Raw genomic sequence first — 53006 nt, 5'->3', positions numbered from 1 at the left:
ATAATGCCAGGAGGGGCTATTATATTACAGGTAACTAGGTCTAATGTATAATGCCAGGAGGGGGCTATTATATTACAGGTAACCAGGTCTAATGTATAATGCCAGGAGGGGGCTATTATATTACAGGTAACGAGGTCTAACATATAATGCCAGGAGGGGGCTATTATATTACAGGTAACTAGGTCTAATGTATAATGCCAGGAGGGGGGCTATTATATTACAGGTAACCAGGTCTAATGTATAATGCCAGGATGGAGCTATTATATTACAGGTAACTAGGTCTAATGTATAATGCCAGGAGAGGGGCTATTATATTACAGGTAACCAGGTCTAATGTATAATGCCAGGAGGGGGGCTATTATATTACAGGTAACTAGGTCTAATGTATAATGCCAGGAGAGGGGCTATTATATTACAGGTAACTAGGTCTAATGTATAATGCCAGGAGAGGGGGCTATTATATTACAGGTAACTAGGTCTAATGTATAATGCCAGGAGGGGAGCCATTATATTACAGGTAACCAGGTCTAATATATAATGCCAGGAGGGGCTATTATATTACAGGTAACCAGGTCTAATGTATAAGGTAACCAGGTCTAACGTATAACGCCAGGAGGGGGCTATAATGCCAGGAACCTGGGGGCTATTATATTACAGGTAACCAGGTCTAATGTATAATGCCAGGAGGGGGGCTATTATATTACAGGTAACCAGGTCTAATGTATAATGCCAGGAGGGGGCCATTATATTACAGGTAACTAGGTCTAATGTATAATGCCAGGAGAGGGGCATATATTACAGGTAACCAGGTTCAATATATAATGCCAGTGGAGGGGCCTATATATTACACATGTAACCCAATGTATATGCCAGGGGGGGGCTATATTACAGGTAACTAGGTCTAATATATAATGCCAGGAGAGGCTATTATATTATATTACAGGTAATGCCAGGAGGAGGGCTATTATATTACTAAAGGTCCATATATAATGCCAGGAGGGGAGGCTATTATATTACAGGTAACCAGGTCTAATGTATAATGCCAGGAGAGGGGCTATTATATTACAGGTAACCTAGGTTCTAATGTATAATGCCAGGAAGGGGCTAATTATAATGTATACAGGTAACAGAGGGGCCATTTTATTACAGTAACTAGGTCTAATGTATAATGCCAGGAGGGGGCTATTATATTATTACAGGTAAACCAGGGGTCTAATATATAATGCCAGGAGAGGGGCTATTATATTACAGGTAACTAGGTCTAATATATAATGCCAAGAATTAAGGCCATTATATTACAGGTAACTAGGTCAGGTAACTAATATATAATGCCAGGAGGGGGCTATTATATTACAGGTAACTAGGGTCTAATGTATAATGCCAGGAAGGAAGGCTATTATATTACAGGTAACTAGGTCTATATATATATATAATGCCAGGAAGGGGCTATTATATTACAGGTAACCAGGTCTAATGCATAATGCCAAGAGGGGGGCTATTATATTACAGGTAACTAGGTCTAATGTATAATGCCAGGAGGGGGGCTATTATATTACAGGTAACCAGGTCTAATGTATAATGCCAGGATGGAGCTATTATATTACAGGTAACTAGGTCTAATAGTATAATGCCAGGAGGAGGGGGGGCTATTATATTACAGGTAACTAGGTCTAATATATAATGCCAGAGAGGGGGGGCTATTATATTACAGGTAACCAGGTCTAATATGTATAATGCCAGGAAGGGGGCCATTATATTACAGGTAACTAGGTCTAATATATAATGCCAAAAAAGGGGCTATTATATTACAGGTAACTAGGTCTAATATATAATGCGAGGAGGGGGAATATAATATTACAGGTAACTAGGTCTAGTGTATAATGCCAGGACAGGGGGCTATTATATTACAGGTAACTAGGTCTAATGTATAATGCCAGGAGGCTATTATATTACAGGTAACTAGGTCTAATGTATAATGCCAGGAGGGGGCTATTATATTACAGGTAACTAGGTCTAATATATAATGCCAAGAGGGGGGGCTATTATATTACAGAAAACCAGGTCTAATGTATAATGCCAGGAGGAGGGCTATTATATTGCAGGTAACTAGGTCTAATAAATAATGCCAGGAGGGGGCTATTATATTACAGGTAACTAGGTCTAATGTATAATGCCAGGAGGGGCTATTATATTACAGGAGGCTATTATATTACAGGTAACAAGGTCTAATATATAATGCCAGAGGGGGGGGGCTATTATAATACAGGTATATTATAGGTTACCAGGTCTAATGTATAATGTATAATGCCAGGAGGGGGGGCTATTATATTACAGGTAACTAGGTCTAATATATAATGCCAGGAGAGGGGCTATTATATTACAGGTAACTAGGTCTAATGTATAATGCCAGGAGAGGGGCTATTATATTACAGGTAACTAGGTCCAATGTATAATGCCAGGAGAGGGGCTATTATATTACAGGTAACTAGGTCTAATATATAATGCCAGGAGGGAGCTATTATATTACAGGTAACTAGGTCTAATGTATAATGCCAGGAGGGGCTATTATATTACAGGTAACTAGGTCTAATGTATAATGCCAGGAGAGGGCTATTATATTACAGGTAACCAGGTCTAATGTATAATGCCAGGAGGGGGGGCTATTATATTACAGGTAACTAGGTCTAATGTATAATACCAGGAGGGGGCTATTATATTACAGGTAATTAGGTCTAATGTATAATGCCAGGAGAGGGGCTATTATATATTACAGGTAACTAGGTCTACAAGGTCTAATGTATAATGCCAGGAGGGGGGGCCATTATATTACAGGTAACTAGGTCTAATGTATATTATGCCAGGAGAGGGGCTATTATATTACAGGTAACTAGGTCTAATGTATAATGCCAGGAGGGGGGCTATTATATTACAGGTAACTAGGTCTAATGTATAATGCCAGGAGAGGGGACTATTATATTACAGGTAACTAGGTCTAATATATAATGCCAGGAGGAGAGGCCAGTCTCAATGTATAATGCCAGGAGGGGCTATTATATTACAGGTAACTAGGTCTAATATATAATGCCAAGAAGAAGGCTATTATATTACAGGTAACTAGGTCTAATATATAATGCCAGGAAGGGGCTATTATATTACAGGTAACTAGGTCTAATGTATAATGCCAGGAAGGAAGGCTATTATATTACAGGTAACTAGGTCTAATATATAATGCCAGGAAGGGGGCTATTATATTACAGGTAACTAGGTCTAATGTATAATGCCAGGAGGGGGGCTATTATATTACAGGTAACTAGGTCTAATGTATAATGCCAGGAGGGGGCTATTATATTACAGGTAACTAGGTCTAATGTATAATGCCAGGAGGGGGAGCTATTATATTACAGGTAACTAGGTCTAATGTATAATGCCAGGAAAGGGGCTATTATATTACAGGTAACTAGGTCTAATATGTATAATGCCAGGAGGGGGCTATTATATTACAGGTAACTAGGTCTAATATATAATGCCAGGAGGGGGCTATTATATTACAGGTAACTAGGTCTAATATATAATGCCAGGAAAGGGGCTATTATATTACAGGTAACCAGGTCTAATGTATAATGCCAGAGAAGGGGCTATTATATTACAGGTAACTAGGTCTAATGTATAATGCCAGGAGAGGGGCTATTATATTACAGGTAACTAGGTCTAATGTATAATGCCAGGAGGGGGCTATTATATTACAGGTAACTAGGTCTAATGTATAATGCCAGGAGGGGGGCTATTATATTACAGGTAACTAGGTCTAATATATAATGCCAAGAGGGGGGGCTATTATATTACAGTAACCAGGTCTAATGTATAATGCCAGGAGGAGGGCTATTATATTACAGGTAACTAGGTCTAATGTATAATGCCAGGAGAGGGGCTATTATATTACAGGTAACCAAGGTCTAATGTATAATGCCAGGAGGGGAGGCTATTATATTACAGGTAACAAGGTCTAATGTATAATGCCAGGAGGGGCTATTATATTACAGGTAACTAGGTCTAATGTATAATGTATAATGCCAGGAGGGGCTATTATATTACAGGTAACTAGGTCTAATATATAATGCCAGGAGAGGGGCATTATTATATTACAGGTAACCAGGTCTAATGTATAATGCCATGAGAGGGGCTATTATATTACAGGTAACTAGGTCTAATATATAATGCCAGGAGGGGGGCTATTATATTACAGGTAACTAGGTCTAATGTATAATGCCAGGAGGGGGGGCTATTATATTACAGGTAACTAGGTCTAATGTATAATGCCAGGAGAGGGGCTATTATATTACAGGTAACTAGGTCTAATGTATAATGTATAATGCCAGGAGGGGGCTATTATATTACAGGTAACTAGGTCTAATATATAATGCCAGGAGGGGGCTATTATATATTACAGGTAACTAGGTCTAATGTATAATGCCATGCCAGGGGAGGCTATTATATTACAGGTAACTAGGTCTAATGTATAATGCCAGGAGAGAGGCTATTATATTACAGGTAACTAGGTCTAATGTATAATGCCAGGAGGAGGGGCTATTATATTACAGGTAACTAGGTCTAATGTATAATGCCAGGAGGGGGGCTATTATATTACAGGTAACTAGGTCTAATGTATAATGCCAGAAGGGGGCTATTATATTACAGGTAACTAGGTCTAATGTATAATGCCAGGAGGAGGGCTATTATATTACAGTAACTAGGTCTAATGTATAATTCCAGGATGGGGGCTATTATATTACAGGTAACTAGGTCTAATGTATAATGTATAATGCCAGGAGGGGGACTATTATATTACAGGTAACTAGGTCTAATATATAATGCCAGGAGGGGCTATTTTATTACAGTAACTAGGTCTAATGTATAATGCCAGGAGGGGGGCTATTATATTACAGGTAACTAGGTCTAATGTATAATGTATAATGCCAGGAGGGGGACTATTATATTACAGGTAACTAGGTCTAATATATAATGCCAGGAGGGGGGCTATTATATTACAGGTAACTAGGTCTAATGTATAATGCCAGGAGGGGGCTATTATATTACAGGTAACTAGGTCTAATGTATAATGTATAATGCCAGGAGGGGGCTATTATATTACAGGTAACTAGGTCTAATATATAATGCCAGGAGGAGGGCTATTATATTACAGGTAACTAGGTCTAATGTATAATGCCAGGAGGGGGGCTATTATATTACAGGTAACTAGGTCTAATGTATAATGCCAGGAGGGGGCTATTATATTACAGGTAACTAGGTCTAATGTATAATGCCAGGAGGGGGCTATTATATTACAGGTAACTAGGTCTAATGTATAATGCCAGGAGGGGGGCTATTATATTACAGGTAACTAGGTCTAATGTATAATGCCAGGAGGGGGGCTATTATATTACAGGTAACTAGGTCTAATGTATAATGCCAGGAGGGGGGCTATTATATTACAGGTAACTAGGTCTAATGTATAATGCCAGGAGGGGGGCTATTATATTACAGGTAACTAGGTCTAATGTATAATGCCAGGAGGGGGCTATTATATTACAGGTAACTAGGTCTAATGTATAATGCCAGGAGGGGGGCTATTATATTACAGGTAACTAGGTCTAATGTATAATGCCAGGAGGGGGCTATTATATTACAGGTAACTAGGTCTAATGTATAATGCCAGGAGGGGGCTATTATATTACAGGTAACTAGGTCTAATGTATAATGCCAGGAGGGGGCTATTATATTACAGGTAACTAGGTCTAATGTATAATGCCAGGAGAGGGGCTATTATATTACAGGTAACTAGGTCTAATGTATAATGCCAGGAGAGGGGGCTATTATATTACAGGTAACTAGGTCTAATGTATAATGCCAGGAGGAGGGGGCTATTATATTACAGGTAACTAGGTCTAATGTATAATGCCAGGAGGGGGGCTATTATATTACAGGTAACTAGGTCTAATGTATAATGCCAGGAGGGGGGCTATTATATTACAGGTAACTAGGTCTAATGTATAATGCCAGGAGGGGGGCTATTATATTACAGGTAACTAGGTCTAATATATAATGCCAGGAGGGGGCTATTATATTACAGGTAACTAGGTCTAATGTATAATGCCAGGAAGGGGGCTATTATATTACAGGTAACTAGGTCTAATGTATAATGCCAGGAGAGGGGCTATTATATTACAGGTAACTAGGTCTAATGTATAATGCCAGGAGGGGCTATTATATTACAGGTAACTAGGTCTAATGTATAATGCCAGGAGAGGGGCTATTATATTACAGGTAACTAGGTCTAATGTATAATGCCAGGAGGGGCTATTATATTACAGGTAACTAGGTCTAATGTATAATGCCAGGAGGGGGCTATTATATTACAGGTAACTAGGTCTAATGTATAATGCCAGGAGGGGCTATTATATTACAGGTAACTAGGTCTAATGTATAATGCCAGGAGGGGCTATTATATTACAGGTAACTAGGTCTAATGTATAATGCCAGGAGGGGCTATTATATTACAGGTAACTAGGTCTAATGTATAATGCCAGGAGGGGCTATTATATTACAGGTAACTAGGTCTAATGTATAATGCCAGGAGGGGCTATTATATTACAGGTAACTAGGTCTAATGTATAATGCCAGGAGGGGGCTATTATATTACAGGTAACTAGGTCTAATATATAATGCCAGGAGGGGGCTATTATATTACAGGTAACTAGGTCTAATATATAATGCCAGGAAGGGGGGCTATTATATTACAGGTAACTAGGTCTAATGTATAATGCCAGGAGGGGCTATTATATTACAGGTAACTAGGTCTAATATATAATGCCAGGAGGGGGCTATTATATTACAGGTAACTAGGTCTAATGTATAATGCCAGGAAGGGGCTATTATATTACAGGTAACTAGGTCTAATGTATAATGCCAGGAGGGGGCTATTATATTACAGGTAACTAGGTCTAATATATAATGCCAGGAGAGGGGCTATTATATTACAGGTAACTAGGTCTAATGTATAATGCCAGGAGGGGGGCTATTATATTACAGGTAACTAGGTCTAATGTATAATGCCAGGAGAGGGGCTATTATATTACAGGTAACTAGGTCTAATGTATAATGCCAGGAGGGGGCTATTATATTACAGGTAACTAGGTCTAATGTATAATGCCAGGAGAGGGGCTATTATATTACAGGTAACTAGGTCTAATGTATAATGCCAGGAGGGGGCTATTATATTACAGGTAACTAGGTCTAATGTATAATGCCAGGAGGGGGCTATTATATTACAGGTAACTAGGTCTAATGTATAATGCCAGGAGGGGCTATTATATTACAGGTAACTAGGTCTAATGTATAATGCCAGGAGAGGGGCTATTATATTACAGGTAACTAGGTCTAATGTATAATGCCAGGAGGGGGGCTATTATATTACAGGTAACTAGGTCTAATGTATAATGCCAGGAGGAGGGGGCTATTATATTACAGGTAACTAGGTCTAATGTATAATGCCAGGAGGGGGCTATTATATTACAGGTAACTAGGTCTAATGTATAATGCCAGGAGGGGGGCTATTATATTACAGGTAACTAGGTCTAATGTATAATGCCAGGAGAGGGGCTATTATATTACAGGTAACTAGGTCTAATGTATAATGCCAGGAGGGCTATTATATTACAGGGGGGGCTATTATATTACAGGTAACTAGGTCTAATGTATAATGCCAGGAGAGGGGGCTATTATATTACAGGTAACTAGGTCTAATGTATAATGCCAGGAGGGGGGCTATTATATTACAGGTAACTAGGTCTAATATATAATGCCAGGAGGGGCTATTATATTACAGGTAACTAGGTCTAATGTATAATGCCAGGAGGGGGCTATTATATTACAGGTAACTAGGTCTAATGTATAATGCCAGGAGGGGGCTATTATATTACAGGTAACTAGGTCTAATGTATAATGCCAGGAGGGGGCTATTATATTACAGGTAACTAGGTCTAATGTATAATGCCAGGAGGGGGGCTATTATATTACAGGTAACTAGGTCTAATGTATAATGCCAGGAGAGGGCTATTATATTACAGGTAATAGCCTAATATATAATGCCAGAGGGGCTATTATATTACAGGTAACTAGGTCTAATGTATAATGCCAGGAGGGGGCTATTATATTACAGGTAACTAGGTCTAATGTATAATGCCAGGAGAGGGGCTATTATATTACAGGTAACTAGGTCTAATGTATAATGCCAGGGAGGGGCTATTATATTACAGGTAACTAGGTCTAATGTATAATGCCAGGAGGGGCTATTATATTACAGGTAACTAGGTCTAATGTATAATGCCAGGCTATTATATTACAGGTAACTAGGTCTAATGTATAATGCCAGGAAGGGCTATTATATTACAGGTAACTAGGTCTAATATATAATGCCAGGAAGGGGCTATTATATTACAGGTAACTAGGTCTAATATATAATGCCAGGGAGGGGCTATTATATTACAGGTAACTAGGTCTAATGTATAATGCCAGGAGGGAGGCTATTATATTACAGGTAACTAGGTCTAATATATAATGCCAGGAGAGGGGCTATTATATTACAGGTAACTAGGTCTAATGTATAATGCCAGGAGGGGCTATTATATTACAGGTAACTAGGTCTAATGTATAATGCCAGGAGGGGCTATTATATTACAGGTAACTAGGTCTAATATATAATGCCAGGAAGGGGCTATTATATTACAGGTAACTAGGTCTAATGTATAATGCCAGGAGGGGGGCTATTATATTACAGGTAACTAGGTCTAATATATAATGCCAGGGAGGGGCTATTATATTACAGGTAACTAGGTCTAATGTATAATGCCAGGAGGGGGGCTATTATATTACAGGTAACTAGGTCTAATATATAATGCCAGGGAGGGGCTATTATATTACAGGTAACTAGGTCTAATGTATAATGCCAGGAGGGGCTATTATATTACAGGTAACTAGGTCTAATGTATAATGCCAGGAGGGGGGCTATTATATTACAGGTAACTAGGTCTAATGTATAATGCCAGGAGAGGGGCTATTATATTATATTACAGGTAACTAGGTCTATTATATATAACTAGGCCAGTATAATGCCAGGAGGGGGCTATTATATTACAGGTAACTAGGTCTAATGTATAATGCCAGGAGAGGGGCTATTATATTACAGGTAACTAGGTCTAATGTATAATGCCAGGAGGGGCTATTATATTACAGGTAACTAGGTCTAATGTATAATGCCAGGAGGGGGGCTATTATATTACAGGTAACTAGGTCTAATGTATAATGCCAGGAGGGGCTATTATATTACAGGTAACTAGGTCTAATGTATAATGCCAGGAGGGGGCTATTATATTACAGGTAACTAGGTCTAATATATAATGCCAGGATGTATAATGCCAGGAGGGGCTATTATATTACAGGTAACTAGGTCTAATGTATAATGCCAGGAGGGGGCTATTATATTACAGGTAACTAGGTCTAATGTATAATGCCAGGAGGGGGCTATTATATTACAGGTAACTAGGTCTAATATATAATGCCAGGAGGGGGCTATTATATTACAGGTAACTAGGTCTAATGTATAATGCCAGGAGGGGGCTATTATATTACAGGTAACTAGGTCTAATGTATAATGCCAGGAGGGGGGCTATTATATTACAGGTAACTAGGTCTAATGTATAATGCCAGGGAGGGGCTATTATATTACAGGTAACTAGGTCTAATGTATAATGCCAGGAGGAGGGGCTATTATATTACAGGTAACTAGGTCTAATGTATAATGCCAGGAGGGGGCTATTATATTACAGGTAACTAGGTCTAATGTATAATGCCAGGAGGGGGCTATTATATTACAGGTAACTAGGTCTAATGTATAATGCCAGGAGGAGGGGCTATTATATTACAGGTAACTAGGTCTAATGTATAATGCCAGGAGAGGGCTATTATATTACAGGTAACTAGGTCTAATGTATAATGCCAGGAGGGGCTATTATATTACAGGTAACTAGGTCTAATATATAATGCCAGGAAGGGGCTATTATATTACAGGTAACTAGGTCTAATGTATAATGCCAGGGGGGCTATTATATTACAGGTAACTAGGTCTAATTATATAATGCCAGGAAGGAAGGCTATTATATTACAGGTAACTAGGTCTAATATATAATGCCAGGCCAGGGGCTATTATATTACAGGTAACTAGGTCTAATGTATAATGCCAGGAGGGGCTATTATATTACAGGTAACTAGGTCTAATGTATAATGCCAAGAGGAGGGGACTATTATATTACAGGTAACTAGGTCTAATATATAATGCCAGGAGGGGCTATTATATTACAGGTAACTAGGTCTAATGTATAATGCCAGGAGGGGGGGCTATTATATTACAGGTAACTAGGTCTAATGTATAATGCCAGGAGAGGGGCTATTATATTACAGGTAACTAGGTCTAATGTATAATGCCAGGAGGGGGGCTATTATATTACAGGTAACTAGGTCTAATGTATAATGCCAGGAGAGGGGCTATTATATTACAGGTAACTAGGTCTAATGTATAATGCCAGGAGGGGGCTATTATATTACAGGTAACTAGGTCTAATGTATAATGCCAGGAGAGGGGCTATTATATTACAGGTAACTAGGTCTAATGTATAATGCCAGGAGGGGGCTATTATATTACAGGTAACTAGGTCTAATGTATAATGCCAGGAGAGGGGCTATTATATTACAGGTAACTAGGTCTAATGTATAATGCCAGGAGGGGGCTATTATATTACAGGTAACTAGGTCTAATGTATAATGCCAGGAGGGGCTATTATATTACAGGTAACTAGGTCTAATGTATAATGCCAGGAGGGGGCTATTATATTACAGGTAACTAGGTCTAATGTATAATGCCAGGAGGGGGGCTATTATATTACAGGTAACTAGGTCTAATGTATAATGCCAGGAGAGGGGCTATTATATTACAGGTAACTAGGTCTAATGTATAATGCCAGGAGAGGGGCTATTATATTACAGGTAACTAGGTCTAATGTATAATGCCAGGAGGGGGGCTATTATATTACAGGTAACTAGGTCTAATGTATAATGCCAGGAGAGGGGCTATTATATTACAGGTAACTAGGTCTAATGTATAATGCCAGGAAGGGGCTATTATATTACAGGTAACTAGGTCTAATGTATAATGCCAGGAAGGGGGCTATTATATTACAGGTAACTAGGTCTAATATATAATGCCAGGAAGGGGCTATTATATTACAGGTAACTAGGTCTAATGTATAATGCCAGGAAGGGGCTATTATATTACAGGTAACTAGGTCTAATGTATAATGCCAGGAGGGGGCTATTATATTACAGGTAACTAGGTCTAATGTATAATGCCAGGAGGGGGGCTATTATATTACAGGTAACTAGGTCTAATGTATAATGCCAGGAGGGGGGCTATTATATTACAGGTAACTAGGTCTAATGTATAATGCCAGGAGGGGGCTATTATATTACAGGTAACTAGGTCTAATGTATAATGCCAGGAGGGGGCTATTATATTACAGGTAACTAGGTCTAATATATAATGCCAGGAAGGGGCTATTATATTACAGGTAACTAGGTCTAATATATAATGCCAGGAAAGGGGCTATTATATTACAGGTAACTAGGTCTAATATATAATGCCAGGAAGGGGCTATTATATTACAGGTAACTAGGTCTAATGTATAATGCCAGGAGGGGCTATTATATTACAGGTAACTAGGTCTAATGTATAATGCCAGGAGGGGCTATTATATTACAGGTAACTAGGTCTAATGTATAATGCCAGGAGGGGCTATTATATTACAGGTAACTAGGTCTAATGTATAATGCCAGGAGGGGGCTATTATATTACAGGTAACTAGGTCTAATGTATAATGCCAGGAGAGGGGCTATTATATTACAGGTAACTAGGTCTAATGTATAATGCCAGGAGGGGGCTATTATATTACAGGTAACTAGGTCTAATGTATAATGCCAGGAGGGGGCTATTATATTACAGGTAACTAGGTCTAATGTATAATGCCAGGAAAGGGGCTATTATATTACAGGTAACTAGGTCTAATGTATATAATGCCAGGAGGGGGGCTATTATATTACAGGTAACTAGGTCTAATATATAATGCCAGGAGGGGGCTATTATATTACAGGTAACTAGGTCTAATGTATAATGCCAGGAGGGGGGCTATTATATTACAGGTAACTAGGTCTAATGTATAATGCCAGGAGGGGACTATTATATTACAGGTAACTAGGTCTAATATATAATGCCAGGAGAGGGCTATTATATTACAGGTAACTAGGTCTAATGTATAATGCCAGGAGAGGGGGCTATTATATTACAGGTAACTAGGTCTAATATATAATGCCAGGAGGGGGGCTATTATATTACAGGTAACTAGGTCTAATGTATAATGCCAGGAGGGGGCTATTATATTACAGGTAACTAGGTCTAATGTATAATGCCAGGAGAGGGGCTATTATATTACAGGTAACTAGGTCTAATGTATAATGCCAGGAGGGGGCTATTATATTACAGGTAACTAGGTCTAATGTATAATGCCAGGTCTAATGTATAAGGGGGCTATTATATTACAGGTAACTAGGTCTAATATATAATGCCAGGAGGGGGGCTATTATATTACAGGTAACTAGGTCTAATGTATAATGCCAGGAGGGGGCTATTATATTACAGGTAACTAGGTCTAATGTATAATGTATAATGCCAGGAGGGGGACTATTATATTACAGGTAACTAGGTCTAATATATAATGCCAGGAGGGCTATTATATTACAGGTAACTAGGTCTAATGTATAATGCCAGGAGGGGCTATTATATTACAGGTAACTAGGTCTAATGTATAATGTATAATGCCAGGAGGGGACTATTATATTACAGGTAACTAGGTCTAATATATAATGCCAGAGAGGGGGCTATTATATTACAGGTAACTAGGTCTAATGTATAATGCCAGGAGAGGGGGCTATTATATTACAGGTAACTAGGTCTAATGTATAATGCCAGCCAGGGGGCTATTATATTACAGGTAACTAGGTCTAATGTATAATGCCAGGAGGGGGCTATTATATTACAGGTAACTAGGTCTAATGTATAATGCCAGGAGGAGGGCTATTATATTACAGGTAACTAGGTCTAATGTATAATGCCAGGAGGGGGCTATTATATTACAGGTAACTAGGTCTAATGTATAATGCCAGGAGGGGGCTATTATATTACAGGTAACTAGGTCTAATATATAATGCCAGGAGAGGGGCTATTATATTACAGGTAACTAGGTCTAATGTATAATGCCAGGAGGGGGGCTATTATATTACAGGTAACTAGGTCTAATGTATAATGCCAGGAGAGGGGACTATTATATTACAGGTAACTAGGTCTAATGTATAATGCCAGGAAGGGGCTATTATATTACAGGTAACTAGGTCTAATGTATAATGCCAGGAAGGGGCTATTATATTACAGGTAACTAGGTCTAATATATAATGCCAGGAGGGGGCTATTATATTACAGGTAACTAGGTCTAATATATAATGCCAGGAAGGGGCTATTATATTACAGGTAACTAGGTCTAATGTATAATGCCAGGAGGGAGGCTATTATATTACAGGTAACTAGGTCTAATATATAATGCCAGGAGGGGCTATTATATTACAGGTAACTAGGTCTAATGTATAATGCCAGGAGGGGGCTATTATATTACAGGTAACTAGGTCTAATGTATAATGCCAGGAGAGGGCTATTATATTACAGGTAACTAGGTCTAATGTATAATGCCAGGAGGGGGCTATTATATTACAGGTAACTAGGTCTAATATATAATGCCAGGAGGGGGCTATTATATTACAGGTAACTAGGTCTAATGTATAATGCCAGGAAGGGGCTATTATATTACAGGTAACTAGGTCTAATATATAATGCCAGGAAGGGGCTATTATATTACAGGTAACTAGGTCTAATGTATAATGCCAGGAGGGGGCTATTATATTACAGGTAACTAGGTCTAATGTATAATGCCAGGAGGGGCTATTATATTACAGGTAACTAGGTCTAATGTATAATGCCAGGAGGGGGGCTATTATATTACAGGTAACTAGGTCTAATGTATAATGCCAGGAGGGGGGCTATTATATTACAGGTAACTAGGTCTAATGTATAATGCCAGGAGGGGCTATTATATTACAGGTAACTAGGTCTAATGTATAATGCCAGGAGGGGGCTATTATATTACAGGTAACTAGGTCTAATGTATAATGCCAGGGGGGGCTATTATATTACAGGTAACTAGGTCTAATGTATAATGCCAGGAGGGGGGCTATTATATTACAGGTAACTAGGTCTAATGTATAATGTATAATGCCAGGAGGGGGCTATTATATTACAGGTAACTAGGTCTAATATATAATGCCAGAGAGGGGGCTATATATTACAGGTAACTAGGTCTAATGTATAATGCCAGGAGGGGGGCTATTATATTACAGGTAACTAGGTCTAATGTATATATATAATGCCAGGAGGGGGGCTATTATATTACAGGTAACTAGGTCTAATATATAATGCCAGGAGAGGGGCTATTATATTACAGGTAACTAGGTCTAATGTATAATGCCAGGAGGAGAGGCTATTATATTACAGGTAACTAGGTCTAATGTATAATGCCAGGAGAGGGGCTATTATATTACAGGTAACTAGGTCTAATGTATAATGCCAGGAGGGGGGCTATTATATTACAGGTAACTAGGTCTAATGTATAATGCCAGGAGGGGCTATTATATTACAGGTAACTAGGTCTAATGTATAATGCCAGGAGGGGGCTATTATATTACAGGTAACTAGGTCTAATGTATAATGCCAGGAGGGGGGCTATTATATTACAGGTAACTAGGTCTAATGTATAATGCCAGGAGGGGGCTATTATATTACAGGTAACTAGGTCTAATATATAATGCCAGGTCTAATATATAATGCCAGAGGGGCTATTATATTACAGGTAACTAGGTCTAATATATAATGCCAGGAGAGGGCTATTATATTACAGGTAACTAGGTCTAATATATAATGCCAGGAGAGGGGCTATTATATTACAGGTAACTAGGTCTAATGTATAATGCCAGGATGTATAATGCCAGGGGCTATTATATTACAGGTAACTAGGTCTAATGTATAATGCCAGAAGGGGGCTATTATATTACAGGTAACTAGGTCTAATGTATAATGCCAGGAGGGGGGCTATTATATTACAGGTAACTAGGTCTAATGTATAATGCCAGGAGGGGCTATTATATTACAGGTAACTAGGTCTAATGTATAATGCCAGGAGGGGGCTATTATATTACAGGTAACTAGGTCTAATGTATAATGCCAGGATGGGGCTATTATATTACAGGTAACTAGGTCTAATGTATAATGCCAGGAGGGGCTATTATATTACAGGTAACTAGGTCTAATGTATAATGCCAGGAGGGGCTATTATATTACAGGTAACTAGGTCTAATATATAATGCCAGGAGGGGCTATTATATTACAGGTAACTAGGTCTAATGTATAATGCCAGGAGGAGAGGCTATTATATTACAGGTAACTAGGTCTAATGTATAATGCCAGGAGGGGACTATTATATTACAGGTAACTAGGTCTAATGTATAATGCCAGGAGAGGGGCTATTATATTACAGGTAACTAGGTCTAATGTATAATGCCAGGAAGGGGCTATTATATTACAGGTAACTAGGTCTAATGTATAATGCCAGGAAGGGGCTATTATATTACAGGTAACTAGGTCTAATGTATAATGCCAGGAAGGGGCTATTATATTACAGGTAACTAGGTCTAATGTATAATGCCAGGAGGGGGCTATTATATTACAGGTAACTAGGTCTAATGTATAATGCCAGGAAGGGGCTATTATATTACAGGTAACTAGGTCTAATGTATAATGCCAGGAGGGGCTATTATATTACAGGTAACTAGGTCTAATGTATAATGCCAGGAGGGGCTATTATATTACAGGTAACTAGGTCTAATGTATAATGCCAGGAGGGGGCTATTATATTACAGGTAACTAGGTCTAATGTATAATGCCAGGAGGGGGCTATTATATTACAGGTAACTAGGTCTAATGTATAATGCCAGGAAGGGGCTATTATATTACAGGTAACTAGGTCTAATATATAATGCCAGGAAGGGGCTATTATATTACAGGTAACTAGGTCTAATATATAATGCCAGGAAGGGGCTATTATATTACAGGTAACTAGGTCTAATATATAATGCCAGGAGGGGGCTATTATATTACAGGTAACTAGGTCTAATGTATAATGCCAGGAGGGGGCTATTATATTACAGGTAACTAGGTCTAATGTATAATGCCAGGAGGGGGCTATTATATTACAGGTAACTAGGTCTAATGTATAATGCCAGGAGGGGCTATTATATTACAGGTAACTAGGTCTAATATATAATGCCAGGAGGGGGGCTATTATATTACAGGTAACTAGGTCTAATGTATAATGCCAGGAGGGGGGCTATTATATTACAGGTAACTAGGTCTAATGTATAATGCCAGGAGGGGGCTATTATATTACAGGTAACTAGGTCTAATGTATAATGCCAGGAGGGAGGCTATTATATTACAGGTAACTAGGTCTAATGTATAATGCCAGGAGGGGCTATTATATTACAGGTAACTAGGTCTAATGTATAATGCCAGGAGGGGGCTATTATATTACAGGTATATTACAGGTAACTAGGTCTAATGTATAATGCCAGGAGGGGGCTATTATATTACAGGTAACTAGGTCTAATGTATAATGCCAGGAGGGGCTATTATATTACAGGTAACTAGGTCTAATGTATAATGTATAATGCCAGGAGGGGGACTATTATATTACAGGTAACTAGGTCTAATATATAATGCCAGGAGGGGGCCTATATATTACATGTAACTAAGACTAATGTATAATGCCAGGAGGGGGGGCTATTATATTACAGATACCTAGGTCTAATGTATAATATATAATGCCAGGAGGGGGGCTATTATATTACAGGTAACTAGGTCTAATATATAATGCCAGGAGAAGGGCTATTTTATTACAGGTAACTAGGTCTAATGTATAATGCCAGGAGGAGAGGCTATTATATTACAGGTAACTAGGTCTAATGTATAATGCCAGGAGAGGGGCTATAATATTACAGGTAACTAGGTCTAATGTATAATGCCAGGAGGGGGGCTATCATATTACAGGTAACTAGGTCTAATGTATAATGCCAGAAGGGTGCTATTATATTACAGGGAACTAGGCCTATTGTATAATGCCAGGAGGAGGGCTATTATATTACAGTAACTAGGTCTAATGTATAATTCCAGGATGGTGGCTATTATATTACAGGTAACTAGGTCTAATGTATAATGTATAATGCCAGGAGGGGGACTATTATATTACAGGTAACTAGCTCTAATATATAATGCCAGGATGGGGCTATTATATTACAGGTAACTAGGTCTAATGTATAATGTATAATGCCAGGAGGGGGACTATTATATTACAGGCAACTAGGTCTAATGTATAATGATAAGCCAGGAGGGGGCTATTATATTACAGGTAACTAGGTCTAATGTATATATGTATAATGCCAGGAGGGGGACTATTATATTACAGGTAACTAGGTCTAATGTATAATGCCAGGAGGGGGCTATTATATTACAGGTAACTAGGTCTAATGTATAATGCCAGGAGGGGGCTATTTATATTACAGGTAACTAGGTTAACTAGGTCTAATATATAATGCCAGGAGAGGGGCTATTATATTACAGGTAACTAGGTCTAATGTATAATGCCAGGAGGGGGGCTATTATATTACAGGTAACTAGGTCTAATGTATAATGCCAGGGAGGGGCTATTATATTACAGGTAACTAGGTCTAATGTATAATGCCAGGAGGGGCTATTATATTACAGGTAACTAGGTCTAATGTATAATGCCAGGAGGGGAACTATTATATTACAGGTAACTAGGTCTAATGTATAATGCCAGGAAGGGGCTATTATATTACAGGTAACTAGGTCTAATGTATAATGCCAGAAGGGGCTATTATATTACAGGTAACTAGGTCTAATGTATAATGCCAGGAGGGGACTATTATATTACAGGTAACTAGGTCTAATGTATAATGCCAGGAGGAGGGCTATTATATTACAGGTAACTAGGTCTAATGTATAATGCCAGGAGGGGGCTATTATATTACAGGTAACTAGGTCTAATGTATAATGTATAATGCCAGGAGGGGGACTATTATATTACAGGTAACTAGCTCTAATATATAATGCCAGGAGGGGGCTATTTTATTACAGTAACTAGGTCTAATGTATAATGCCAGGAGGGGGGCTATTATATTACAGGTAACTAGGTCTAATGTTTAATGTATAATGCCAGGAGGGGGACTATTATATTACAGGTAACTATGTCTAATATATAATGCCAGTAGGGGGTCTATTATATTACAGGGAACTAGGTCTAATGTATAATGCTAGGAGGGGGCTATTATATTACAGGTAACTAGGTCTAATGTATAATGTATAATGCCAGGAGGGGACTATTATATTACAGGTAACTAGGTCTAATATATAATGCCAGGAGGGGGGCTATTATATTACAGGTAACTAGGTCTAATGTATAATGCCAGGGGGGGCTATTATATTACAGGTAACTAGGTCTAATGTATAATGCCAGGAGGGAGGCTATTATATTACAGGTAACTAGGTCTAATATATAATGCCAGGAGAGGGGCTATTATATTACAGGTAACTAGGTCTAATGTATAATGCCAGGAGGGGAGGCTATTATATTACAGGTAACTAGGTCTAATGTATAATGCCAGGAGAGGGGCTATTATATTACAGGTAACTAGGTCTAATGTATAATGCCAGGAGGGGGGCTATTATATTACAGGTAACTAGGTCTAATGTATAATGCCAGGAAGGGGCTATTATATTACAGGTAACTAGGTCTAATATATAATGCCAGGAAGGGGCTATTATATTACAGGTAACTAGGTCTAATATATAATGCCAGGAGGGGGCTATTATATTACAGGTAACTAGGTCTAATGTATAATGCCAGGAGGGGGGCTATTATATTACAGGTAACTAGGTCTAATGTATAATGCCAGGAGGGGGGCTATTATATTACAGGTAACTAGGTCTAATGTATAATGCCAGGAGAGGGGCTATTATATTACAGGTAACTAGGTCTAATGTATAATGCCAGGAGGGGGCTATTATATTACAGGTAACTAGGTCTAATGTATAATGCCAGGAGGGGCTATTATATTACAGGTAAATAGTTCTAATGTATAATGTATAATGCCAGGAGGGGGCTATTATATTACAGGTTAATAGGTCTAATGTATAATGCCAGGAGGGGGCTATTATATTACAGGTAACTAGGTCTAATGTATAATGCCAGGAGGGGCTATTATATTACAGGTAACTAGGTCTAATATATAATGCCAGGAGGGGCTATTATATTACAGGTAACTAGGTCTAATGTATATGTATAATGCCAGGAGGGGACTATTATATTACAGGTAACTAGGTCTAATGTATAATGCCAGGAGGGGGGCTATTATATTACAGGTAACTAGGTCTAATGTATAATGCCAGGAGGGAAACTATTTTATTACAGGTAACTAGGTTTAATATATAATGCCAGGAGAGGGGCTATAATATTACAGGTAACTAGGTCTAATGTATAATGCCAGGAGGGGGGCTATTATATTACAGGTAACTAGGTCTAATGTATAATGCCAGGAGGGGGCTATTATATTACAGGTAACTAGGCCTATTGTATAATGCCAGGAGGGGGACTATTATATACAGGTAACTAGGTCTAATGTATAATGCCAGGAGGGGAACTATTATATTACAGGTAACTAGGTCTAATGTATAATGCCAGGAAAGGGGCTATCATATTACAGGTAACTAGGTCTAATGTATAATGCCAGAAGGGTGCTATTATATTACAGGGAACTAGGCCTATTGTATAATGCCAGGAGGGGGACTATTATATTACAGGTAACTAGGTCTTATGTATAATGCCAGGAGGAGGACTATTATATTACAGTAACTAGGTCTAATGTATAATTCCAGGATGGGGGCTATTATATTACAGGTAACTAGGTCTAATGTATAATGTATAATGCCAGGAGGGGGACTATTATATTACAGGTAACTAGCTCTAATATATAATGCCAGGAGGGGCTATTATATTACAGGTAACTAGGTCTAATGTATAATGCTAGAAGGGGGGCTATTATATTACAGGTAACTTGGTCTAATGTATAATGTATAATGCCAGGAGGGGGACTATTATATTACAGGTAACTAGGTCTAATATATAATGCCAGGAGGGGGGCTATATATTACAGGTAACTAAGTCTAATGTATAATGCCAGTTGGGGGGGCTATTATATTACAGGTAACTAGGTCTAATGTATAATGCCAGGAGGGAGGCTATTATATTACAGGTAACTAGGTTTAATATATAATGCCAGGAGAGGGGCTATTATATTACAGGTAACTAGGTCTAATGTATAATGCCAGGAGGGGAGGCTATTATATTACAGGTAACTAGGTCTAATGTATAATGCCAGGAGGGGCTATTATATTACAGGTAACTAGGTCTAATGTATAATGCCAGGAGGGGGCTATTATATTACAGGTAACTAGGTCTAATGTATAATGCCAGGAGGGGGCTATTATATTACAGGTAACTAGGTCTAATATATAATGCCAGGAGAGGGGCTATTATATTACAGGTAACTAGGTCTAATGTATAATGCCAGGGGGAGGCTATTATATTACAGGTAACTAGGTCTAATGTATAATGCCAGGAGAGGGGCTATTATATTACAGGTAACTAGGTCTAATGTATAATGCCAGGAGGGGGCTATTATATTACAGGTAACTAGGTCTAATGTATAATGCCAGGAGGGGGCTATTATATTACAGGTAACTAGGTCTAATGTATAATGCCAGGAGGGGGGCTATTATATTACAGGTAACTAGGTCTAATGTATAATGCCAGAGGGGGGCTATTATATTATAGGTAACTAGGTCTAATGTATAATGCCAGGAGGGGGGCTATTATATTACAGGTAACTAGGTCTAATGTATAATGCCAGTAGGGGGCTATTATATTACAGGTAAATAGTTCTAATGTATAATGTATAATGCCAGGAGATGGCTATTATATTACAGTTTAATAGTTCTAATGTATAATGCCAGGACGGGGGCTATTATATTACAGGTAACTAGGTCTAATGTATAATGCCAGGAGGGGGGCTATTATATTACAGGTAACTAGGTCTAATATATAATGCCAGGAGGGGGGCTATTATATTACAGGTAACTAGGTCTAATGTATAATGCCAGGAGGGGGGCTATTATATTACAGGTAACTAGGTCTAATGTATAATGCCAGGAGGGGGGCTATTATATTACAGGTAACTAGGTCTAATGTATAATGCCAGGAGGGGGCTATTATATTACAGGTAACTAGGTCTAATGTATAATGCCAGGAGGGGGGCTATTATATTACAGGTAACTAGGTCTAATGTATAATGCCAGGAGGGAGGCTATTATATTACAGGTAACTAGGTTTAATATATAATGCCAGGAGAGGGGCTATTATATTACAGGTAACTAGGTCTAATGTATAATGCCAGGAGGGGAGGCTATTATATTACAGGTAACTAGGTCTAATGTATAATGCCAGGAGAGGGGCTATTATATTACAGGTAACTAGGTCTAATGTATAATGCCAGGAGGGGGGCTATTATATTACAGGTAACTAGGTCTAATATATAATGCCATGAAGGGGCTATTATATTACAGGTAACTAGGTCTAATGTATAATGCCAGGAGGGGGCTATCATATTACAGGTAACTAGGTCTAATGTATAATGCCAGGAGGGGGGCTATTATATTACAGGTAACCAGGTCTAATGTATAATGCCAGGAGGGGGGCTATTATGTTACATGTAACTAGGTCTAATATATAATGCCAGGAGGGGGGCTATTATATTACAGGTAACTAGGACTAATATATAATGCCAGGATGGGGCTATTATATTACAGGTAACTAGGTCTAGTGTATAATGCCAGGACGGGGGCTATTATATTACAGGTAATTAGGCCTAATGTATAATGCCAGGAGGGGGGCTATTGTGTTACAGGTAACTAGGTCTAATGTATAATGCCAGAGGGGGCTATCATATTATAGGTAACTAGGTCTAATGTATAATGCCAGGAGGGGGCTATTTTATTACAGGTAACTAGGTCTAATGTATAATGCCAGTAGGGGGCTATTATATTACAGGTAAATAGTTCTAATGTATAATGTATAATGCCAGGAGGGGCTATTATATTACAGTTTAATAGTTCTAATGTATAATGCCAGGACGGGGCTATTATATTACAGGTAACTAGGTCTAATGTATAATGCCAGGAGGGGCTATTATATTACAGGTAACCAGGTCTAATATATAATGCCAGGAGGGGGCTATTATATTACAGGTACCCAGGTCTAATGTATAATGCCAGGAGGGGGCTATTATATTACAGGTAACCAGGTCTAATGTATAATGCCAGGAGGGGGGCTATTATATTACAGGTAACCAGGTCTAATGTATAATGCCAGGAGAGGGGCTATTATATTACAGGTAATTAGGCCTAATGTATAATGCCAGGGGGGGCTATTATATTACAGGTAACCAGGTCTAATGTATAATGCCAGGAGGGGGGCTATTATATTACAGGTAACTAGGTCTAATGTATAATGCCAGGGGGGGCTATTATGTTACAGGTAACCAGGTCTAATATATAATGCCAGGAGGGGCTATTATATTACAGGTAACCAGGTCTAATGTATAATGCCAGGAGGGGCTATTATATTACAGGTAACCAGGTCTAATGTATAATGCCAGGGGGGGGCTATTATATTACAGGTAACCAGGTCTAATGTATAATGCCAGGAGAGGGCTATTATATTACAGGTTATTAGGCCCAATGTATAATGCCAGGAGGGGGGTATTATAATGCCAGGAGGGGGGGCTATTTACAGGTAACCAGGTCTAATATATAATGCCAGGAGGGGGGGCTATTATATTACAGGTAACCAGGTCTAATGTATAATGCCAGGAGGGGGGCTATTATATTACAGGTATTTAGGTATAATGTATAATGCCAGGAGGGGCTATTATATTACAGGTAACTAGGTCTAATGTATAATGCCAGGAGGGGCTATTATATTACAGGTAACTAGGTCTAATATATAATGCCAGGAGGGGGGCTATTATATTACAGGTAACTAGGTCTAATGTATGATGCCAGGAGGGTGGATATTATGATTTAAGTAGAGGCTAATGTGAATGTGTTATGTTTGGTTTCAGGAAGGACATACATGAACTAGGTGTTATGATTGGTTTCGGGAAGGACTAACATGAACAAAGTGTTATGTTTGGTTTCAGGACGGACTAACATGTACAAGGTGTTATGATTGGTTTCGCTAAAGACTAACATGAACAAAGTGTTATGTTTGGTTACAGGACGGTCTAGCATGAACAAGGTGTTATGTTTGGTTATAGGACGGACTAACATGAACTAGTTGTTATTATTGATTTCGGGAAGGACTAACATGTATAAGGTGTTATGTTTGGTTTCAGGACGGACTAACATGTACAAGGTGTTATGTTTGGTTTCGGGAAAGACTAACATGAACAAAGTGTTATGTTTGGTTACAGGACGGTCTAGCATGAACAAAATGTTATGATTGGTTTCGGGAAGTATTAACATGAATAAGGTGTTATGTTTGGTTTTAGGACGGACTAGCATGAACTGGGTGTTATGATTGGTTTGAGGAGTGACCAACATTACATTTTACAATAGAATAACCAACTAGCGCGTGTTCTTATAATGGAAAACATCTGTTGCAATATTCCTGAGAATAATAATAAATTTATTGCACTAGAGGTGAACAGACACTTTGTGCTTTCAGCGTATTTACATTTGTTTGTGTAGTGTTCGGTTACTAGGTTACCGAAGTAAATAAACGTGATAGATTTTCTTTGTGATTCTCGGAAGTCACTAACAGATACAATTGATGGTTTCTATTTTGTTTATATCTCAATTTCAATATTTTTATCTCAGTTTTCGTGCGAACATTGTACTTAAAAAACGTGTAGTTAAGTTTAATCAATAAGTTGTTTTAGTTTAACAAAAGAAGGGAAAATAAATATTAATTTTAACTATTAGATTCCATTTGTCAGCTAAACTTCATTGGTTTATATTTATCTCTTTACTTTCCTCCTTATTTTAGTTCAGGGAAATTTAGGTAACATGGACAATGAATCCCGTCTATTGTCTCTAAACAGGACGAAACTGTGACGTTCCTAGAGTTGTTGACGTGAGCGATACAAACGGTTTTAGAAGGGAATCAATCGGGTATTTAAACTTATCACAATAAGAATCAAAACGTTACAATATCTACACGAGAGAATTATAACATTTCCACGTTTAGCATGAAAACTATGAAAACATATAAGGCTGTCACCACAGGTAATCAATTTGTATTGACACTGTAAGCCTACTTTGTTTTATCGTAGATAAGTGTTTGTTTTTGAATTTCGCGCAAAGCTACACGAGGGCTATCTGCGCTGGCGTCCTTAATTTAGCAGTGTAAAACTAGAGGGAAGTCATTTAGTCATCAACACCCACCGTCAACTCTTGGGCTACTCTTTTACCAACGAATAGTGAGATTGGTCTTCATGTTATAACGCGCTCACGGCTGAAAGAGTGAGCATGTTTGGTGTGACGGGGATTCGAATCCGCGAACCTCAGATTACTCGTCGAGCGCTACAATCATCTGTCATGCTGAGCCTCGTAGTTAGGTTAAAAATACCAACAGAAGATTTTATGTGTAATTTTTGAAGCAAAATCTAGAAGCAAGTAAAGTCAAAACTGCCTTCTACATATGACAATCAGCTTTCAGTCTCTAATCCAACGTCTAAAACGTCTTCATGTATTATTATTGACGCAACATGAAAAAGTTTAAACATTTCTGGAAACACTAACAGTGTTGACAATTGATTTTTATATTTTAAAATAATACCTGTGTTTTTATCATTATTAAATGGTTGTTGTAATCTATATCTGTGTTTTTATCATTATTAAATGGTTCTTGTAATCTATACCTGTGTTTTTATCATTATTAAATAGTACTTGTAATCTATACCTGTGTTTTTATCATTATTAAATAGTTATTATAATCTATACCTGTGTTGTTATCATTATTAAATAGTTATTGTAATCTATACCTGTTTTTATCATTATTAAATAGTACTTGTAATCTATACCTGTGTTTTTATCATTATTAAATAGTTCTTGTAATCTATACCTGTGTTTTTATCATTATTAAATAGTACTTGTAATCTAAACCTGTGTTTTTATCATTATTAAATAGTTTTTGTAATCTATACCTCTGTTTTTATCATTATTAAATGGTTCTTGTAATCTATATCTTAGTTTTTATCATTATTAAATAGTTTTTGTAATCTATACCTGTGTTGTTATCATTATTAAATAGTACTTGTAATCTATACCTGTGTTTTTATCATTATTAAATAGTACTTGTGATCTATACCTGTGTTTTTATCATTATTAAATAGTTCTTGTAATCTATACCTGTGTTTTTATCATTATTAAATAGTACTTGTAATCAATATTTGTGTTTTTATCATTATTAAATAGTTTTTGTAATCTATACCTGTGTTTTTATCATTATTAAATGGTTCTTGTAATCTATACCTGTGTTTTTATCATTATTAAATAGTACTTGTAATCAATATTTGTGTTTTTATCATTATTAAATAGTTCTTGTAATCTATACCTGTGTTTTTATCATTATTAAATAGTACTTGTAATCAATATTTGTGTTTTTATCATTATTAAATAGTTTTTGTAATCTATACCTGTGTTTTTATCATTATTAAATGGTTCTTGTAATCTATATCTTTGTTTTATCATTATTAAATAGTTTTTGTAATCTATACCTGTGTTTTTATCATTATTAAATAGTTTTTGTAATCTATACCTGTGTTTTTATCATTATTAAATAGTACTTGTAATCTATACCTGTGTTCTTATCATTATTAAATAGTACTTGTAATCTATACCTGTGTTTTTATCATTATTAAATAGTTTTTGTAATCTATACCTGTGTTTTTATCATTATTAAATAATTATTGTAATCTATACCTGTGTTTTCATCATTATTAAATAGTTCTTGTAATCTGTACCTGTGTTTTTATCATTATTAAATACTACTTGTAATCTATACCTGTGTTTTTATCATTATTAAATAGTTTTTGTAATCTATACCTGTGTTTTTATCATTATTAAATAGTACTTGTAATCTATACCTGTGTTTTTATCATTATTAAATGGTTCTTGTAATCTATACCTGTGTTGTTATCAGTATTAAATAGTTATTGTAATCTATACCTGTGTTTTCATCATTATTAAATAGTTCTTGTAATCTATACCTGTGTTTTTATCATTATTAAATAGTACTTGTAATCTATACCTGTGTTTTTATCATTATTAAATAGTTTTTGTAATCTATACCTGTGTTTTTATCATTATTAAATAGTACTTGTAATCTATACCTGTGTTTTTATCATTATTAAATAGTACTTGTAATCTATACCTGTGTTTTTATCATTATTAAATAGTACTTGTAATCTATACCTGTGTTTTATCATTATTAAATGGTTCTTGTAATCTATACCTGTGTTGTTATCAGTATTAAATAGTTATTGTAATATATACCTGTGTTTTATCATTATTAGATAGTACTTGTAATCTATACCTGTGTTTTTATCATTATAAATAGTTATTGTAATCTATACCTGTGTTGTTATCATTATTAAATAGTACTTGTAATCTATACCTGTGTTTTTATCATTATTAAATAGTACTTGTAATCTATACCTGTGTTTTTATCATTATTAAATAGTTTTTGTAATCTATACCTGTGTTTTTATCATTATTAAATAGTTCTTGTAATCTATACCTGTGTTTTTATCATTATTAAATAGTACTTGTAATCTATACCTGTGTTTTTATCATTATTAAATAGTTTTTGTAATCTATACCTCTGTTTTTATCATTATTAAATGGTTCTTGTAATCTATATCTTAGTTTTTATCATTATTAAATAGTTTTTGTAATCTATACCTGTGTTGTTATCATTATTAAATAGTACTTGTAATCTATACCTGTGTTTTTATCATTATTAAATAGTACTTGTGATCTATACCTGTGTTTTTATCATTATTAAATTGTTTTAGTAATCTATACCTGTATTTTTATCATTATTAAATAGTTATTGTAATCTATACCTGTGTTTTTATTATTATTAAATAGTACTTGTAATCTATACCTGTGTTGTTATCATTATTAAATAGTACTTGTAATTTATACCTGTGTTTTATCATTATTAAATAGTACTTTTAATCTATACCTGTGTTTTTATCATTATTAAATAGTTCTTGTAATCTATACCTGTGTTTATATCATTATTAAATAGTTTTTGTAATCTATACCTGTGTTTTTATCATTATTAAATAGTACTTGTAATCTATACCTTTGTTTTTATCATTATTAAATAGTTTTTGTAATCTATACCTGTGTTTTTATCATTATTAAATAGTACTTGTAATCTATACCTGTGTTTTTATCATTATTAAATAGTTATTGTAATCTATACCTGTGTTGTTATCATTATTAAATGGTCCTTGTAATCTAAGTTTAAAAAGAACTGATTTTTCGTTTAGAAATGTTTTATTTATGTTACTGAATCACTGACTTAGCTAATCTTCTTTCTTATTTTGTTTTTAGAAGATACACATGATAAGTTTGTCTACGTCTTCGGATATTGTTTACCAAATCTGTAGGCCTGGCATGGCCAGGTAGTTAAGGTGCTCGACTCGTAATCTGAAGATCGAAGGTTCTGTTTCTTGTCACATCAAACATGCTCGTCATTTCAGCCGTGGGGGCGTTATAACGTGGCGGTCAATCCCACTATTCATTGGTAAAAGAGTAACCCAAGAGTTGGAAATGGGTGGTGATGACTAGCTTCTTTTCGTCTAGTCTTACACTGCTAAGTTGGGGACGGCTAGCGTAGATTGTTCTCGTATGGCTTGGCACGAAATTCAAAACAAACCAAACCGGATAGGGGTAAACTCTGAAACAAAAAACATCCGGTGAAAATACACGACCGCTGTGACTCGACATGCACACCGACAGAAACATTTTCAGTAAATATAATAAAACTCCAAAGCTCTAGAGTGAGAGAGCGATCCAGCTAAACGTTCGGTTTAGAGCAGCTTAGGACCAATTTACCACACTCGTTCGAGATTTAACGGTAACATGAAGGAAGGTGAACTTTCAATCAAATATATTTCTTTACAGAACAACACAAGCTTGTTTACGTACGAAATTTTAAAAAAGTCGATTCCTTTTGACTCATTTTAAATTATCATATGAGTCAGATACTAATAAACAGTTGACCATCATGATGATGACCAACTGAGTGACCAACTGTCTTCCAATTCACGGTGAGAAGATGAAATAACCCGTGTTGGAGTTTTCAATATGGCGAAGGCTTCTATGTTATCACAGGCCCGGTATGACCAAGTTGTTACGGCACTCGACTCGTAACCTGAGGGTCGCGAGTTTGGATTTCTCTCGCACCAAATATGCTCCCCTTTTCAACCGTGGGGAGCGTTATAACGTTACGATCAATCCCACTATTTGTTGGTAAAAGAGTAGCCCAAGAGTTGGCGGTGAGTGGTGATGACTAGCTACCTTCTCTCTAGTTTTACACTGCAAAATTAGGGACGGCTAACACAGATAGCGTTCGTGTAACTTTGCGCGAAATTCAAAAAACAAACTATCTTTTCATAAGCACAAAACAAAGTTTTGCACTTGTTATTAATTACGCTTATAGATGTTTTAAAATGAATAAGCTCTCTGATACCTCGCTTTCTCAAGTTTAATATGCTTGATTTTACGCTAATCAGATTAACAGCAGTTTTAAAAAAATACTTTTTCTGTCACTAGGTTCGCACGTTATTTGTCAGTGGTCTCCCTATGGACGCGAAACCACGAGAACTGTATCTTCTATTTCGAGCATATGAGGTAGGGTTAAGTTAAACAATTTTATAGAATTAACTTGGAAGAAAACTTAAATCGTACTATTTACACAGGCGTATAACGTGTATTGTAAATAAAATTATTTGTACTGTTATCGTGTTCAAAGTTCCGTATTTCTTTGCTTCTTAAGTTCACTAATATAGTTTCGTTTAACTAAACAAAACCTCAACTCGGTACCTCGTAAGATAAGATCTGTTGTCGTAAAGCCTGTTAAAAACAATAGACACGACGATAACAAACGATAAGTTACATGTAGATACGTAAAGGGGGCTTAAATTTGTGGGACTAGTGGTTTATCTTGTTTCTTTGACATATCTTTGTTATTAAGATATTAAATCATTTATCTTCTTTATATTTTATCATTGCCACACTGGAGCCGTTGTTGTAAAACAAATAACTCACGAGATTTTAAAACAAATTTAATTTTCTGTTTCAAGGGCTATGAAGGATCTCTCCTGAAAGTTACCAGTAAGAACGGAAAGACATCTTCGGTGAGTACCTGCTTCTCTGCTGTAAGTGTTAGATAGTTAAGTTACATTCCATCTCTTTCTTTGTCTTTATCTCTCTAGCTGTATTTTTCTCTATCTTTCTGTCTATCTATCTGTATTTTTCTTTTTACCTATCTCTATCATTTTCCTATCTGTTTATCTGTATCCTTCTGTCTATCTGTATTTTTCTTTTTTACCTATCTCTATCCTTTTCTATCTGTTTATCTCTATCCTTCTCTCTATCTGTATTTTTCTTTTTTACCTATCTCTATCCTTTTCATATCTGTTTATCTGTATCCTTCTGTCTATCTGTATTTTTCTTTTTTACCTATCTCTATCCTTTTCCTATCTGTTTATCTGTATCCTTCTGTCTATCTGTATTTTTCTTTTTTACCTATCTCTATCCTTTTCCTATCTGTTTATCTGTATCCTTCTGTCTATCTGTATTTTTATCTTTATCAATTTATACCCTTATCTATCTTAGGTTTTTATTTTCTCTCTGTAGCCAGTTGGGTTTGTAACGTTCACAACAAGAGCAGGAGCCGAAGCAGCTAAGCAAGACCTCCAGGTAAGAAAAGTGAACACGAAATCTTCAAGTGACGAAAGTCATGTATATTTATTACTCGTTTCTCAATGCAATATTTTTTCTCTATGATTCCACAGTTACTTTGTAACGTATGTAAGGTGAGTACAATGTTATTCTGTATGAAAGATGAAACTGAATTTTGTTTCTGACAGCAAGGGATTCGATTCGATCCTGACCTCCCTCAGACGATCCGGCTTGAGTTTGCAAAGAGCAACACCAAGGTCAGCAAACCCAAACAACAACTGTCACCCCCTGTGGCGGCCACCTACCCAACCTTACTGCACCCCGTCACCGGACGTAAGTAATCGTACCTGCCAGGCACGTTCAGTCCAAGCTAGGAAAAACACTTAGTCTGTTTATTTATTTTGAAGTGTTTGCCGATGTATGATGAAGAAACGGGGAGCTATTAATGAAAGCGTTACTTTGTTTCACGTGCTTGATTGTTGTGCGTTATTAAAAACGTAAGACTCGATTACTGTGCGAACATGCGTGAAAAAGGTTATAGAGTTTTCTATCAAAAATACAATTATAACTAAATTCTAAAATTCCGAAAGATGGAGAGAGAGATTAAAAAATATGTATATTTTAATGCAATACGTATATTTAGCTATTTATGCAAAAACAGTTATTTTTCAAAACAAACTCTGGTCCTATAATGTTTTGTTTTGGCTCCATCTTTGGACATTTTTATTAAACATTACAAACGTTTCATTTTCTTTAATGGCATCTAACTTCAGCCTGCACTCGATCTGTAAATCACTCTGACACCTTATAACCAATAAAACGCATTTAAATACAGCTGTTCCATGTTTTATAACCAATAATATGCTTTTAAAGTTCGTCTTAAATTTCATGTCATTATTGTAATTCGTTGATCATAAATACAGTTACTTTGTTACGATTTATTGTCTAGAATAATCATTGATTTTTCAAAAATTTCCTAAAATTGTGGAAAAATTACAAAAAGAAACAGCTCATTCTAATAAAATTATGTTAAACTAAAACTAGTTATATTTATAAAAGTACGAACAACATTTCTCAAACCAAGCAGTTTCCCGTCCATGTGTCGTCCGTCAGCATCTATTTTCTTTGAATTATATATATATTATATAAAATCTGGTTTAGGTAAACTGAACTAGTTAAGTCTAAAGCACTGTATTTTATATACAATAAGGAGAGTGTTACACGTTTTAGATATAGAGAAAATTAACTGAAGTTAAATTTAAAGAACAATAGTAATATGTAACAGTAGTAATATGTAACAATAGTAATATGTAACAACAGTAATACGTAACGAAAGTAATATGTAACAATAGTAATGTGTAACAATGTAATATGTAACACTAGTAATATGTAACAGTAGTACTATGTAACAATAGTAATGTGTAACAATATTAATACGTAACAATGAAATATGTAACAATAGTAATGTGTAACAATAGTAATACGTAACAACAGTAATATGTAACAATAGTAATATGTAACAATAGTAATATGTAACAACAGTAATATGTAACAATAGTAATATGTAACAACAGTAATATGTAACAATAGTAATATGTAACAACAGAAATATGTAAAAATTGTATTATGTAACAATGTAATGTGTAACAATAGTAATGTGTAACAATAGTAATAGGTAACAACAGTAATATGTAACAATAGTAATGTGTAACAATAGTAAGGTGTAACAACAGTATTATGTAACAATAATAATATGTAACAATAGTAATGTGTAACAATAGTTATGTGTAACAATAGTTATGTGTAACAACAGTAATATGTAACAATAGTAATATGTAACAACAGTAATATGTAACAATTGTATTATGTAACAATGTAATGTGTAACAGTAGTAATGTGTAACAATATTAATATTAACAATGAAATATGTAACAATAGTAATACGTAACAACAGTAATATGTAACAATGTAATATGTAACAATAGTAATGTGTAACAATAGTAATACGTAACAACAGTATTATGTAACAACAGTATTATGTAACAATAGTAATACGTAACAATAGTAATACGTAACAACAGTAATGTGCAACAATAGTAATATGTAACAATTGTATTGTGTAACAACAGTAATATGTAACAATTGTATTATGTAACAATGTAATGTGTAACAATAGTAATGTGTAACAATATTAATACGCAACAATGAAATATGTAACAATAGTAACACGCAACAACAGTAATATGTAACAATGTAATATGTAACAATAGTAATGTGTAACAATAGTAACACGTAACAACAGTATTATGTAACAACAGTATTATGTAACAATAATAATATGTAACAATAGTAATGTGTAACAATAGTTATGTGTAACAACAGTAATATGTAACAATAGCAATATGTAACAACAGTAATATGTAACAATTGTATTATGTAACAATGCAATGTGTAACAATAGTAATGTGTAACAATAGTAATACGTAACAACAGTAATATGTAACAATAGTAATATGTAACAACACTAATATGTAACAATTGTATTGTGTAACAATGTAATATGTAACAATTGTATTGTGTAACAATGTAATATGTAACAATAGTAATGTGTAACAATAGTAATACGTAACAACAGTAATGTGTAACAATAGTAATATGTAACAACAGTAATATTTAACAATTGTATTGTGTAACAATGTAATATGTAACAGTAGTAATATGTAACAATAGTAATATCCAACAATGAAATAGTTGACTTGTAGAACTTTACATTCAGAAACTAAAGGAAACAACAATTGGTATTTGTTCTAATTGAAGGATATTGTTTTGGTCGGGTAGAATTACCTATTGCCTCGCTTTCGTGAATTAAAATTAATGATAATTGATTATACCGGTTGAGTGTTTACAGCTTACTGTGGTAACTGTGACTTGATACTGATTGTGACCTGACCTTTAGATCCTTTGTTTCAGAAGAAATTGGAGCCGCTCTATTTCCAGGTGTTCATGATGGCTGGTCCCCACACCATCTTTCTTATGCCGAAGTTCCTGTTTCCTCAGCTCTTCATCCTCCCGCTTTGTTACATCCGGCGTTGCATGCTCAACTTCCGGTAATTATTAACTACGTAAGAACTATTATATGTAATGTCTTTCATTACGTGAAAGGTTTTTCATAAAGAGTTAAACATGTTTTGCCACGAAACTTTAATTCCTTTTAACTATATTAAAATGTTGCTTTAAACATTAAACAGCATTAGTACTCGACTGAGGAAACAATAACTCTAAGTTTTATACAATAAGTAAGGACATACTTTAATTAGCTAAACTTACCACCAGGTTGAAATTTATCTTGCTCTGATTGGATATTGATTATATCTACAAAATTATTTCTATAGTAATTTTTTACTTAAATTAATCTTGCTTTTACTTAGTAACTTATGACCAATAATGAATTTCAGAAGTTTAGTTTTGCTTCAGAATGTATACAGTTCGAAACGATAAAACATGGAATACTTTCTTTTCTTTGGTTACCTCTTTTGATCACAGCCTCACATGGCGGTACCACACCCCGCCCTTTCGCATGCAGCTCTGGCAGGAAATGCACCTATTCATGCCACAATACCACCCTCCCACCTGGTGGCGAGTCCGGCGTTAGCGAGTCCTGTAGGATCTGCGTCTTCTACAAATAATACACCACCCTGTTCAACTCTGTTTGTTGCAAATCTGGGACAGTTTGTGTCAGAGCAGGAACTGAAAGACTTGTTTGGCTGGTAACACACTTTAAGGCGGAAAGCTGTTGTTTAAATATAAATACTTGTTTGTAGTGTATACTGGAGTGATCTGGACATTTAAAAATAAGGAATTACATACAAAACCTTACTCTCCAGTTAATGGTGAAACATTAAACGTTTCGTTTTTATGGCTCCATTTGGACTTCTCATACCACTAGCCCTGATGAAGCCGCAATGTTGAAACATTAAACGTTTCGTCTTTATGGCTCCATTTGGACTTCTCATACCACTAGCCCTGATGAAGCCGCAATGGTGAAACATTAACCGTTTCGTCTTTATGGCTCCATTTGGACTTCTCATACTACTAGCCCTGATGAAGCCGCAATGGTGAAACATTAAACGTTTCATCTTTATGGCTCCATTTGAACTTCTCATACTAATAGCCCTGATGAAGCCGCAATGGTGAAACATTAAACGTTTCGTCTTTATGGCTTTATTTGGACTTCTCATACCACTAGCCCTGATGAAGCCGCAATGGTGAAACATTAAACGTTTCGTCTTTATGGCTCCATTTGGACTTATCATACTACTAGCCCTGATGAAGCCGCAGTGGTGAAACATTAAACGTTTCATTTTTATGGCTCCATTTGGACTTCTCATACCACTAGCCCTGATGAAGCCGCAATGGTGAAACATTAACCGTTTCGTCTTTATGGCTCCATTTGGACTTCTCATACCACTAGCCCTGATGAAGCCGCAATGGTGAAACATTAACCGTTTCGTCTTTATGGCTCCATTTGGACTTCTCATACTACTAACCCTGATGAAGCTGCAATGGTGAAACATTAAACGTTTCGTCTTTATGGCTCCATTTGGACTTCTCATACTACTAGCCCTGATGAAGCCGCAATGGTGAAACATTAAACGTTTCATCTTTATGGCTCCATTTGAACTTCTCATACTAATAGCCCTGATGAAGCCGCAATGGTGAAACATTAAACGTTTCGTCTTTATGGCTTTATTTGGACTTCTCATACCACTAGCCCTGATGAAGCCGCAATGGTGAAACATTAAACGTTTCGTCTTTATGGCTCCATTTGGACTTATCATACTACTAGCCCTGATGAAGCCGCAGTGGTGAAACATTAAACGTTTCGTCTTTATGGCTCCATTTGGACTTCTCATACCACTAGCCGTGATGAAGCCGCAATGGTGAAACATTAAACGTTTCGTCTTTATGGTTCCATTTGGACTTTTCATACCACTAGCCCTGATGAAGCCGCAATGGTGAAACATTAAGTGAAATATTATTTCACTATATCGTGGAGAGTAAAGGCCATTTTAAAACTAACAATATTCAGAAATATGTATATAAATAAAGCTTATCCATTACTAAAAGTTATAATGAATAAGTTATGAATATTTCTTATAAAGTAGAACCTAATTTTGTCGTCTCTTATTTAAAATAGTAAAATGTTAGATAATAATCAAATTCGTGGATAGAGGGAGTATTAGCGGTTAGGCTTAATTGTAGTACCATCGTATATCCTTACGTAGGCCTAAGTCAAATATTTAATTAAGCTATTTATATTTTATAGTTAAAACAAAATTAAACATATATATATCTTTACTATATGTTTTATACGTTTATAAATTACCAAAAATTATATGTTATGTTTACTGTAGCACGGCACGCTAATAAGGTAATGATGGGTAATTTTTATATGACTGCACGTGTCTTTTATAGCAATAAAATTGGCAGAGTTTAGAGTCGAAATTGCACATGTTTTACAGCACACGTTCTTTTTAAGTCAACGTATTTAGTTTTGCAGCACATGTTCTTTTTAAGTCAACGTATTTAGTTTTGCAGCACATGTTCTTTTTAAGTCAACGTATTTAGTTTTACAGCACATGTCCTTTTTAAGTCAACGTATTTAGTTTTACAGCACACGTTCTTTTTAAGTCAACGTATTTAGTTTTACAGCACATGTCCTTTTTAACTCAACGTATTTAGTTTTACAGCACACGTTCTTTTTAACTCAACGTATTTAGTTTTACAGCACATGTCCTTTTTAATTCAACGTATTTAGTTTTACAGCACATGTTCTTTTTAATTCAACGTATTTAGTTTTACAGCACATGTCCTTCTTAACTCAACGTATTTAGTTTTACAGCACATGTCCTTCTTAACTCAACGTATTTAGTTTTACAGCACACGTTCTTCTTAACTCAACGTATTTAGTTTTACAGCACATGTCCTTTTTAATTCAACGTATTTAGTTTTGCAGCACATGTTCTTTTTAAGTAAACGTATTTAATTTTGCAGCACATGTTCTTTTTAAGTCAACGTATTTAGTTTTGCAGTACATGTTCTTTTTAAGTCAACGTATTTAGTTTTACAGCACATGTCCTTTTTAAGTCAACGTATTTAGTTTTACAGCACACGTTCTTTTTAAGTCAACGTATTTAGTTTTACAGCACATGTCTTTTTTAAGTCAACGTATTTCGTTTTACAGCACACGTTCTTTTTAACTCAACGTATTTAGTTTTACAGAACATGTCCTTTTTAATTCAACGTGTTTAGTTTTACAGCACATGTCCTTTTTAATTCAACGTATTTAGTTTTACAGCCTAATTGCAATGATATAATTAACTATTTCATCGAAACAAATTTGAAATTTAAATAAAATGTATGTTGTATCTGCAATAACAAACGAGTTGTCGATTTAACGCTTTGATAGTTTGTGTCTTACTTCTCTGCCACTAGATGGCCTTTCCTTTTCGTAGGAGTATTATAATAATTAATACTTGTTCGAATTAAACTTGTTAAACTATTGTAATTGTTATATGTTGTTGTTTTTTTATCTTTACAGTTTTCCCGGTTTTTGCCGACTGCGAATGCACAACAAAGGAGGAACACCAGTGGCTTTTGTGGAATATCAGGTATCTTTCGTAAAAAATAAACAGTAAATGTTAATGTAAAAACAATAATTATATAGCATTATTGTCATATACTTTTTATTCGTAAGGTTGCGCTCTGTTCAATTCGGGAACTCAATGTTTTTTTTTAGCGTTGTTAGTCTAAACTTACTGTTAACCCATTGTTGTCATAAACATCAATCAATAATTTTAATATATTGATTTTGTTAGACGGTACACTTTCTTAACACTCAATATTTTTTATTTATTTTCTTATTTAGAATAAAACTGACGTTAAAATTAATTTTGTACTCGTACATTTATCTTCTGCTACCTACTTTCGTAAATCTAGTATCTTTAATTAAAAAAATAATTAAACTGAACTAATATGAACTAAACAAAAACGAATAAAAATGTAAAATTGTGCAACATCTCAGCAAAGTAAACTAGAATGAAAGTAAAGTTTTGTTTTTTATTAGCAATAATTTTAGTGCGTGATATGTTGTAGCTCTCCGAAAGTTTTGCTGTGTTAGATATACACTGCTGGCCAAAATCTTAAGGCCAATGAACATAAAGAAAAAATATCCATTTTGCGTTGTTAGACTCAACCACTTATTCGAGTAGGACTTCGAAAGATGAAAAAAGAAAAGGGAAAATAAAAATAAAAAACTTTTTTAGCATCTAATAGGGAAAATGTGAACACTATGAAATTAGCCTAAATACTAGCTGGTCAAAAGTTTAATACCATACCAAAAAGAAGTCCGAAACAGGGTAGGAAATATCCAACAAGAGGTCTCAGTAGTGAGCTGCACAGCCATCATTGCGAATAACTGCAAACATTCGCTTTGGCATGGTCGATATAAGCGTTTGCAAAAGGCTGGCTGAAATGTTATTCCAAGTGGTAAAGATGGCTTCACGAAGATCATGCACTGTTTGAAATTGACGTCCATTTCTATAGACTTTTCTTGCTATCCACCCCCAAACATTTTCAATGGGGTTCAATTCGGGCGAACACGCTGGATGATCCAAAAGAATCACGCCATGAAAAAGTCCTTGGTCCTGCGGGCATTGCGGACTGCAGCGTTGTCCTGCTGAAAGATCCAGTCATTTCCACACTAGCGAGGGCCTTCAGTCAATAAGAATGCTCTCTCCAACATGCCAATGTAGTCAGCTGCTCTTTGATGCCCTTGTATAACCTAAAGCTCCATTGTTCCATGGAAGGAGAGAGCACCCCAGATCATGATGGAACCTCCTCCACTGTGTCGTGTAGAGAATGTCTCCGGTGTGATATCCTTATCGTACCAGTACCGTTGGAAGCTATCTGGACCATCCAGGTTAAATTTTTTTCTCATCAGAGAACAAAACCTTTGTCCACTTTTCTACGTCCCATGTTTGGTGCTTCTCAGCAAAGTTTAACCGAGGTGTTTCGTGGTGTGGAAGAAGGTGTGGCATTTGAAGATGTTTACGGTTTTTAAAGCTTTTCTCTCGTAGATGCCGTGTTGTTATTCTTGAGCTGCATTCTGCATCCGTAAGAGCCTTAATCTGGTTCGACGATCGGCTGGTGTCTTGCCGGACAACCCGTCGAATCCTCCTGCTCAATGCAGGCGACATTTTCTTAAGCCGACCACTTGATATTCCCGTTCCGTATCCCTCAGAGTCTTTTAATAAATTTTCAACAACAGTTTTACTACGCCCAATCTCACCAATGATGACACGTTGAGAGAGACCTTGCTTTTGCAGCTTGACAATTCTGCCACGTTCAAACTCTGTCAACTTTTAAGGCTTTGCCATGTTTTTACCCAATGTAACACAGGAGATGTCAGTGGGAGATGCTGATAATGAACACAAATGACTAAGTTTCGTTACGTGTTTACCGATTAACGCTTCGTTTCAGTATGGTCTTAAACTTCTGACCAGCTAGTAATTAGGCTAATTTCATAGTGTTCACATTTTCTCTATTAAACGCTAAAAAAGTTTTTTATTTTTATTTTCCCTTTTCTTATTTTCATCTTTCGAAGCTTTATTCAAATAAGTGGTTGAGTCTAACAATGCAAAATGCATATTTTTTCTTTATGTTCATTGGCCTTAGGATTTTGGCCAGCACTGTACAATTTATATATATATATATAATTATATATATATATATATATATTATATGTTATGTTATGTTTTTCTGTGTTTATGGAGATACAGACTAACACATCTTTACCAGTCTGATAACCAATGATGGCTGGTGGCTTCTTTTTAAAACATGAGCCACGCGCTATGCGTGACTACATTTTCAACTAACTAAAGTCAACGTAACACGTCAAGCAACTTTGTCACTCTATAGTAGCCAATTTCTCAGTGTCTTCTTTACCATTGTAACACCTGCTTAGCCAAGCTCCTTTAGTAGCTTGGTAACGGGCCGTTAGCACGAGCTCGTGTTCTTTATTAGCACACACTGTTTCCTTGTGCAGAAATATTAGTTCGTAATCGTAGTTTTATTAGGAATTAACTTATATTTTATTACTCTTGTAGATTATTACAAATAAGAAATAATATGTGATGAAAACAAGTTCGGCCTAAATATTTAGATCAGTATGTTTGTTTTAACACAAGAATAAACAATAGAGTATCTTTGCTCAGTACATCATGAGGAAATCGAACCTCAAATTTTAGCGCCAAGCACTGGCCCAGTGGATGACTTACGTTCGTGGCATGAACGTTTGAAACAACTCACGAGTATCCACTGGAACATTTAGCATCTCATGTTGTTAAACTAAAATAAATATTTTAAATCACAGAAACGTAAAACTTGTGAGTAATCCTTCCCAGGTATGAAAGTTCGACAAATATACAACGCTGTTCAAAAAATACGCGGAATGTTTGAATTGCGTGGCTCCAGTTGGTTCCAGGGGAATCCGCTTGGTGTCGCTAGGTTCGCACAGATCAGCTGATTACGATGCCATTTTCCAATTGCAGATATGTTCGTTTGTGTTTTAGCTACGCGGTTTTAAGTGAAGTGCGATTTTTTCGTTTGGCGGATTTTAGAATGAATGACCTGAAGGAGCAACGACTCACTGTGAAATTTTGTGTTAAACTTGGAAACTCTGCGACTGAAACTTTTGCTATGCTTAACACGGCTTACGGTGATGTTGCTGTGAAGCGTACGGCATGTTTCAAGTGGCATGAACGTTTTAAGGAAGGTCGACAGTCCATTGAAGATGATGAGCGTCCTGGACGTCCTTCCATGTCAACTGACGACCCACACGTCGACAAAATCAAACCCTGGTGCGGGAAAATCGACGTATGACTGTCAAGGAGCTTGCTGAAGAGTGTGGGATATCAGTTGGATCTTGTTACGAGATTTTGACCGAAAAATTGAAGATGCACCGCGTTGCTGCGAAATTCAGCCCTCAGAACTCGTGAGTTTTTGGCCAAACACTCGATCACTGTTCTTCCCCACCCCCCCTACTCACCTGACCTTGCTCCTTGAGATATTTTCTTGTTCCCCAAACTCAAAAGACCCTTGAAAGGAAGAAGATTTGAGACGATTCCCGAGATTAAGGCAAATGCGACGAAGGAGCTGGAGGACATCACAAAAGAAGCGTACCAGGACTGTTTCAACAAGTGGAAACACCGTTGGGTTAAGTGTGTGCGTTGGGAAGGAGAGTACTTTGAAGGGGTTCCAGACCTGTAACTTCTAAATAAAGTACATTTTGTTTTATGACGTCAGTCCGCGTATTTTTTGAACAGACCTCGTATATATATACACATTAATAACATTATATCACTGGGAAAATTATGAAACATACTGTTGGCGTGAAAGTGCTTTATAGGCCCATCTTATCTCTGTTTGGTTAACCTGTGTTCAGGTTTATTCATGAGGAGTGGAAGTTGATCAGAGTGTAGATTAACTGGACATCCCTTGAACAAGGAATAATAAGTCTATTTATTATACCTGCTACTGAACGGCTATATAATCTTGAATAGTGGCCAATGACGTATTTTTCTTCACTTCACCTGTCCAGTGTATAGGTTCTTCTTGTAATAACTATGAGGCACATTCACACCAACTCCGTGTGTAAGAAGTGACACGGTTCGCCTTATGTTGGCAAAGCGCCATCTATTGACCGATAATTCGTGTAACATTGCAATGTAATTTGTATAGGACATTTACAACATTTAAATTACTATGGTATATAAATTGACTGATACGAAACGTTTTTCGATTGAAAACCTTTTGTATTACTTTCCTAACAGTTAAGATTAGTTCTGGTATTAGCGACAGGCCTTGTCGGCAGTGGTATGTGACGCACAGTGTGTGGAATCGAGATATGGCAAGGAGAGAAATATCATAATCTTTATTGTGATGACATACCCAGTACAGATATATCAATAGTTGTGATGACATACCCAGTACAGATATATCAATAGTTGTGATGACATATCCGGTACAGATATATCAATAGTTTTGATGACATACCCGGTAGAGATATGTTAATAGTTGTGATGACATACTCAGTACAGATATATCAACAGTTGTGATGACATACCCAGTACAGATATATCAATAGTTGTGATGACGTACCCAGTACAGATATATCAATAGTTCTGATGACATACCCAGTACAGATATATCAATAGTTCTGATGTTTTCTATTTTTCTAGGATGTACGTATAGCAACACATGCCCTGAACACTTTCCAGGGTTACGTTTTGTTTTCGTCTGATCGCGGAGGAATCCGAATTGAATATGCAAAGAACAAAATGGGAGAGGTAGGCCTAACATGAGATTACCAATTTATTGCTCTTTTAACGTTCAACTCATTCTGCTTAGTAGTTACTACTTATGAGACTGAACTTGTCTGCCTAAAATGGGTAGTGATTTAAAATAGCTGAAACTCAGTTTCATGAACATGGCGGTAAAGGATGTAAGATCCATGGAGATCATATTAACCTGGCGATACACCTAACTTTCAACATGACTTGAAATTAAAATTAAAAGTGTGTGAGCTTATAATAACAATAATAAGACACCTTTAAAGATAATATAAAAAACAAATTTTTAACTATTACTGTTTCAGGGGGGACAGTGAAGCTTCAGTAGGGATCAACATTGATTTACAAGAAAGTTTAGATAGAACAAAAATGTTTGCTATATTAACTGAATTTTCTTAATCATTTATTAAAATCGTAAAGTTTTTTTTAATTTATAGTATAATTCTTTTAATCGCTAGGGATGATGAATTTAGGCTTACTAGAGTGAAATTTATGCTTGTTTGTTTGTTTGTTTGTTTTGGAATTTCGCACAAAGCTACACGAGGGCTATCTGTGCTAGCCGTCCCTAATTTAGCAGTGTAAGACTAGAGGGAAGGCAGCTAGTCATCACCACCCACCGCCAACTCTTGGGCTACTCTTGTACCAACGAATAGTAGGATTGACCGTCACATTATAAACCCCCACGGCTGGGAGGGCGAGCATGTTTAGCGCGACTCGGGCGCAAACCCGCAACCCTCAGATTACGAAGCGCACGCCTTAACGCGCTAGACCATGCCGGGCCCTGAAATTTATGCTAAGTAATTAATTTGTAGTTGATCATGGCCATGTAGCTAAGGTGTTCGATTCATAATCTAAGGGTCATGGGTTCGAATCCTTATACCATCAAACATGCTCACTCTTTCAGCTGTGGAGAAGTTATAACGTCATGGTCAATTCCACTATTTATTGATAAAAGAATACCTCCAGAGTTGATGGTGATGACTAGTTGTTTTCCCTTTAGTCTTACACTGCTAAATTAGGGACGGCTAGTGCAGATAGCCTTCGTGAAGCTTCGCGCGAAATTCAAAAACAAACAAACAAGTAATTGATCGAACGGCTTTTGTGTTTATAAGTTGCACAGCAGAATACACAAGGGTGGTGACGGGTGTGCAAGATATACGATTAATCAGAATGCCCCCCAGTGGCTCAGCGGCATGTCTGTGGACTTACAACGATAAAATCTGGGTTTCGATACCCGTGATGGGCAGAGCACAGATAGCCCATTGTGTAGCTTTTGGCTTAATTCAAAACAAGAACAACAACAATTAATCAGAATAATAGGGCATAAAAGCACGGTTTTCGATACCCGTGGCGGGCAGAGAAAAGATAGCCCTTCATGTGTATTTGTTCTTAATAGCATAACCAGTTTTCAATATACTTAATTTTAAAATTACTAATTAACGACAGTAAATAAATCAATTTGACGGAATAATAATTGTTGTTAAATGTAATTATTTTACAAATTGTTTAATTTAAATAGGAATTACAAAACTGTAATTCAGTCGAGAAATGATATTCGATAATTTGTATCTGAAGTTAGAATTGTTTGGTTAAAATGAACAAAAAACATCACTGTTTATTTGTTCTCAGTCTACACTTTGTTTTTGAAGAACTTTAATATTTTATATTATTCTATTTTCAAATAGTCTAAGGAATAACTTTGTGTAAAAATAATTAATTAAATTATTAAAATTGAGGTTTTATATAAGAGACAATTAACCCAGTTTGATAATATGTGAAGTTTTCTTTCCAAATTAGGTTACACGTGATTGAAAGAAGATATGTGGACCAGAAATGGTGTTTTAATTTTTTTTAATTAAAGACTTTGTAGCATAACGCATATAAACTGTAACAAAAAAAATGGCTGTCACAAGGACTATGACAAAGTTTGATTTTTTTATTATTATTCTGGATTGAAGACTGTTTCAGTATTATGTTTATAATGTACAAACGAATATAGATTTAAGTTCCAAGTTATTATTACTTTGTATTTAAATTTTCTTTGGACGATTGAAAGATTAACATAATATGTTATGAAAAGAATTGTATTCTAAAAATTTTATGAAATATTTATTTCCTCTTGTCAATTTGAGACTTCCAGTTTATTGAATACGTGGACGTCTTTCAAAATTTCAAATATGCCATTTTGTCTTAATTTGTCGTTTCGAAATGTTATTTTATTATTGATACCCGTATTATGAAGTTATGGTTACGAAAACATAAATATTGCAATGAAAATAGAAAAATATTAAATAAAAGTCTATAAATTATTAAAGTAACGATAAGCAATGGAAACTTTCTGGCTATAACAACTTTATAAATATTTATATAACTTGTAATCTATGAAGAAAATGATGAAATATCTTTGCAGAATAAACGTTTAACCGTTTTACATCGATTGGTAAATTAATTATTTTAAAATATTTTGCTAATTAAATTTGCATAACTCCATCTATGAGAAAAATTCCCAGAATTTCTACGTTAAAAGTTATAGACTAACGAAATGGCTTTGAAATAAACGTACTTGGTAAATGAAGTCTGGTGTTTATTGTAAAACAAAATGTATTTAAAACTGAACTGTGAGTGTTTGTTAAATATAATTTGAATCAAATGTTTGAAAATAAGTTTTAAAACAGATATTGATTTATGTTGCAAGATGCTGTTTTTTAACGAAAATTTTTGACATTTTTGACAGTAGAACAGATTTGTAATTCTTTTTATGTTCACACGTAATTTTAGTTTTAAATTTTAATCTTTTAAAACGTTCTGTTATATACTTTGTGTCTTAGAAAGTAATATTGAAGTTAAAAAGTAAAGAGAGAATTTAGATTCTGTATTTATATAGAAATGAAAGTTAAGAAAGGTTCTTTCTTTCACTAAGCCTAAATTTTGATTTTTTTCTAAGCCTATATTTCGAAATTGTTTAATTCTAGAGAATTATTAAGCATGCAACAGTTATAAGTCTAAGTGAAGTATATTTAACAATTTAGAAGTGGAAAATAATCTATAATTTTTAAATGTATCTGAATAATAGCCATTGGATAAAAAGTTGACGAACTAAATGCTTACTTATGCGGTATTGCACAGATAATTATTTATAGAAAGATTTGAAATTGTTTTTATTGAATTATCTATCAATTCAGATCACACTTCAGCTTAAAAAGCAAAAAAATAAACATTACATTTTGTGATAAGATCCAGAAGTGATTGTAAATCCAAGTCTTACGCATATCAAAGATGTTTATTAAGACATCACTCATCACATTTAAGTCGTAAATAATTTTCGATTGCCTTCACTTGTATTTTTCGTTCAATTTCTGTATATTTTCATATTTAGCTTCTTGCTACAAATGACAGACGCTTTTTATTTTTTGAATGTGCAAAAAGCTCATAACTGCTACTATGCAACTAATTTTTATCGTAGTGTTACTATTGAATAACTAATTCTCACTGTATTCTCAAGACGGATGGTATGGGTACTAGCATTTTCATTAAAATAAAGTACAGAACAACGTCTTGACCTTCTTAGGTTAACCTGAAGATGACCTCAGAAGGTCGTAACGTTGTTCTGTACTAAATTTTAATTAAAATTTTAACACCCATGTTAGCCATCTTGAGAATACATTTTCATTTCAAGTAGGTTTCTCGTCATTACGAATTAATTGTTGTCGTAATGTTACCATTAAATAATTAATTCTTACCGTAGTGTTGCCATTAAATAAGCATACTGTGATTAACACACAGGGTTGCTAGTGTTATTCAGTTTATCAAAATAACCATAGTATTTATTGATTAATAACATGAAAACACTGATATGATAATTTTCCCATTCGTGTATGAATTTCGTAAATATATATATGTATATTGATACGAGTATAGTCATTTAAATTAGTTAATGAAGTTAATAGTAGATTTTTTTTCGTGCATTACATTGTTTTTTAGAGATGTTAAAATGAATATAAATACATTTTTTTCCATCTAGTACTAATTATATTCTTGTACTGGTTAATAGTTCGCATATTTTACTCTTTGTTCTAGTCGCAATATACGGAGTAAGACAAATAGGGTCCAATAATGAAATTAACATTAATATTAATATAGCGAAGGTATCGAAATCAGGATTTAACCTCAGTGTTTTGGAATAATTCTTCATCCTCGATCGAGTATTTCACTTAACTCTCCCATGATCATGATTGAAGGATTAATTTTAACAACCTTGATTATTTGTAATATTTTCGTACAGAGCGCGTCTTTCATTAAATCACAGTTTGGTCTGTACTTAGAATTAATATTGACATTCAACTGTGCCTTCTCTGTTCTAAGAAATCTCATGTACTTTTCTAAGTTAATCAACACTTCTATTTTAAATATATTTATGGAAGTTTCTTATATTAACACACTGGATTCCCAGCTGCTACTTTGCGTTAGCTATTATATTTTTATAACTTGTTTGTAACTCCTTTGGCTTTTAGAATACATTTTCTGTTAACCATTGACCTCTTTTATTGCGAATAGTGACCAATTTTGGTGTGTATTACCGAATATTTGTCTTCTGGAAAACAAACATACTGTATAATGTGACTTTTATTTTTCCTTTATTGTTTTGGAGATTTCACGTACACGTTATTTCTGATGCTATGTGTTCTTGCGTAGTGTTTTATTGGTCTGTCGTTGCTGTGTTAAGATACGTTTAAATGTATATTTTAATGGTGTAGCAGGTTTGCCCCCTTTACGAGTATCTACTTGACTTGACATTGTCAGTCGTTCAATATTTTATTATTTCGTCTTAAAGCATGAAACGGTTGATTGAGTCTAGTAAATTGAGTCGTACTTTAGCTTACTAAATGTCATTTGGACGTCTTTGTTTCTTATGATGTCAAGAAGACACGCTGGGGCGAATAAGCCGAGCTTGTCTTTTTGACCTTGACAAAAAACAATAAAATTGGAGAAAACATTTAAAGTTTAATATCACCAGAGGAAGGACGTCTCAGTCTGAAACGTTGTGAATGTTAAAACATCTGGTTACCAGAGGAAGGACGTCTCAGTCTGAAACGTTGTGAATATTAAAACATCTGGTTACCAGTGGAAGGACGTCTCAGTGTGAAACGTTGTGAATATTAAAACATCTGGGTACCAGAGGAAGACGTCTCAGTCTGAAACGTTATGAATATTAAAACATCTGGTTACCAGAGGAAGGACGTCTCAGTGTGAAACGTTGTGAATATTAAAACATCTGGTTACCAGAGGAAGGACGTCTCAGTCTGAAACGTTGTGAGTATTAAAACATCTGGTTACCAGTGGAAGGACGTCTCAGTGTGAAACGTTGTGAATATTAAAACATCTGGGTACCAGAGGAAGACGTCTCAGTCTGAAACGTTATGAATATTAAAACATCTGGTTACCAGAGGAAGGACGTCTCAGTGTGAAACGTTGTGAATATTAAAACATCTGGTTACCAGAGGAAGGACGTCTCAGTGTGAAACGTTATGAATATTAAAACATCTGGTTACCAGAGGAAGGACGTCTCAGTGTGAAACGTTATGAATATTAAAACATCTGGTTACCAGAGGAAGGACGTCTCAGTGTGAAACGTTGTGAATATTAAAACATCTGGTTACCAGAGGAAGGACGTCTCAGTCTGAGACGTTGTGAATATTAAAACATCTGGTTACCAGAGGAAGGACGTCTCAGTCTGAGACGTTGTGAATATTAAAACATGTGGTTACTAGAGGAAGGACGTCTCAGTCTGAAACGTTGTGAATATTAAAACATCTGGTTACCAGAGGAAGGACGTCTCAGTGTGAAACGTTGTGAATATTAAAACATCTGGTTACCAGAGGAAGGACGTCTCAGTCTGAGACGTTGTGAATATTAAAACATCTGGGTACCAGAGGAAGGACGTCTCAGTCTGAGACGTTGTGAATATTAAAACATCTGGTTACCAGAGGAAGGACGTCTCAGTGTGAAACGTTGTGAATATTAAAACATCTGGTTACCAGAGGAAGGACGTCTCAGTGTGAAACGTTGTGAATATTAAAACATCTGGTTACCAGAGGAAGGACGTCTCAGTCTGAAACGTTGTGAATATTAAAACATCTGGTTACCAGAGGAAGGACGTCTCAGTGTGAAACGTTGTGAATATTAAAACATCTGGTTACCAGAGGAAGGACGTCTCAGTGTGAAACGTTATGAATATTAAAACATCTGGTTACCAGAGGAAGGACGTCTCAGTGTGAAACGTTGTGAATATTAAAACATCTGGTTACCAGAGGAAGGACGTCTCAGTCTGAGACGTTGTGAATATTAAAACATCTGGGTACCAGAGTAAGGACGTCTCAGTCTGAGACGTTGTGAATATTAAAACATCTGGTTACCAGAGGAAGGACGTCTCAGTGTGAAACGTTGTGAATATTAAAACATCTGGTTACCAGAGGAAGGACGTCTCAGTGTGAAACGTTGTGAATATTAAAACATCTGGTTACCAGAGGAAGGACGTCTCAGTCTGAGACGTTGTGAATATTAAAACATCTGGGTACCAGAGTAAGGACGTCTCAGTCTGAGACGTTGTGAATATTAAAACATCTGGTTACCAGAGGAAGGACGTCTCAGTCTGAAACGTTATAAATATTAAAACATCTGGTTACCAGAGGAAGGACGTCTCAGTCTCAGACGTTGTGAATATTAAAACATCTTGTTAACGTTGGTTATTTTTCATGGTAGAAGTTATTTCCACTCTTTGTTTTGTAAATGTACAACCACACGATGTGTTGGTTGAATTACTATTGGACCATGTCAGGCATACCCAGATGAAGCATGTCTGTTTGACAATGGCGTTGTATATCTGCCAATGTACATCCTGAATACAGTTTAACTGCGAAGCCAAGCCTAAAGTTGATGCATACGTTTCGACGTTCTGCTTTAACATTGTTAATTTATACAACTAGTCACTACCAATTTTTAATTCCTCTATTGGTGAATATTTTATTTTGTGTTAATGATAGAGGTAAAACATAAAAACATGAGATGTTTGTCGGTGCATTACAATGCTTCGCAGATACAACATTGACTAAGGTACAGATTGTTGTAGGCCTGGTAGCTATACACAAGAAAGTAATTGGCTTATAAGTTAGACATGCGACACTACAGGTGTTACCCGAACTGTATTCTCTGGCATTTGAATGATTGCTTCGAACTGTTAGCAATTATGGTTTGAATAATATGTGGGATTTTGAAAAGTACTTTTCGGTTTATTTTACACGGCTTATATTAGGCTTTCATTTTCAATCCTAATGTCGTATAATAACAGAGTTTAGATTGTCAAAATTATTGTCAAAGTGGTTAGTATGTTTGTAATAAAGTTTAATATGTATATTTTAAAATTACTTCAACAATTTTCAAATATCACTTGTTTGCAAAGCAGTTGAGGCTCACAACACAATCATTCAGTGAGAAACAATTTTACATTTCCCTGTTGTTCCACAACGTCTATCACTAGAAGTTGCTATGGAGATCTTTTGCTACTTTGTTTTCCCATAATGCCTATTATTAGACGTTGCTATAGAGATCCCTTTCTGATTCGATTTTCTAGAATATCTGTTGTCAAACGTTGTTACAGATGTGATTTTCTGATTTATTGTTCCAGAATAGCTATTAGGTTTTTGATGTTTGAAATCAAACCGAACTTTGCTCAAATCCTCCAGTAATAAACACATTTTGAATTTAATACCCAATACAATCATGTTGTGATAAAATTAAGTTTTTTCTTTTACGACTCGTTCATTGAGAACACTTCTTGAATAAAAAACCCAACAATCATAGCTTTATCTTTAAAATATTTATATAATATTATTATCATAGCTTTATCTTTAAAATATTTATATAATATTATTATCATAGCTTTATCTTTAAAATATTTATATAATATTATTCATTTCACATTAATTTTTAAAACATTATTTTAGAAATCATTATGTATTTATAAAAACAAAATTGTGTGTCCAGCAAACGTCTGAGTATAAATTCATCACTGAATCTGAAAGGATCACAAACATATGACAACATTCAAATCCTCCCCTATTTAGGGTAATAATTATCCCAGTGTGTGAATGTTCTTTTCATGAATAATAATGACACCTACACATGCTAAAGTTTAGCCTTTTAAGTTGTCAGATAAATATGGTTAATATATGCACATAATTTCAAGACACTTCGGTAGCCAGTTGGTTAAGGCACTCGACTCGTAACTCGGGGGTTCGAATCCCCGTCACACCAACCATACTCGCCCTTTCCGCTATGGGAGCGTTATAATGTGACGGTCAGTTCCACTATTCATTGGTGAAAGAGTAACCCAAGAGTTGGCAGTGGCCTTACCTCTAGTTTTACACTAGGGACGGCTAGCGCAGATAGCCCTCGAGTAGCTTTGCGCAAAATTCAAAACAAACAAACCACTTTGAAAGGTTTTTAGGGATACAGACATATGGAAGGAACACCAAATATAAAGATCGGTTGTCTCTTTTGTACAAATGCGATTCTTGTGTTAGTTTATAGAGCAATGGTACACTGAACTGTCTATCACGGGGAATTGAACTCTGAATTCGTAATCTTACCGCTGTTCCATCGAGTCATATGATTCTTCTGTCAAGTGGAACATTGATGTGTTTTCTATAGTTCTTTTACTAGGTCGGGACATTTGGAACTGGGCGAATTAAGAAGCCCTATTTGTATCATAGCTAAAGTTGTCATTGAAAAATAAAAAACATATCCCATTATCAACGCTAAACATTAAATAGAATTACTCAGTATCAGGACGCCTTGAAAGAAATGCACTTGTTAACTCGTCACTATAAAAGATGATTAAATATTGGTTGAAACACGTTGGTTGAGAGGCCTTCAGAGGTTCCAGGAATAACTGTAACTGACTGTCAAGTGTGTAGTGTTGTTATCTGTGTAACTTCTGTTATAACCCTTTTATTGTTGTTGTTTTTACAACCGGAACCTTTCTATTATGCTACGTCAAATTCCTAGTCAATGTTTACTGGAATGTTGAAGAAAAAAGAAATGATAAATTTCGCATATGTTTCAGTCTTGGCGGAAAATTGGGATATAATTTGGTTGTATATGTTAACAAACTGATTGTTTAAAAATCAATTTATGGCAAATTTTCGTCCGTTGTATAAGTTACATTATACACAACACGATAGATTGATTTCTTCTTAAAACCCATTGTTTGTTTGCGCTTCTAGCCACTAAACAATTGACAATATTATATTCAAATAACTTGTTTTATTAAGGTTGCGAATGGCTTTCTTCGTAGAACACTATACGTATAGTTTGGAGAGAACATAGTGGGGGCTAAGCTGAGCCTTATGTCTGGGGTTTGATTTCGGAGGGTCGAAACAATGAAATCCGTCCATGCCTTGCCTCTATTTGCTATTATTGTGGTACTTTTGAAACTGTTTTGCGACTAATGCATCATTTCATATTTGTAACGGCAGTCAAAGGTAAAAAGTTTTAAAATGTGTAGATATACTGTAGTTTTGATGCTTGTGTTTGTTGTCAATAGTTTCTCTAAGATATCTGTAAAAACTCTGTTAACCATTTGATGAAACAGAACAGCCATGAATTTAATGATATATATATATATATATCGCTTTAATTTGTGACTTGGGGTGGCTTTAAGAAATTAGGTCGTATGTAAAATATTTTTTTTTGATCAAATAACAAGAGTAGCATACATTTGGTAAAAATGAGCAAATTCTGAAGTTGACATAAGTTTTAGTAACTGAAATTATTGTACCAGATAAAAACCGCATGTTTATATAATTAGTTACTTTAAAATAAAGATTCATGTGTGAAAAAAAATGCTTTAGTTCTGGTGTTTACTTTGGTTCGATCATAATTACAGAATGAAGATAGAACTGCGAGGGCGGGAAAAGCTCAATCCCACTGGGATTAGGGATTACAAGAGAAATCCTTTTACTACATATGTCAGTAAATATGTAAATCTCTCTTTCTTACACACACAAACCTAACAAACATACGCTGTTGTTTCTGGTTTTGTTTTTAAGGTGCAAGTGAAAACAATATTATCTAATAATAACCTAGAATAAAGTAAAAAAAAATATTCTACATTCATCAGATGTTGACAGAATACTGTACCAGCTAGAATAAAGGTTGGCAGAATACTGTACCAGCTAGAATAAAGGTTGGCAGAATACTGTACCAGCTAGAATAAAGGTTGACAGAATACTGTACCAGCTAGAATAAAAGGTTGACAGAATACTGTACCAGCTAGAATAAAGGTTGACAGAATACTGTACCAGCTAGAATAAAGGTTGACAGAATACTGTACCAGCTAGAATAAAGGTTGACAGAATACTGTACCAGCTAGAATAAAAGGTTGACAGAATACTGTACCAGCTAGAATAAAGGTTGGCAGAATACTGTACCAGCTAGAATAAAAGGTTGGCAGAATACTGTACCAGCTAGAATAAAAGGTTGACAGAATACTGTACCAGCTAGAATAAAAGTTTTATATCAGACAAATGCGACAAACAGGTTAAAATAAATCACAAAGTAAAGCATATTTAAACGATTTCGAACGTTGTTCGCCCCCCTCCTATCCATCCCTTCAGTGGCACAGCGGTATATCTGCGGACTTACAACGCTACAAACAGGCTTTCAATATCCGTGGTGGACAGAGCACAGATAGCCCGTTATGTAGGTTTGTGCCCAACTTCAAACCAACGAACTGTGTTCATTCTTTAAAATAAAGAAAAAATTATGTAAACATTTGTACTGAAATTGCCCGACGCTTATCTTGTTATTTGGATGCTTCAGAGAGGAATACAATTCGCCTTCATTCTTGAGTGTTGAATGTTTGGAATGGTAAGCTAAGAGTTACTTAGGAAGAAGTTAACATGTTCAAGGTGAACGACACATACGCATGTGAAGTAAACGGCCAAGACAGAAACATCATTGGCTGACTAGTAAGAAGGAAGAAAGTCAGCCAGCGACACCAACTGTTTGTAACTTTTATAAAGTGTGGATGGCGCTTTTATTCTCTTTACAAACATACAGTTAAACCAAATATCCAAAACGTTAAAAAATGTATTTTTATTTGA

The 53006-nt window shown here is 35.6% G+C and overlaps 1 protein-coding gene across 3 annotated transcripts; it reads left to right on the top strand.

Moving 5' to 3' along the window:
- Positions 1–29306: 29306 nt before the first annotated feature.
- LOC143237601 (protein couch potato-like) lies at positions 29307–51744 on the top strand. Of its 3 annotated transcripts, none has more exons than XM_076477050.1 (9): positions 29307–29380; positions 29833–29886; positions 30389–30451; positions 30622–30766; positions 33407–33555; positions 33977–34200; positions 37035–37104; positions 41734–41841; positions 43642–51744. In XM_076477050.1, exons 1-9 carry the CDS (start codon positions 29333–29335, stop codon positions 43654–43656), a joined length of 876 nt encoding a protein of 291 aa, XP_076333165.1. In that variant the 5' UTR covers positions 29307–29332; the 3' UTR covers positions 43657–51744. The 3 variants fall into 3 exon arrangements, with proteins under 3 accessions (XP_076333165.1, XP_076333175.1, XP_076333159.1); XM_076477060.1 differs by having other exon boundaries at positions 33404–33540; XM_076477044.1 differs by having other exon boundaries at positions 33404–33555.
- The last annotated feature ends 1262 nt before the right edge of the window (positions 51745–53006 follow it).

Source organism: Tachypleus tridentatus, chromosome 2, assembly GCF_004210375.1.
Source record: "Tachypleus tridentatus isolate NWPU-2018 chromosome 2, ASM421037v1, whole genome shotgun sequence".
Taxonomy (NCBI): Eukaryota; Metazoa; Arthropoda; class Merostomata; order Xiphosura; family Limulidae; genus Tachypleus; species Tachypleus tridentatus.
Note: the sequence above shows the minus strand (reverse complement) of the source record. Positions and strands in the feature narration are given on the sequence as shown.

Coding starts and splice junctions, on each gene's coding strand:
- LOC143237601 (XM_076477044.1), top strand. CDS start 29,333: ATGGACGCGAAACCACGAGAACTGTATCTTCTATTTCGAGCATATGAG. Junction 29,887..30,388: donor AGAACGGAAAGACATCTTCG/GTGAGTACCTGC, acceptor TTCTCTCTGTAG/CCAGTTGGGTTTGTAACGTT. Junction 33,556..33,976: donor TTCCGGTAATTATTAACTAC/GTAAGAACTATT, acceptor TTTTGATCACAG/CCTCACATGGCGGTACCACA.